Raw genomic sequence first — 72,089 nt, forward strand, 5'->3', positions numbered from 1 at the left:
AAGCATTAAGGGAAGGATTGAGGACTCCTGAGGAGATAGAAACTTCTCAAGAAGACCAATAGAGTCTTCTAACCTGGTCCCTTTGGGGCCTCTCAGAGACTGAACCACCAACTAAAGAGCATACATAGGCTGGACCAAGGCCTTCCACACATTTTTAGCAGATGTGCAACTTAGTCTTCATGTGGGCTCCCAACAAGTGGAGCAGAGGGTGTTCCTAAAGCTACTGCCCGTCCCATTACTCTAACTGGGCTGCCTTGTCTGGCCTCCCTGGGTGCCAGGGTAAGGTGATACCTGGGGGTGGGGCTCCACACTCTCAGAGGAGAAGAGGAGGGAAGAGGTGATGGGAGGAGGGACTGTGTGAGGGAGGGGACTGCGAGGAGGGAGGGGCAGTGATCAGGATGAGAAGTGAATGAGTGAATAAATAAATAAATAAATAAATAAATAAATAAATAAATAAATAAAATTTAAAAATTAAAACAAACAAACAGGGCTGGAGAGATGGCTCAGGGGTTAAGAGTGCTGACTGCTCTTCCAGAGGTCCTGAGTTCAAATCCCAGCAACCACATGGTGGCTCCCAACCACCTATAATGAGATCTGACGCCCCCTTCTGGTGTGTCTGAAGACAGCTACAGTGTACTTATATATAATAAATAAATAATTGTTTAAAAAAACAAAACAAAAACAAAAAAAACCAAACAACAGCATTACCTACTTACGAATCCTGACTATCATATTTATGGTAACGCATCTCTCCACCCTACCCCAATGTCTCTAGTATTGACTCTTCTTCATAGCAGTCATACTCTAATTATCTTGTTCCTTTGTTTTTCCAGATCCTCCTCCCATCACCTTAGAAGCGTGAAAGCTCTGTCCTAGGCACAGCTTTGTCCTAGCCTCTGTTGGAGTGCCTAGATCAGTGATACCATCACTGGTCCATAAGATACCAAAATGTTTGAGAGCTGGGCATAATGACCAGGGATGTGTTACATTGTTAGGTGCTTTGTGTTTTCAGAAGACTGTAAAAGCCTTTAACCAGGTCAAGGAGAGGTAAACAAGTTATTTGTACCAAAATAGTGAAATAAAGTTCAAAAACCACAAAGCTCGGCCGGGCAGTGGTGGCACACGCCTTTAATCCCAGCACTTGGGAAGCAGAGGCAGGCGGATTTCTGAGTTCGAGGCCAGCCTGGTCTACAGAGTGAGTTCCAGGACAGCCAGGACTACACAGAGAAACCCTGTCTTGAAAAAACAAAAAACAAACAAACAAAAAAACCCAAACCACAAAGCTCATGTAAAAAATGATCACAGTTTGGGGACATTAAGATTATATTATTATAATTTTACTACATTTTTTCCTCTTTATTTTCATGGGAATGGAATTTTAACCACAGCAAGGCCTTGGTAAGCTAGAATAAGCTACTGACAGTTGTGTCAAGAGCCTCTGGTGGGAATCCTTACTTCTAGAAATCTTACTAGGTATGGGACATCTTTCTCAAATGAACTATGTGAACTTTCCTGTATGATAGCCTGTTGACTGAGTCTTTAAATGTCTCCCCTGTGATTACCTACACTTTATCATGGAATATGGTGGCACATACTTATAATCCTAATTCTTGGCAATGGGAAGCAGGAAGATTAAGCATTTAAGTTCATCTTTGGTTATATAGTAAGTGTGGTAGTTTAAATATGCTTGGCCCATGGGAAGTGGCACTATTAGGAGGTGTGGCATTATTGGAGTAGGTGTGGCCTTGTTAGAAGAAGTGTGTCACTGTGGGGAATTGGCTTTGAGGTCTCTATGCTCAAGCTCTGCCCAGTGCAATGAACACCTCCTCCAGGTTGCTTGCAGAAGACATAATCTCGTCCTGGGGTGCCTTTGGATCAAGATGAGGTCTCAACTCCTCCCAACACCATGGCTGCCTGCACTCTGCCATGATTCCTGCCGATGATAATGGACTGAACCTCTGAAACTATAAGCTTAAATGAAATATTTGCCTTTATAAGAGTTACCTTGCTTATGGTGTCTATTCACAGCAGTGTAAACCCTAAAGACAGTAAGTTTCAGGCTACTTGACACCCTGTCTCAATGGAAACAAAAATAGTACAGGCTTACAAATCTTAGATATTTGCTTTTCTTTAATCACTGAGTCTTATGCAACAGGAGTTTGCTTATTATACTTCCAAACCACTTGGGGATGTCGCTCAGTGGTAGAGAACTTGACCCGCATGCATAAAGTCTTAGTTCCAGGTTCAATCTCTAGTAGTGGCAAAGCCAAAACAAAATAGAACAAAATCTATCCTTTCCAAATCAATCAATCAACCAACCAACCAACCAACCAACCAACAACAACTCTTCCTACCCAAAGTGATAATGCTAGGTAGACCCAATCATTCATTCAGTGAATATAGACTATGGACCTGACACTGCTATTGATCTGAGAATAAGAGTTAATAAAGGATAATAAGGAAAGACAGATCATATGTTTAAAAATATACCCAAAAGCCAAGCTCTGGTAGCTATGGAAACAAACTCACAAACAATTCTGGTGGCAGTGCTGATCGTAACTAGGTCAGCAAAGGCGATGTTTTAACAAGGGTGCTCAGGACTGAAAGTTGCACTAGAGGGCAAATTGAGGTGCAGAACCATGTGATGAGAAAGCGACCACCAGGTGAAGAGCTAGAGAAAGACAGTTTCACCCAGAGAAGGAGGAAAAAGAAAAGCCAGGAACAAGATCCAAAAAAATGAAATGAAGGAATAAAGGAAAGGAGGGAGGGAGGGAGGGAGGGAGGGAGGGAGGGATGGAGGGAGGGAGGGAAGGAAGGAAGGAAGGAAAGAAGGAAAGAAAGAAGAAAGGAGGGAAAGAAGGAAGGAAGGAAAGAAGGAAGGAAGGAAGGAAGGAAGGAAGGAAGAAAGAAAGAAAGAAAGAAAGAAAGAAAGAAAGAAAGAAAGAAAAGAAAGAAAGAGAAAGCAAGCAAGCAAGCTCACCAATGAATGTGGGAGAACACGAATGAGCTCAGGAGGTGCTGGGGCCCAGGGACTTGAGAGGCTTTGAAATGCAGATTTATAAGGATGATTTCTATTTAGAGAGTTGCTATTTTAAACAATTATTGACACTTAGTGATTCGTGTTTAAAGGCAATTTTTAGGCTATGTAATTAGATTTTTTTAGAATTATGCTCTAATTAACATACAAAGCAATGGACTTTATTATGGGATTTTCATACATGTGTGTCATTGTACTTTGTACTAATTCATCCCCCACCCTATAGTCCTGTGCTATGCCTTCTTTCACTGGCCTCTTCTCTGTCCTCAAATGCTCCCCTTCTGTTTTCATGTCACTGTCTTCTTGTTCCCTACCGAGTGGATTATTTTACCTGTCTGTGAAGAAAGAACTAGAAGATTAGAAAAGATGTTGTCCCAGCAGCCCAAGCAAGCTTTGGGTTCGAGTAGAAGCTACAGGTTGGGATTGGATTCAGGAAATATTTTGGTAGTAGATAAAAATGAGACGGGTTATTAGAAATTGAAAGTACTGGTGGTCCTGTTTTAATGACTCTTCAGACAAACTTCACAGACTGCTAAAAGTAATCTCTAATGGGAAAAACAGGGTTAGGGCAAAACCACTCAAAATCTATCAATGGACTTTGCAATTAGAGCAGTCAGACTGTAACAGTGTTTTTTTGTTTTTTTTTTTTAAAACCTCTAGTGACATGTCTACCCTGTGGCACAGCCAGTTAATCTTTTGGAAATCTTTAAACCCAGAGTCAGCTTCCTTCTCCAAGACAACCATTTACATCTAACTGAGACAGTTTTCAATAAACTTGTCAAAAGTGATCTGGAACAGAGGCTTTCCGTCTGTTTGATGTTAAATGGTGACATTATTTAACACTTACACCTTGGTATTATTTTCACCTGTGCCCCAGCTTTGACAGATGGCTTAACATTGTTGGTGGGGGGTGGGCAGATATTTAAACCACTCAACTGGCCTAAATGAAGTCTATGTATAAATTTCTTGATTTTATGCTTAGGGTCTTCATACATTGCTAAAAGCTTCTGGTGTGAAAGTTAGTTATTGGTTACTTCAAACTGTTATCCTAGAAAACTAGCATGTGAACCAGAACCATTTCTTTGTTATACCAAGCATCATTCCCCATTGCTTAAGTAATTACCAACGGACATAAACTATAGCAAACAGGATACATTAAAAAAAAAGACTCTGGAGTTTTTTTTTAAAGTATAGGAGTGACATGGTCTGATTTGTGCTTCGGGGAGGTGATTCTGACTGCAGAAAGGACAGAGGAAAGGTTAGTGGAAACAACTGGTCATGAGGGATCACGGTAATAGTCCAAACAAGAGCTTATTGTGGCTCACACTGGGCTAAAAGCAGAGATAGTGTGAAACGACTGGATTCACTTTGGGTGCATTTTGTATGTAGAGATGATAGCATTTCCTGAGGGATTGGATATGGAGACTAGGGGAAAGAGATGAAGGCAAAAGATTAAGAAACAGTGACAGAAAATGACCCCTAGGATTTTGACCTGAGTGACCAAATGACGCACAAACATTCACAGTGTAGGAAGGTCAACCTCTCGGATTCTTGAGAATTTGAAGGTGAGACAGAGGAGGAAATAGGAATGAGAATTAGTCAGTGATATAGGAGATAAAGAAGAAGACTCTGGGTTTCTGGAAACTAGAGGAGAAAATAGTATCTGAAGAAAGGAGTAATAAACTGTATCAGTCACTGATGGTCTTACTTAGGGTTTCCATTTCTATGAAGACAGACCATGACCAAAGCAACTCTTATAAAAGACAATGTTTAATTGAGGCTGACTTAAAGTTTCAGAGGTTCAGTCCATTATCATCAAAGTGGGAACATGCAGCATCCAGGCAGGCATGGCATAGGAGGAGCTGATAGTTCTACGTGTTGTTCTGAGGCAAACAGAAGATTGGCTCCCACTTGGCAAAGAGGAGGGTTTCAAAGCCCACTTCCACAGTGACACACTTTCTCCAAAAAGGCTATACCCAGTTCAATAAAGCCACACCTCCTTATAGTGCCACTCCCTGGGCCAATCATATTCACACCACCACAGTGATACAAGATGAGGTAAGGGTGGAAGGTTGGCCTTTGCATCTATCAAGTTGGAAGTTGTTCATCATCTTTGTGAAGACTCATTTTGGTAGAATGCTGGAGAAGAATATGGAGAAAGAAACTATAGGCAACTGCTTTAAGAAGGTTTTTGTTGTGGAGGACAATATAGACTGACACCAATTCTAGAAGAGAATGTGAGATTTTATTAAACTAAGATGCGTGATAATGGAATACAGTAGATGGGAGAAATGGATGTGTACACAAAGAGACAACAGTGGTGTAGGGGACATGGCTTAGTTTATAATGTGCCTGTTATGAAAGCATGAAGACTTGAATTTGGATCCCTAGAGAACAAGGAAAAAAATCTAAATGTGATAGCATGCACTTATAATCCCATCACAGGAGCATGGAGACTGGCAAGTCTAGCCAATTGGAGAGCCCAAGGTTCAGTGAGATATTATGCCTCAAAAAAGATAAGGCGGAGAACAACTACAAAAGACACTCAATGTCAACCTCTGGCCTCCACATGTGCACACACACACACACACACACACACACACGAACACACCCCACATATACACACACCACATACACATACCAAACACACCACACACACACACACACACACACACACACATACACACCGGGGACACACACACACACACACACACACACATACACACACACAACATACACATTATTAAAAAGAACATTCATATGACATAAGCTATTTCAATTGGAGAGATGAAACCAAATAGCCTTTGGCTGAGCAATTAAATTTATCAGGACATATTTCAGGACAGCTAACATAATTTAGCCTTGCACTGCTCCCAGTGTTTTCAACATCTCTCCCACATCACCACACATTGTTCTTTTGTTCATTTGGGAGAACTGGACTCAATTTTTACCTGGTTGCTCAAAGTCAACTGTTGAATAGCAGTAGACATCAGGTACAGAAGAAATGAAGACCATCCCTCCTCAATTCTGGGCCTTACAGACTTCTGGAATTAATTTTTGGTAAGAGAATATGCTTTTGAAAGGATTTGGAGTCCTGCAAATGTAGATGATCAAAGGAGTTCGTATATCTAGGCACAGATGTAGTGGTGAACTTATTGGTACCCAGAATTTGATGAAGCTTGGGCGAAGTGCCCTTAAGTCAGTGATTCTTGTGCTTTATCATACAAACCTCAAAACCCTTAGAGATTGTGACTTTAGAGGGCTGAGGTGAAGACTGAATATTTCTCATCCTCTCTTAGGGGGTACTGATAATACTGGGCCACATGTTGCAAAACACTGACAAAAGGAAGGAACCAATCCTTTGATGATGGAAAACTTCTTAGAAAATGTATATGACTGCAGGCCATCAGTGGGAAGAACAAAAGGGCCTTTTCCTGTTTCTTTGGATGACATCTGAAGATAAATTGATCATATGATGATCTACCTTGATTGCTAGCAAAATGATAAAGAACACATCAATTCTGTTACCCACCATCCCAAAGAAATGTTGATTTTTAGTAATATAGTCTTAACAAGTACCCAAATTTTGCCAAATAAACCTGAGGAAAGTTTAAATGACAGTAGGTTACTTTTGTACTATGAATTTAGAGTCTATGGCTCCTACATCATTTATGAAGGAGAGAAGTGGGGCACAGGTGGTTTTCATTTCCTATCATAAAATATGATAGATTAGTAATTAACATTCCAAAACATAGCCAGTCTTTATCCTCTGGGAAACCATCACTAAGTTAATAGCATCAGGATCTATCCATCTGATGAAGAGGCTTTACTGTGCCTCCCTGTTGGCTGACATTCTTTGGTTTAATTTTTAGATTCAGCCAGGCCCAACGGTGGTATTAGTCTCCCTGGAGGTTTGCACAGATGAACAGTTTTCATGCAGACACTTTGTAGTTGGTTGGAGTTATCTTGTTGTAAATCGGAAATATGTTTTGGTTAAACACATATTTCTTTTTAAATGCCTATAATATATTTAGAGAAGTAGAATGTCTAGACTTCAGAGTGCTTTGCTGCATCCTATATCATAAACAGTTTTAAACTTTGCTAGATTTTGCCAAGTTATCACAGGACATGTTGAGTTGATTTACATCCATAATCATGAGAATAATCAGGTCCTATCTTTCTCCTAATACTAGCTGTTTCTGTTTGTTCAAAGTTAGGCCAATCTAAATGTTGAAAATATTTTAATTTGTACTGCACCAACAACCAGCGAACGTAGGTTAAATAAGATGTTTTGTTGACTCAACATTTCTTTCTCTGATTTGCCTTTTCTCATTGCATGCTGAGTTTTCTGTTGTTTTGTTTGCCCATTCTTCATGATTTGTAGTTCTTTTTACACAAGCACACTCACACGCGCGTGCACACACACATACACAAACCATGGGCACACACGTATGCATGGATGGCTGCATGCACGCACATGTACACACCAGCAACAATTATGAACAGGTGATCAGGTACCACCTTTCAGTTGGTATTTTCAGTTAGTATTAAATTTCTTTCAGCTTATCTTGTAACTTGTGGTTTGGGGCACACATATTCACTGTGTTTCACTTGGGAAAATGTTTTTTTTTTTTTTATTACTTCTGAGCACCATGTTAGGCTTAGATCATTCCCACCTCAACATACATATTGAAATATATTTTCTGTATACACATCTCTATATATTCTTTGATTAGTTTAATGGCATACTTTATGATTACATCTTTAGCCTTATATTTCCTTTCATATAAAGTATGACAAACAAATTAATGTGGGGAAGTTAAGAAAGTTTTAGACACATCAGTATGTTTGTTACAGGAGAGATGTCTATCTGAGCTGAAGATGTAAACTTGTGGGTTGAAGTTATATTAAAAGATTTTTTTAAAAACTCTGAACTAGGAATGATAGAAGAAAGATACTACAGAATCAAAGGAGAATACAGAACCACTGAGTTTCCAGAGAAATGTGGAGGTTTAGAGATTGAGCAGAGATGATTGGGAAGAAAGAATTAACAAAGTCAGAAAACCCAGAGGGACTAGTACTATGGAGGCCAAGAGGAGAATGTTTAAAGAGTTAAATGAAGTGGCCACCTCTGCTTTGTGACTCTAAGAGGACAGAGCTATGTCACTGTAGCATTGAAGAGAAATTAAATGACCTTGTGACTAACCATTGACAAGTTCAAGAAACCCTGCAGCAGAGAGGACCGAAGAATGGGAATGGAGGTTGAGGATGTGCTGTTGGACATGGTCATACTCGAATGATAGGAAAGGTATGGTGGAAAGGGAGACATTAAAGCAGGAGAGAAGGGGGAGACAGATTCACTGTCTACAAACCTTAAGCTTGATTCTTTTCTCGCTGAACAGACAATTGTCTCAAAAATCATCACTTGATGTATCTAAAATTTCCTCTGACTTGAACACAATGTAAGACAATTTTCAAATAACTTCTATGGCCCCTTATTTGTTTTATTGGTAAATTGTTTTATTTTATTTTTGGCAACTATGTTTTTAATTCTGTAAGAACTGTATCTTCTTCTCTTTTGAATTCCTTTGCCTATCAGAATAATTTTGTCCTATGGATGCAGTACTCTCTTGGACATCGCTTAAGACACTAATTCAAATTTTAAACTGTAGCTGCTCCTTTTCATGTTAGCTTTCTCCTTAGATGTTAGTTGCTTTGGCTTATCATCCTAGTGTGTCCATTTCCCAATGTCATTGATGGTTACTCAAGAGAATGACTGAGTACTACAGGAGAGTTCTGCTTATCAAGTATAGACAGGAGGTTGACTGAAGTCTGAATACTCAGTAGTTCAGGATTTAGGAAATCATCTTACTAGATATATTAGAGGATGTAACTGTAGCACTAACATGCTCTTTGTTACCATATCTTATATCAACTCCCAAATTACCTGGGCATTCACCTTCTCTCTTTCCAACCACTGGGACCACTGTAGGTTCCCTTTCTGTGCATGAGAAAAGCTTTATTTAGAAAGTCGTTGTTGCTGGGTGTAGCCAGAGGTGACCACTATAAGCAAGACTGTACAAAGCTGGAGACGGGCCAGCCTGGTTTGGCAGACTTTCGGCTCGATTAGCTGCATTTTGCATCATGACTCACTCTAGCTCCAGGCTGCTGCCAACTTGGAGCCTTTCCTCGGGCTCCATTTAGAAGATTCATGATCATTTAGTCAAAATCTGTCCCCTCATTTCTGGGTTAGCAGAATGGGAGTTCCAGAACTCTAGTCCTGCTTCCGGGAGGTCGCTAGCATGGTGATGTGACATATAGACTAGAAAGCCAGGCTGTCTGGCTTGGGCAAACTGCTTATACTCATTGTGACTCTGCTTACTCCATTTTTAAAACTTAGATAATCATAATAGTTGCCTTGTTGAATTATTTTAGTGGATTAATACATGTAAATTCATTAATGTAAATACATGTATTACATTAATACTAACTGGCTGTCTATGTCTTAATATTCTACTCTTGAGATTCTTTCTAGTACTCTCTGGATTATTTGTTTTCTTTCTATATTTCTTTTGAAAACTATTTTTAAAAAAAATATCAACATTCTAAGTTCCTGATCTACCAATATTTGGAACTGCATCTTCTATTTATTTAACAATTGTTAGAAACTTTAGAATGCAGGTGTGCTGCTACATGCTTGTACTCCCAAAAGTTGGGAGACTAAGGAGAGAGAGAGAGAGAGAGAGAGAGAGACAGACAGACAGACAGACAGACAGACACAGAGAGAGACAGAGAGAATCTGAGCCTGAAAGCGTGAGACCATCCTGAGAAACAGTGAAAATTTGTCTCACACAAAACGAAATAAGCCAAAAGCTGCAGCATTCATCTAAAAGAACACTCTTACTTTCAAACTAGGCAAAGAAATAGAACTTGCTCAGGATGGAATGTATGTATAAAGAGATGTCACACAATAAGGCTGAATTGAGTAAAGGTCTCTTCTTTCCATGAGTTCTACAAATATGGAAATGACTGCTCCATGGCCTATGCACCCAGGCCTTAAGCACTGTTTTGACTGTGTGGTTCTTAACAGTTCCCTTCCTAAAACAATACCATGCCTCTTTTTACTGAAATCTAATCCTTCCCCCTGCCCCTCAAACTCATCCTCTCACACTCACTTCCTTGCTATGTTTTATTGTTAATGCCATTTTGATTTTTTAAAATTTGTTTTTCTTTAAAATGTTTCATACAGGTTTATATTATATGTTACACACCTTCCCTTTCCCATACCCCCATCCTCTCTTTTCTTTTGCCTCCTAGATGTCTTCTTCATTCCTCTAGACAATTTTACTTCTGTTTTCTTTTTATGTATATGCACATGATTTTATCTAATGATATAAAGCCTAAGAACCACAAATGAGGAAAAACACATGGCATTTGTCTGAGACTGGTTTCATTCGGTTACTCTGATTATCTTCACTTGATGAATTTTCCTGCAAGCGATGTAATTTTTCTAGTGTACTCAACCTCTGGCTCTCAGCTGGACCCTTTCCATTGGCCTTTAATCACACTAAAATCTATCCCTTTAATTAAAAGAAGAACTAATGAAACCCCTACACATTCTGTTCTATTTCTCCTCCCTCTCTCTCTCTCCTTCAAACTCCTGCAGAGCTCTATGTGACCAGTACCTGCTCTTCCTCTCATCTTTCATCATCCCCATTTCCTCTTCCATTGGCTTTATTACTCTAGCACAAACCTCTCACTAAAGTAATGTCTGACCCCTAGGCTTCTAAATCCAGCAAACCCTTTCCAGTCATAGGAACCTTCTGTGTCTTAGCACTATTTGGAAGTCTGGCTCTAGGATATTGACATCCTTTAGTTTTGCATCTTTGATTGGAGTGTGTGTGTGTGTGTGTGTGTGTGTGTGTGTGTGTGTGTGTAAAATCCCACAGTGATGTCTATGATCCAGACATTTGTCCTGGTAGCATTCTCAGCACTTCTTCAAAAGAATATTCTCGAAGAAGAGCTTTATCTTTCTTTCCAAACACAATACTCTTCAGTGAGCCATGGTTCAGGGAAAAAGACACAGTCACTCACTGACTGATGCAATCCTTGAATCCAGGGGGTTAGCCTTGATACCCTTTCTTCCTTATATGCAACTAAGTAGCAAGGCTGTTGATTTTATTGTGTAGAAAGCTATCTCTCAATGCCATTGACATCACTCTGTTACCTCGTTATCGCCACACACAGCTAACATTGTGTCTTCCCTAAATCATGAGAACAACCCTCTGTTTATTTCTAGTCACTACCTTAATCCTTTTGTCTCCCTGTGGCCGGACAGAAGTTTTCAAAATGCACATCTGTCTGGGTGTGGTAATACACATCTTTAATCCTAGCACTCAGTAGAAAGAAGCCAGCTTGGCCTATATAGCCTGTTAGGGTCACACACAGAGACCCTGTCTAAGAAAAAAAGCACACATCTGATAATGATCCCTGCAACTCCTTAACATATATTTCTCTACAACCTATCAAGAGATTCTTAGTATTCAATGTAGCCTTTAAATGCTGTTCACTTTGGGTTATGCCTTCATTCCCAGCTAATTATTTTAAAATATTTTACATTTTGATATTATAATACATCATTTCACCTTCCTTCTTTCTCTTCTCCCTCCTTCTCTCTCTCTCTCTCTCTCTCTCTCTCTCTCTCTCTCTCTCTCTCTCTCTCTCTGTCTCTTTCTAGTGAAATCTAATCCTTCCACCTGCCCTTCAGTCTCATCCTCTCATACTGACTTCCTTTTTATTTTTTATTGTTAATGACACCTTAGAAAAAGAGAAAATAGCTGTGTGTGTGTACACTCACACTCACACATATGGGATATATATATATATATATATATATATATATATATATATATTCACCAATTAAGTCAGGACTCCTTACCACAGGTTTTCTTAGTACAGGCCACTGATTCATCACCTTTGCAGTTGTACACTTACTCATGTAAACACTTTGATAATTCATCCCTCTTCTCATATCTCATTCATCCCCTAAGAAGTATTCACTGAGTCCTTACTATATACCAGGAATTATTTTATAAGCTGCGAGAAACTCCAACCAAATATGCAACATGGCCGAAGAGAATGTCACAGTGAACTACAGTGTGGATGAACAGAACTGAGAACAAGACACACTGCTACTCTGGATAGGAGAAATAGAGAGAAGTAACTGAGCAATGGTTTGAGGAATTGTGGAAGTGAGGCATGGGGTGCCTGGACTGTGAGCATTGAGGGCCAGCAAGTTGGAATACAAAACAACAAGAGTAGTAAGAGGTGACAATAGAGGTATGGAAGTTTCTCAGAAAACCTGAAGGTAGAACTACCATATGACGAAGCTAGACCACTTCTGGACATGTACCTGAAGGACCCTAAGTTAACATATGACACAGACAATTACAAATCCACCACAATAGCCAAGATACAGAAACAGCTCAAGTGTTCACCAGTGGATGACTAGATAAAGAAAATATGGTAAACATACACAATGGAATTTTACATAGACATAAAGAAAAATAAAATCATAAATAAGATAATAATAAAATCTTTTGCAAGAAAATAAATGAAACTGGAGATCTCTGTGTTAAGTGAAATAAGCCAGATTTAAAATGACAAATACTGCATGTTTTTTCTTATATACAGAACCTAGATTTAAAATTATGTATGTGTGTGTGAATGTGTATGTTTATGAATATATGTGTTTCTCTCTTCTGTGCTGTGTGTATATAAATATGTCTGTTTTATTATGTGGTGTGTATATATAAATATGTGTGTTACTTTCTGGAGTGTGTGTGTGATTGCAGAAAGTAACACACATATTTATATATACACACCATATATATATATACATATATATATATGTATATATGCATATAACATACTGAGAGATAGCAGAAACTTTAAAAGATGAGGCCTAGTGAAAAGAGGTTCAGTCACTGAAGGTGTGCCCTTGAAAGGGACATTAAGTCCTTTCACTTTCTTTCTATTTCCTTTTTTTGGTTCTTTGGTCACCACAGGGCAAGAACCTTCCTTTTTGACCTGTGTTCCCTACCCATGAGGTTTTGTTCCACCAGACTGAAACCTCCAAAACATTTTTATTATTAAGTAATTATTTTATTTGTCTAATCCCAAATGTTGCCCCTTCTGGTCCCCCCTGCAGAGTTCTTTCCCCTCCCCTTAGCCTCTGAGAGGGTGCTCCCCAGGTATTCCCCGCACCCAGGGACATCAAGTCCTCTGAAACTTTTAATTCAAAGTAAATCATTCTTTTAAGCCCAACCATTCTTTTAAGTTCCCAACCTTCCTAATGCTGTGACCCTTTAATACAGTTCCTCATGTTGTGGCAACCTCCAACCATAAAATTATTTTTGTTGCTACTTCATAACTGTTATCTTGCTACGGTTATGAATTGTAATGTAGCCATCTGATATGTAAGCTATCCAGTATGCAACTCCCGTGAAAGGGTCCTGTAAGCCACCAAAGGGTCTCCAACCACTGCTCTAAGTTGCCTTGCTGAAGTATTTTGTCACACCCATAAAAAGCTGATTAACACAGGATCAAAGAAGAAATCTGAGGTTTGACACCAAAAGAGGTGCCACGAGCCAGGCAGTGGTGGCACTCGCCTTTAATGCCAGCACTTGGGAGGCAGAGGCAGGCAGATTTCTGAGTTCGAGGCCAGCCTGGTCTACAGAGTGAGTTCCAGGACAGCCGGGACTACACAGAGAAACCCTGTCTTGAAAAAAACAAACAAAAAGGTGCCACGTGCTAAGATAATTAATACTGAAGGTTTTTCAAATGAAGACAGAAGCCCTTTGCTCTGATGTCCTATCGTGTCCTTGTTTGAGCTACTGTAGGTTCAGGGAAGTTTTCACTCCCCCGAACAGCCCATGGAAGGCTGGGACGAGACCAGAATTTCAAGGCCTGGCTCCCAAGGAAAGACAGGGAGGATAGCACACGTGGCACAAAAGTGTTAGAAGGACAATTCCTCAGATTTGATGTGACATCAGTTTGATGGAACCCCCACAACAATGTCTTAGATGTGTCTGATTCTGTGCACAGAGGTTTGGGGCAAAGAATCAGCTTTCTGTAGAAGAGACAATAATGCCACAATGTGCTTTTTAAGGAAAAAGTAAAGAAATGAAAAATAGCCATCTGTTTTCCTCATTCCTGCAGGTGCCCAACCAGGTTGACTCGCTGGAGTACATTTTCTGCATTCTTAATAGATAGCTAGAAGGAAACGCCTTGCACAGCCCCAGCTAGAGGGGTAGAAATTTTCAAAGGGAGGGTATACATCTCCAGCTCCCGCTTCCACGGTTGTTGAGCTACTCCAAAACTGGAGGATTTTGCTGTCTCGGGGAATTGCTAAGAATTAAGGTAGGAGAAACTGGAGACTTGGGAGTGGGAAGAGGGATGGAAATTCATATGGGAGTGAGTCGGAGGTCATGATAGACTGTGCTGAGATTTAATCGGGTCTTGAGGGGGGAGCTTTTGCTCCAATTGATCATTTTGATAAGCGTCGTCACTGGCTCTGTACCCCGACTTAGGAATACTGGCTGTATTCTACAGCAGTGTGGTCAAAGTGTCTGTAGAGTGTCCATGTGGCAGACTCCTGGCTTTGGATCACTTCTGAGATGTTCTACTACAGTAGTTTGTTTGGATAATAGTTCAGGGTCTACTTGAAACACTCTGGGTCAGTCAGCTTTGCAGTCTCTTTTTCTCCCAGGCCAGACTGCCCCTCTCGTTACTCACACAAAGCTCTCATCAGAAGATGAGGCAGTTGAGTTTTTCATAGGGATTAAATCAAATGATAATTCTCAGAAAGTGTATCCCTTTAGAATTGATTTACTCCTCTCTCTCTCTCTCTCTCTCTCTCTCTCTCTCTCTCTCTCTCTCTCGGTTTCACCCCATTGTCCAGGCTTCTCTTTAACTTCTAGGCTCAAATGACCCTCTTGCTCCAGCCTTCTCAGAAAGCTAGAACCACGTGGATAAGTCACAATATCCAGGTTAACTCTCTGGATTTAAATATTAACTGCAATTTCTCCCCAGTGGAGTCAGGTAAAGCCCAGAGAATCTCTTGTAGGCTGGATCCTGAGAAGTAATACTAGCTGAGTGTGTGTTCCTGTGTGCAGAAAGGGAAAGAGGGGCAGCAGTAGAACTCGGGGTCGATTCGGTGTCTCCACTTGCCTGCCTAGCCCTCCAAATGAGCCGGGCTAAAACACAGCCTCTGGGATGCTGATTTCTAGCTCCTTCCTGGTCTGATCATTTGCCATGTGCTTTCTTAGTGAATACCCAGTGAGACAAGAAATGTGGTTGTGGCATGCTGTCCCAAAAAGGCTAGTTCTTTCTGTGTAGCTTCGGGGGAAATTAACAAAGAGATTGCAAGCTGGGTCAAGCCTAAGCCAATCAGGATGGCTGCTGGCGAACTGGAGCCTGAAAAGGACTAAGCAGCACCTGCTGCATCACACAGTTGGAGCCTTCAAGGAAAGCCCAGAAGGAGAAAACTGGAGGTTTTGCATTCCTTGAGAGAATTATATGGCTGCCTTAGTGTCCTGGCTCATGGCCCATCCCCACATTTGATAGATGGGAGACCGAGGCGAGAAGAGGGACAGAGCCTTTTCCACTCATCAGGTAGGGATGAAGGAATAATTGGAAGCAGAGGGAGGCTGGAGTCCAAGAGACTCGAATCTTAATGTCAGCTTTGCCACTATCTAGTTTTATTTTACCCTTTCTAGCATCTACTTTGCTTTTTTTTTTTTAAAAAAAATGGAGGTGTAATGCTTACTTTGAAGGTCAAAGAACTGGAAAAGACACATGAACAGCTTCCGGCAGGAATAGGTGTTTTATAGACTGTAGCTTTAAAATGCTACTGTCTCCACATACTCATTCCTTTATCCTTCCCAACGCATTTTTTTTTGTATTGTCATCTCCATGAATCTGAATATACATCATATTTTTCTCAAGGAATAATTCAGCTATTGTGAACTAGATCTTGAGCGTACTACTTGCTGAGTTCTGACAAGTGTCGACACCACAACCCTCATCAAGACAAAAGTAAGACATGGCCAACACAGGGTGGCACCCATGATTTCTGACCTCTAGCACCATAAATTGTTTGTGCTTGTTTCACGTAAGTGAAACCATATATGTCATCTACTTTATTTGTTCTTTTCACTCAATATGATGAGATTTACCAGAGTTGTGTGTAATGATTGCTTGTTCTACTTTATTGCTGAGTAATATTCCATTGTATGAATCCATCACAGAAAATGTATTTTCCAGGTATGACTGATTCATTTAAGCCATTTCATTTTGGGGGCTATGATGAACACAACTGTCATGAGTGCGTCTGTAGAAATATTCGTGTGTACATGGCTTGGGTAGAAGGATTCTGAAAGGAGAGCCATTTAGAAAGAGCCCCTGAATCTGGCACTCAAGAGGCAGAGACAGGCACAATCCCGAGTTTGAGACCAGCCTGGTTACAAAGTGAGTTCCAGGACAACCTGGGATACAGAGAGAAACTCTGTGTCTTGAAAAATTAGAAACATCCCCCTGCTTTTTGCCAGATTCCTTTCTAATGTCTCCAGCACCATCTAACCATAAAAGAACCATATAAGATTAGGCTGAAGAATTCACACTTCACATCCTTCTAAGAACAATAAGAAGCCTTGAGGAATTTATTGTCCTCCACCTCAAGGTTATGCACTGGGAAAAACCTCAAGCCTTCTGACTCCAAATCTATGGTTTCCTTGCATTTTACTTCCACTATAGGAAATGTCATTCATCGTTTATTGAGCACTTATTTGTTCTCAGACATCAAGAAATTTGTAAGAAAGACTCCATGATGTATGGGATCTCATACATGAGGCAGAGTGGCAATCTATTAATCGTCAGTTTTTTTTTATATATATATTCACAAGATTAGCTACATTAAATTGATCTTTAGCCAGAGCACACAGCAAGTCAGGTTGTGTTTGAAGGTAACCAACAGTCCCAGGTGGGCTATTTCCCTAGTAAAGGGAGCCAGGACCTGGCCTTGATGCAAATAGATACTCTTACTTGGAGGAACTGGCAAGGTTGGCCATGCTACTGTGGATGATGCAGTCCAACTCCTAGGCAGTTCAGCAAACAGGTGGTGAGCAGTGAACGGCATGTAGCCTTTAGCTTTCCACTAATGTGGATGTAATGTACTACCATAGAAGTGGAGTTGTTTGTAAATCTCTTTTTTTGTTATGAATATGTGTGTCTGAAGACCTCAGAGCTGGTGCTGCTGTAATTGCTGGTTTCTAAGATGGAGTGGCTTCTGTGCAGGACAGTCTCATGCACAGGACATTGGGAGGCCCTTTGAAGCTTTCATGTGATTTACTCTCTTGCATGGAAGTGGTCAGACTGGAAAGCAGTGCTGGGTGGCAGTGCTTGGCCAAGCCTTCTAGAAAATCTGCCTGAAGTAGCTCTGGATTGACCTTTCACTTGGGAGGGACTTACTTTTGTTACTTGGTCTCAATGCTCTGTCACCTTCTGTCTCCTAGTTCTTTTATAGTCTAGCTGCTTGACAGTTCCCTTTTTGTAAGAGAAGGCCACTATCAGTGCATGCCTGAGCTTTGAAATGCTGTTTTCTGAACCCTGATTATATTGGGCTTGCTTGTTTTTCAAGAACCCTGTGGCTCCTTGTGGGAGGAGCTGTAGCAAACTGTTTATCCTTAAGAATGGGGGCAACATAGTCAAAGTATGTTATGCACTGAATGAAAATGTCCTTCTGAAACTCATTTGTAAGTGTCAAATTTTTAAAAAAGGGAAAGAAAGGAAGAAATGAATGCCATTTACCCAAACTGTAACTGAGCTACTTGGTAAAATAGGATCAAGGACATTTTTCATTTGGTTGACAGCTATTACTGGTGTCACTCACTGACAATGGAAGAAATGAAGAAGACTGGTGTCCGGATGCCCAAAAGCAGGCAAAAACCAATAAAGACGGAGTGGAACTCCCGGTGTGTCCTTTTCACCTACTTCCAAGGGGACATCAGCAGTGTGGTGGATGAGCACTTCTCCAGAGCTCTGAGTAACCTCAAGAAGCCCCAGGAATTGAGTTCCTCAAGCCACAGGGAAAATGTGATCCTCAAGAATGGTGAGCTTGTTGGGAAGGAGGAAGCTTTCACTGAAAGACCAGTTCTTTGTGGTATTCCAGGTTCTTGGGTATGTGTGTATGGCAAAGGCAAGTCACACTGCCTACTGAGAACCATAACACTTCTTAGACAGATAAGATAAAATTGACAGTCCTTAGTCAAATGAGCCCACCTAGGTCACTGTTTCCATGATTGTCTTAAATGCTGAGTTTTCTGCTCTGCACACAATAACTGTTCTACCCTCCACGAAGAGCTGCTTATCAGTGGTATTATTATTACAATTGGCCTGAGGGCAAGAACACCAAAGCTTCCTTGATAAGATAAAGGATGCCCCAGCCTCCTGCCAGCCAATAGTGGATGGTCTGGCAAGCAAGGGCAAAGCCGGACAGAAGCCCATGGAGGGAGTCTTGCCACATGCCTCTCCCACCCCTCACAAGGTTGGGGGTATCTATTGCTCAAGAGAGCTATGTCACAATGTGTAATTAAAACACTCAGGTTTCTGCGGGGAAGCCATGGATGGACATGGAGCAGGGGCCATAGTATGCCTTTCACAGACCTTAGACACTCTTACCTTCATGGATTCCTTCCTTCACAAAAATTGCAATTTATAATTGCATTTATATAAAAATGAATTTGACTGAGACCAGACTACTTCTTTTTCATCTGTAGAGTATCAATCAGTTTCATAGTCTCTTGGTTTTAAAATAAAAATGTCTGGATTTGTAAAAGTATTCATGGACTCTAGACATTGTGGCCTCTGTATATGATGGGATTAGGCAGTCTGGCTCCTTTTATGTTGTTCTTGACGTGTATTGCAGACTGGGGCCTAAATGTTTTCAGGCCTTCACTATTTCTGTGGCCACACACACATGGCTTGTTTCATAAGAGAATGTATGGATCAGTAAGTGGGGGAGATTTATGCAAAGTAGACATGTGAAGCCCCTGTCTGTAGGCAAGGACATCTATTCAAAGACTCTATCATCCTGACTTTATTCTTCAAAAGTAGATAAGGCATCTGTGTGTACCTGATGTACTAACCTTAGCAGAATTTACCTCTTTTCTAGAAGTTAATTTTCTGGGTAACTGGTGTGATTTTCAGAATCTTGTGGATTAGAATGATGTGGAAGAACATATGGTACTGGATACTCAATCTGGTGTTGTTTCCCAACTACTTCCCACAATTTCTGACTCATGGAACTCACTCAGTAAATGCTGCTTGGGTGAATGGAACTGATTTGGAGCACAGCATAAACACACACTGGACATGTTGCAAAGAAAATGAATTTATTCTGGAGGTGTTGCTAGGTTGACGGAGTACTTGTCTGGCATGCCTGGAGCCTTGAATTTGAGCTTTAGTGCTACATAAAGTAGGTGTGGTGTCACATGCTTATAATCTTAGCATGTGGAACATGGATGCAGGAAGACAAGGAGTTCAAAGCCAGCCCAAGAGTACATGAGGCCTTGTCTCAAAAAGAAGAAAAGATTTATTTTGGTATAGGGTTCTGAGCCAAACGCCTACTTCTTCTACTGTCTTCTTATAGACAGAGTCCCAAGGCAGTGCAATGTGGTGCATCATATAGCAAGGAAGCAGGAAATTATGCATATTATCTGGCTTCTCTCCTCCTTGTCATAAAGCCACGTGCAATACAAATTTTGATATTATTAAGTAATCCCTAATCATCCTCCAAAGAGCCCTCCTGAATTACAAGGGACTAACTACGTTTTGACCCTCTTAATACCTCACAAGAGAGATTAAGATCCAGTGGAAGTTTCAGAGGAGACATGCCACATTGACCCCTTAGACTTAAGGTCACCACAGAAAAGGACTACTTTCAGATGTGTAGACTTAGAAGCAGTTAGCCTGGTGACTACTCCCTCTCTCAGTGCATGTCCCTTCATCTGCCTAGACCTGGGTCGTCAATGCTAAAATTGAAAATTCTCGAGCTCTAAGATGTTTTTGAGCAGTCAGTGAGATAATGGATAGTGGCAATGTGGCATAGTGCCCTGTTTGTAGGGTGGTGCCACACAAGTCTAGCACAATGTTCTGAATGGATATTATGGATAAGATGGCCTTCGTTTAAAACATTAGGGTCAGAGAGCATCAGGCCCCTTCCTATGAGCTTTTATGTTGTATGAAAGCTTTGCTGTGTGGCTGTTCTAGTGTTTTCTGGGCCTTCTGGTCTCATCTTGTCTGGGGAGCTGCAGCCTACTAGGGGAGCTTGGACATAGCCTTGTTTCTTGAGCAAATCAGCTTCCACAGGCCCAAGAGAGGTGGGGGGCTTTCTTCTCCTCTTAGCTTCATGAATATTGCACTTTCCTCATGACAATCTCACGGATCTCCTCCATGTTGTCTCATTTGGTGCTGGGCTAAGAAACTATTGGGATAAGCTGACTGAGCAACTGAAGGAAAGACTGTCTCTCTCAAGGCCTTCCTTATCACAGGAGTCCGGTTTCTACTAAGCTTGGTTGCCTCAAGGGAGGGCCCCATGAAAGAAGTCTAGGCCGGTAGATGTTCTCATTGGTGGTGTTATATGACACACCGCCAGCCTCAGACATGATGGGAATCTATGAAGCAACCTTTCATTACTGACTGCTGTTTAGCGTTCTCTTAACCCCTTCAGGCCAACCTCAGGCAGCCCAGCCTCAGCTCAGCCAGACAGGAGAACAGCCCTTCATTCACAAGCACCCATATGAGATTTGCCCACATTCTAAAGGCACTCTGTCAAGCCAGTTATGCAAGGCCCAAACACAGAGACCTATATGGTAATGCCACCAAATATCCTGGCGTTTTCCCCCAAGTCAGAGTTATTTTTTTTTTAAATTATATGTATATAAATATACAACAACTGTATTTTGGAAAAGAAAATAGCTGAAGAAATCTTCAGGTTATCTCCTCTTTTAGAGGACACTGGGGACTTCAGAGTTAGTACCTGGCGAGGCTTCAATAGATGTGATGTCTTGAGGCAGGGTATGGTTTTGGTGCTCATAGGGCTTATTTTAACCTGTGTTTTCCCTACTTCCCCTCTTCTTAGCACAAGTCCCAAGTACACTACCATATACCTGGTGAACATGCCCAAGGGCTGCTAGGAGAAGATTAGGGGTGCTGAGCTGAACCTGCACAGGTTTCCCACAGATATTTTCAAAGGCTTTCTATCTGCTACTGTTAAGGGGATGGAAAAAAACCACCATGCTTTTCATCTTCTGGGGGGTATCTATGTGAAATACAGTCCTGCTACCTGCTTATGGTCCCTTGAGTAATGCCAAGGTGGTGCCTCCCTTTCCAGTAAGAGAAAGGGTCTGGTACCTATGTATGTCCCTAGCCTCTGTGAGGTACCAGATAGCACACCAAAATAATTGCTTTCCTGTATTCCTCAAAATCGACCACCCAATGGCTTTGATAGGTTTCAAAGATAAGCAGGATGAGTGTAGTGCACACACCTAAAACCCCAGCACCTGGGAGACTGAGGAAGAATGACTGTGAGTTTGAGGCCTGTGTAGACTCTGTGGGAGAAAATTTCTTTCTTTCTTTTTTTTTTTTTAAGGCAAGCAACCCAGATCCACAGTGCTTACCCGAGTGTGTGTGTGTTCAATCATGTAAAGGCCCTTTGCTGGAATACTGTATTGTATCTTTACACTAACCCTATTGATTCCTGTGCCCATATTTCTGGCGAGGAAACTGAGGTGCATAGTCTGGACACCTGTCAATCTTACCACAAAGGTAAGAGTTGCTGTACAGTGCTTGCTGTCAGCCATCCAACTGAAGGTACCAACACATGTTTTGCATCAGGTCTCTTTCAGTTAGAAAAACAAACCTGGAGACTAGGTGTCCTGAGCAGTGACTAAGAAGGAGAACATAGATCTAAGCAGGCCTCCTCACTGTCTCAGAACAGAACTGTCTTTTTAAGCTAATCATCCAATCATGGTATGATTTTGTCAGTAGTTCAAATAGCATGCATTTTTGTTGGGGGCGAATAATATCTGGAGGGACAGCAGCCACATGGATAAAGAGCACGAAGCCAACACATGTAGACTTTAGTGGCCAAAAGTAGTTGGACTTTCCTGTTGTAAGGTGTATGTGCATGTGTGTGTGTGTGTGCATCTATGTATGTGTGTGTGTGTGTGTGTGTGCTTCTGTGATTTAAAGGAAGTACCTTGCTATATGGAGTGATAATGCTCTAGTTCTAAAGACAATAAAAGAGAAAGAAGAAGGAAAGAAGAGGAGAGGGATGGGGAGGAAAGAAGGAGGAAGAAAAGAAAGAGTCAGAGGAAAGGCAATCAATCAATTATACACTCATCTTCACAGCATGACTCATATTTTGGATATCTGCAAGTCTAGTCATTTTTAAATGTTTTTGGATTTAAAAATTATTTAGCTCGATGTAGTGAGGTTTGCCTTTAGTCCCAGATACTCAAGAAGCAGAGGCAGGAGGATTGTTTGAGACTAGTTCAGGGCCAATGTGGGAATAATAGTGAGATTGTATTTAAAAAACTGATTTTCTTTACCTTGAAAATAATATTCTCATTTTGAAAATTTAGAAAACACAAATGCATACACTTCAATTTTTATGCAGCACCACTTTGCATATAATAGGTTGTAATCTGTATTTTATTTGACAAGCAGAATGATACATCTTTGTTACATAATCTATGACTTTATTTTATAGTTCAAGAACATCACTATTTAGATAGATGACATATATTAATTTTGTAACATCTAGATTATTGCTAACCTTCGATAGAGTATTCACATCACTTTAAGCATCCTTGCAGCTAAGTTTTTCCTTGTATCTTTGATCTTTTTTTTTTTAAAACTGTTAGTGGTGGAATAACCAAGGCTGTAGTTTGGTTACACACTGAATATGTCCCCACGAAAGTTTCACTGTGCTGATGTGAGAGACAGAAAGATTTTTTTTTTCCATATTCAAGGGGAGGGGGCGTGGGCAGCTCTTTTTGTTTGTTTGTTTTATTGGGTATTTTATTTACATTTCAGATGTTATCCCCTTGCCCCATTTCTCCCGCCCCCCACCCAGGAACCCCCTATCCCACCCCCTCCTCCTGCTTCTATGAGGATGTGCTCCCACACACCCCCACTCCCACCTCTCCACCCTCGAATTTCCCCCACACTCGGTGTCCAGCCTTCATGGGGCCAAGAATCTCCTCTCCCACCTATGCCCGACACTGCCATCCTCCACTACATATACAGCTGGAGTCATGGGTCCCTCCCTATGTGCTCCCAGGCTGGTGGTTTAGACCCTGGGGAGCTCTGGTTGGTTGGTCTTGTTGCTCTCTTCATAGGGCCACAAACCCTTTCAGCTCCTTCAGTCTTCTCTCTAACTCCTCCACTGGGAACCCCTTGATCAGATCAGTGGTTAGCTGTGAACATCTGCTTCTGAATATGTCAGACTCTGGCAGACCTCTAAGGAGACACCTATATCAGGCTCCTGTTAGCATGCACTTCCTGACATCCACATCAGCTTCTACCTTTGGTGACTGCACATGGGATGTATACTCAGGTGGAATGGTCTCCAGACAGCCCTTCCTTTAGTTTCTGTCCCACACTTTGTCTCCATATTTGCTTCCTTGAGTATTTTGTTATTCCTTCTAAGTAGGACCGAGGCACCCACACTTGGTCTTCCTTCTTCATGAGCTTCATGTGGTCTGCTATAGGGATATTTTTGTGTGTGTGTGTGTGTGGAGAAATTTTTAAAAATTTTTTATTGGATATTTTATTTACATTTCAGATATTATCCCCTTACCCCATCTCCTCCCCTGCCCATGAATATCCTGTCCCATCACCCCTCCTCCTGCTTCTATGAGGATGTGCCCCCACCCCCACCTTCCCACCCTCGAATTGCCCCACACTCAGCATCCAGCCTTCATGGGACCAAGGATCTCCTCTCCCACCTATGCCCAACAAGGCCATCCTCCCCTACATATACAGCTGGAGCCATGGGTTTCTCCCTATGAGGACAACATGTAGAAGGATGTAAATCAATCCATTCTCCTCTCCTTGTACAAAGCTCAAGTCCAAGTGGATAAAAGACCTTCACATAAAACCAGATACACTGAAACTAATAGAAGGGAAGGTGGGGAAGAACCTTGGATACTTGGGCACAGGGGAAACGTTCCTGAACAGAACACCAATGGCTTATGCTCTAAGATCAAGAATTGACAAATGGGACCTCATCAAATTGCAAAGCTTCTGTAAGGCAAAGGACACTGTCAATAGGACAAAATGGCAACTAAAAGATTGGGAAAAGATCTTTACCAACCCTACATCTGATAGAGGGCTAATATCCAAAATATACAAAGAATCCAAGAAATTAGACTCCATACAATCAAATAACCCTGTGAAAAATGAGGAACTGATCTCAACAAAGAATTCTCAACTAAGGAAACACGAATGGCCGAGAAGCACCTTAAGAAATGCTCAACATCCTTAGTCATCAGGGAAATGCAAATCAAAACAACCCTGAGATTCCACCTCACACCAGTCAGAATGGCTAAGATCAAAAACTCAGGTGATAGTAGATGCTGGCAAGGATGAGGAGAAAGAGGAACACTCCTCCATTGCTGGTGGGATTGCAAGCTGGTACAACCATTCTGAAAATCAGTTTGGTGGTCCCTCAGAAAATTGGACATAGCATTACCTGAGGACCCAGCTATACCACTCCTGGGCATATACCCAGAAGATGCTCCAACATAGAACAAGGACATATGCTCCACTATGTTCATAGCAGCCTTATTTATAATAGTCAGAAGCTGGAAAGAACCCAGATGTCCTTCAAGAGAGGAATGGATACAGAAAATGTGGTACATTTACACAATTTACACTCAGCTGTTAAAAACAATGAATTTGAGAAATTCTTAGGTAAATGGATGGAACAGAAAGATCTTTAAGAGGTGGGTTGCTTCTTTCAGAAAGGATTAAAGTAGTTCTGAGATTCTGTGTGAATTCTCAATTCTCAAGACAGTGAGTTGGTATAAACGAATAAGCCTGACCCCTGAAGTGCTCCCTGGCTTCCTGTCCCCCATGTGATCAGTCCTGTATACACTGCTGAAATGAGACCATTCCCTAGGGCATCAGTGCTGATATTTGAATAATCTACCTACCCCTGCCAAACTAGGAGCTAAAGAAACTTGTTTCTTTGCAGATTACCCAGCCTCAAGTTTCTTGTAACAGTAGCCAAAATGCCATGTCAAGAGGTTGTACAAGTTGTAAAGGTGGTGCTTGTGTGTACATGTGCATGTGTATAAAAACTGCTCACCAGGGATGTTATGCCAATCTGTCATTCCTTCATCTTCAATTATGTATGAATGTGCCAAGTTCCCTGCTAACCTAAAAATAGTTCAGTGAGGAGGGGTGTGTGTTGTGTATGTGTTTGTATATGCATGCATAAATTTATGAGTGTATGTACATGTTTGAAATTATATATATGCATATTCATATGCTCTAATAATTGTAACTGAGTATATGTGTGTGTATTCATTGGAATATGTAGTAAGAACCTGCTATATGCCAGGCATGGTGAGAATTTCCAGGGATATCATGGTGAAGAAGAGAAATAAGCTAACCCCATACACACTGGGTAGTAGGAAGGAACATTCAGGAATGAATGAATGAATGAATGAATGAATGATCTGACTACTTCTGTGAATGAAACAAGCAGGTTATAGCCATAGAGAATAACAGGATAAACTCTAGATTCAAGATTTATATTTCTGAGAGGATGATGTTAGAGTTTATGTGTCTAGAAAGTAGTCCAGATTACGAGGTCTGGGTTTGCATCCAAGCACTGAGGCAGGTTCATTCCCTGATGTAAATGGAAACTTTACAGTACAAGAAAGGTCTTCTAGTAGGTTCTAGAGGTTGCAAAAGTTTGCATGGGTGGGGATGCTGGTGTCTCTGGATGTTCTTGGGAGGAGGGAAGAGTGGCTACCACCTTAATTTAAATAGTGAGAAGTGAAGAGTAGGATTTCTGACATTCTGGACATTCCTGATCTTAGGATCAACGAGCCTCAGGAACGCTAAAGGCAAAGTCTAGATGCTTACAGTTGGAGTATATGGGGTGGAAGCCATCTATGTTCTTACTGAAATAAAAATCCCTGAATCCAAGTGTTCAAGTGCTCTCCAGCCATTCATGTCTTTTTGGATTTGAGAAAGTACCACTTAGGCCGTCTTGCACATGCACCAAGAGGGAATTAAGAGGGTCAGACTGTTGCTACAACAGCAACCTTGAGACTGTCTAAGACATAGTTTAAGGTTCCACCCTACGCCCACAGATGGTCATTGCTGCAGGTATAGTTACCCAAGAAGCCTGAGAAAAGCAGCACACCCAGTGCAGGGTCTCCACTCTATGGGCCACAAGCATCCAAGCCTGGTCTAGAAAAAGTGGACTTTCAGGCCACACACAACCACTGGGGTGGTATGACTTCAGAGTTGCAACCTCATGTGACACCTTACACTCTTACATCAAAACTGTACCACGGTGCACCAACTCACTAAGTACATGGGACACTGGACAATGTATACTACATAATTCCCTTTAACCAGAAGAAAAACAGTTAGTAGAAATATTCAGAACCCACTGTGGGTGTACTTTTCACCTCTCAGATGTCCAGTGTGTACCTGAAGCATATGTATGAGATCTGTAAAGCCAGTCCAGACAAAAGCTGCCCAGTTGTCAGAGGCTAAGCTATGTTTATAATTTGTGCTTAGGACATTCAGTACTCCCATTAAATATGAAACATGGGCACTGATTATATGAAATCAGCTTAATCATTCTGTTCCAGGGCACAGAGTGCCCTGAGACGCTAGTAGCTAGAAATATCAACTTTCGAAAGTAACATTTATCCCTAGGAATATAGCCCAATATGTTTCCCTGTCTTCAATTTCATTAAAAGAGCCTACTATGGCCATTGCTCCTTATGAGAGATGTGAGGTGTTGAGCTGAGTGCCTGTGCCATGTGTGATCTAGCTTCTTTTACGTTTACTATCTGCATTCCAGGCAGTATTACCACGGGAGGGGACACTCTAGCAACACTGCATCAGCCTCTAAGATGGTTTTTCATTTTATACAAAATCCAGTCAAACTGAAAATTTAGAATTGAAAGAGGTGCCTATGGAGGGAAAGGGAAGCAGTATCTCATGTTAACCAATTCTTCTTTGTCATCTTCTTTGTCACACTCCTTGCCCACTTCTCCATTATCTTAGGTAGATGAGAGACTCTAGGCTTTCAGCAGCATCTTTACCTCCAACCCGGCAGAAATCTTTCCCTCCAGCCTCTTGCTTGAGTGGCTGCTGACAGTGGAGAAACTATCCATTCATGTTCTTTGCTATGGTAGACATTTGATATCTCAAGTCAGCTGATACCCCAGGTGCAATTAGAATCAGGACTCAAGGAGATCCCGTCCCCATTAGTCAGCGCACATGAACTTGACAAGTAGAAATGGTATTGCCTGTTGACCCCAGCCATTCTGTTGTTATAGGATGAGGACCAAACAACTACTTTCCTACTGAGCATTCATTGCTCCTGCTCAATTTCCTACAAGCCCAATATAGTTAGCTACTATGGCCCAGTCTCTTAACCATGTTCATGTCTAGGGTTAAGTTTTAATTCCTAGGGTTGTGGGAAAGACCAATACAGGTAAGTACTAGTTTATACCATTCTGTGGAGTCCTCCCATTTGCTGTATTTCAAATATCAGCTGTGAAATGGAGCTGAACATTAGAAGCAATTCAACACAATCAAACAAGTAATTACAAAAGATTACTTAAGCGGCCATTGGTTTACCTGGCAGCAAAGATGCATGTGCAAAGCTGTCTACTGAGATGTCAGTAACGAATTAAAAATGTAAACAATTAGACTGCCCACAAATGGAATACTTGTTACTCCATTACTGCTGTGTGATAAAACAGTATACAGCCATTTAAAAGCTACTGTTTGTATTAGCTGTGTGCTGGGTTCCTCTCAAATAACTTGATACTGTTAAAGACTTCTTTAGTAAAAAAAACTCAAATCCAACTGATTCCTTAAGCAAAAGGGAATTATCCTGACCAAAATAAAATGATGTGCATTCTGTATCTCACTCTGAAATGGGATGCCCTTCCATGTTGTCTTGTTCTAAATCATGTTGTAAATTTCTGTAGCCATTCTGGATTCAGTCAAAATAACAAATGCTTATATTTTCACCTTATTTTTTCTTGACTTAAGCTTGTGCATAAATCTTTTGAAAGGAAGTGGTGACATTCAAATTAGTAACTTGGAAAAAAGCTCGTGTTTGGCTCTATTCATTGCCGTGACAGGATGTTTGTTTTCTTTGTTTCATGAGACAGTGCTTACACTGTAGCCCAGAATTCTCTTAGATTTGCCATGTAGCTCAGGCCTGTCTTGAACTTAAGCCAACCTTCCTGCCTCAGTTTCCTATCATGAAATTTAGGCATGTGCCACTATGCTCAATGATATTCTTTATGTTTTAATTAAGCAAAATCAGTCTGAAGAATTATATAAACAAATATAGAGGGGAAGTAGCTATTTATGGACATTGTGGTTAGTGTGGGTTTTACAAAACATTTTCTGTTTACTTCAAGTCAAAAAATATACCTTGGGGCTGGTGGGATTGCTCAGTGGGTAAAACCACTTGCTGAGCAGGTCTGATGACTTCAGCTCAATCCCTGGGACCCATCAGGGAAGGAAAAACCTAACTCCTGAAAGTTATTTTTCTTTTTTTCAGTTTTTATATTTTTTAAATTTTTATTAAATATTTTATTTACATTTCAGATGTTATCCCCTTATCCCATCCCCCCCCCCAGAACCTCCTATCCCATCCCCTTTCCCCAGCTTCTATTAGGATGTGACCCCACCCACCCCCACTCCCACCTCTCCACCCTTGAATTCCCCCACACTCGGTGTCCAGCCTTCATGGGACCAAGGATCTCCTCTCCTGCCTATGCTGCACAAGGCCTTCCTCCACTACATATACAGCTGGAGCCACAGGTCCCTCCCTCTGAGCTCCCAGGCTGGTGGTTTAGACCCTGGGAGCTCTGGTTGGTTGGTATTGTTGCTCTCCTCATGGGGCCACAAACCCTTTCAGCTCCTTCAGCTCCTTCTCTCTCACTCCTCCATTGGGAACCCCATGATCAGTTCAATGGTTAGCTGTGAGCATCTGCCTCTGAATATGTCAGACTCTGGCAGACCTCTAAGGAGACAGCTATATCAGGCTCCTGTTAGCATGTACTTCCTGGTATCCACATCAGCTTCTACCTTTGGTGACTGCACATGGGATGGATACTCAGGTGGAATGGTCTCCAGATGGCCCCCTCCTTCAGTTTCTGTCCCACACTTTGTCTCCATATTTGCTCCCTTGAGTATTTTGTTACTCCTTCTAAGTAGGACTGAGGCACCCACACTTGTTCTTCCTTCTTTATGATCTTCATCTAGTCTGTGAGTTGAATCTTGGGTATTGCCAGCTTCTGGGCTAATATCCAATTATCAGTTAGTGAATACCATGTGTGTTCTTTTGTGATTGGGTTACCTCACTCAGGATGATATTTTCTAGTTTCATCCATTTGCCTAAGAATTTCATGAATTCATTCTTTTTAAATAGCTGAGTAATATTCCATTGTGTAAATGTACCACATTTTTTGTATCCATTCCTCTCTTGAAGGACATCTGAGTTCTTTCCAGCTTCTGACTATTATAAATAAGGCTGCTATGAACATAGTGGAACATATGTCTCTGTTATATGTTGGAGCATCTTCTGGGTATATGCCCAGGAGTGGTATAGCTGGGTACTCAGGTAATGCTATGTCCAATTTTCTGAGGGACCACCAGACTGATTTTCAGAGTGGTTGTACCAGCTTGCAATCCCACCAGCAATGGAGGAGTGTTCCTCTTTCTTCACATCCTTGCCAGCATCTACTATCACCTGAGTTTTTGATCTTAGCCATTCTGACTGGTGTGAGGTGGAATCTCAGGGTTGTTTTGATTTGCATTTCCCTGATGACTAAGGATGTTGAGCATTTCTTAAGGTGCTTCTCGGCCATTCGTGTTTCCTTAGTTGAGAATTCTTTGTTGAGATCAGTTCCTCATTTTTCACAGGGTTATTTGATTGTATGGAGTCTAATTTCTTGGATTCTTTGTATATTTTGGATATTAGCCCTCTATCAGATGTAGGGTTGGTAAAGATCTTTTCCCAATCTTTTAGTTGCCATTTTGTCCTATTGACAGTGTCCTTTGCCTTACAGAAGCTTTGCAATTTGATGAGGTCCCATTTGTCAATTCTTGATCTTAGAGCATAAGCCATTGGTGTTCTGTTCAGGAACTTTCCCCCTGTGCCCAAGTATCCAAGGTTCTTCCCCACCTTCTCTTCTATTAGTTTCAGTGTATCTGGTTTTATGTGAAGGTCTTTTATCCACTTGGACTTGAGCTTTGTACAAGGAGATAAGAATGGATGGATTTGTATTCTTCTACATGCTGACCTCCAGCACCATTTGTTGAAAATCCTGTCCTTTCTTCCACTGGACAGTTTTAGTTATTTTTCTGACCTTTACTATGGCCATTCTCCTGCCCTTATACATACTTCTTTCTCATACACAAATAATAAAAATAAATTATATATATTCATGTATATATAATATATATTATACATTAATGAGAAATAATCAATTACTTCTATATTTAACATTTGAGAAACTGTTTAACATAATGTTTAAATCTTTTCCAGATAGCAGCATGCCCCCGAATCAGTGGCGTCTCTCTTCTTCGACAAAGCCACAGCCAGAAGCATCTCCTGCAAATGGAGCCAGTAGCAGCAGCATGGATGGATATGGTCCTAAGGCTATGGACCAGCACTCGCTGTCCATGCCCAAGCTGCCCAAGCTTCCCTCTGCACATCCTCAGGAGCTATGGCAACTCTCCTCCCTAGCAAGGCCAGACTTCCTAGAGCCTGCCTACTTCTGTGTCTTTCCTGACAGGCATCTGGCTTCAGAGGTCTACCCTGATGGGAGACGTGGGTCCCTTCAACATTTAGTCCAGCAGGATAGAAACCAAAGCCATCCTTTGGAACCTGCTGCCGGGGAGAGCTGCAGCCCTGCCAAGAGAGCTGGAAGCACAGGATCACTCATGAACCTGCCTCCCAACTCAGGCCACTGTAAGAAAATGCTTAAGAGACACTTGCAAGGTTACTGTGATTGACAGTGACTTGGCATGACATTAGGGGCTATGACTAATTGCTGCCACTCTGGACATAGATAAGGCTGCTGCCAAGGGGAATTATTTTATTTAAAACTTGCATATATTTTTACTAGGCCACACTCACATACACAGTTTAATGGCTAAAGTAGTATGTGGAGAGAGCTAGACAGGCAGAGTTGGCCTGAAATAATCTCCCCAATCTGTTGACTTGGCTTTGTCCTAGAAAAAAAAATGATGGGCTCATGCCTAAAATCATAGAGTCTCATTTACCTCCATTCCACTAAATAATCTATTTGCAAAACAGAGCTCTGTGACGTACCTACAGGCTCAAACTGTGTTCTCCAAACAGGTTGACAACTTGCAATGGTGCCAGACTCCTGGGCAAAAACAAGGGCAATCTATACCAACCATCTGCGCTACGCATTAAAATTCAAAGCAACTGACGAGGCAGCCCCATAGCTGCCTGCACCTCCAACAGTGTCTGGTTGTCTGTGACGCTCTCCTGGGCCTTGGGCTCATCCCGCTTGCTTTCCTTTGGGTTTCTGTACCCTGATCATTTCCTCTCCCCCACACAAAAACACGTCCTCTAGGCTTGTTCACATTTTCTTCACTCACTCACCCAACATGTTTCCACTCAACAGTTGCTAGACTCAAAATACTCTTCAGAGAACAAGAGTCCCTTCTTTGTTGTTGTTGTTTATTTGTTTCTTTTAAAGAAGAGATGGAGGAGAATTGAGTGCACTATACTTTCACCAAAATAGCAATGTACTCTTGCACTCTGCCAGAAGATTTTCCTTTCTTGTGAAGTGATATATATGTTTATATGTATTACATATGTGTGTATGTATATACATATCATAACACATACATATATTTATAACACACTCTCATGAAAACAAGTCTGCGTCCTCTAACATTCTGTACCCTGTGTGAATTATGTTCTTTCACAACCTTATAATCAGGCATGTGGTTTTATGCCTGAAGGAAATCACTGGATGTTCTGTTTGCTGTGATTGAGCATACAGCCCATAAAGGACCAATTCAACATAGCCTACAAAGTCTGACGCTATGTCCCATGTTGAAAACGAATTTCCTATTAAAATGGAACTTTACTATTTCCATAGTTTGATTATATAGAGAAGAAATGGTATGCTTAGAAAACTGCTAAAAATTTATATTCCTGTCTTCATTTTTAAAAATCTGGATTTGGGAGGAAAATAAGACCAACTGTGTGCATGTGTGTCTCTGTATGTATGTATATATATATATATATATATATATATATATATATATATATCCATCTCTATTTCTATCTCTATCTCTATCTATCTATATATATGTAGGTATATATGTGTATATATATAAAACTGTGTGTATGTATATATATACATGTATATACATGTATATACATATATACGCATATGCATGCATACACAAAGCAGAACCCTGCTTCAACAGTTGCTTAAAAAACAGATGGCTCAAAGCAGCATTTTCCAAACATAACAGTTCTATACAATTCCAATTTAATTCAGCAATTCTTTAGTGAGCATCTATTATAAGTGAGGCACATCAGGGACAAAGGATGCTGCAGGCATTGTGTATTCCCAAGACTGTGACACACATTCACATACAAATGTTTATTATTGAAGTCTCATCTGGAGAAGCTCTTCACATTCTCCTACCAATGCTGATGTCCCTTGCATTCAAGCTAGAGACCCTTCACTGGCTCTTCCTGGGATATGGGAGAAGCTTGATGTGCAGACTTCTGTTTCTCAGAATTTGATAAGAGAAATCATATTTTTTGTCCATAAAGTGAGGGCCAGGCAATCTGGGATCCCTGGGGTGCTACAGGCTTCTAGCCTAGCCTGAGGCCTTATTGCCATTCATGTTTTCATTTTCTTTTCTAGACAAGAAGAAAATCTATGGTCATGGACCCGCCACCACCAGTCTTGATAATGAAAGTAGGTATAGGGTTCAGACCTTCACAGGGTAGCTCTGTGCCTTGGAAACAAATGTGAAAAGTGTGTACTGTAGCAGCCAGCATCTCCAACAGCTTACAAGAGCCTTGTTTCTACCCTTAGCTTTTCATAGATAGCATTGGTTTGCTCTCAGTTTCAAAGAGTCCACATTTGCACTGTATATTTTGCAAAAATTTCTGGAACAATTCTCTCATTTTGCCAGAGAAGCAACTCTACTGAATTCTTTCATCTGAGCCCGACTCAGTCAAGGTGACTTGGTAAGATGAATGAATCCATGAGGATTAGCTGTTCCAGATGGTCAGCTCTCAGCCACCGGGGGACTGATTCTGCAGTCAGGGAAAATGTGTCCAAGGCCGAAGGGCAGGACCCTGGGCTCTACGCTGAATTTGAAATTGGGAGCTTCAAAATGAGGACAGGTTGGGTAGAAATGGTAGAGTTTCACAGCCTAAGTTCAAGGTTCCAATTTCAGCTCTGATATTTACTAGTCTCAGAAACTCGCTCACAGTTTTTGAACTTCCCAGTTCCTTAGTTGCTTCATTTATAAGACAAGCATAAAACAGTGACCACACATGGAGGGTCTGTGGGAATTTAATGAAATAATGTGTGTAAATGCTTAGAATAATACTTAGCTATATTTGGCCATTGAAACAGTACAAAGTGGCTCTGGAGTACAGCTTAGTGGTAGATTGTGTGTGTGTGTGTGTATTCATGGTATTTTAAGTTACATCAGTCACATGATACAATTTCAATAAGTTTGAAGATTAATCAAAAGTCAAAATTAAGTCAAGTTTAAAATTAAATAAAAATCATAAATACTAGGTGGAATAGTGCCCCTTAAAGGATTTTCTTTTGCAAATGATATCATAAGGTGGTTTATGGAGTATCTCATTTAGACTTAAAGATGCAGTTCAAATCCAGGCCATGGACAATCTGGCTCAAGTAAGCATAGTGGGATTTTGTTTCTTGTTTGTTTTTGGAGGTCCCACACATTGCATTTAATCAGGCAAAAGAACTGTGAAGAAAGTATGATAAAAAACACAATTGACATTATCTGCCAGTGATATGATCCTATGCTAGAACCTATGGAAGTAGTTATTATTAATATATAATTATTCAATAATTATTCAATATAAGTGAAGTAAAGCTCAGACAGGCTAAGGTGCTGATGAGCCAGGCCTCTAACTTGGGCTCTCTTGATTCTAAAACTAGCTTCTTTACCATCACACTTACCCTGTTTTCCAGGAAGCCAGTCTCCAGAGAGAAGAGATAACCACTCTTATTAGCCTCAGTTGGGCGAAGAGAATTTATGTGTGTGTGTGTGCACAGCCTGATCCTGTGTTTCTACCGTGGATCCAGAATTCCTAGAGGCATCACTGTCCCTTTCTGTCCCTGCTGCTAAGAAACACCAAACCAGGCAAAGTTGCTGCTCTTTTACATCATGCTGTGGTTTTTCTTAGCAACTGTGCCTGATGGTGGGAGTTTTCAAACATAAGCAAATACCCAGCTTACAAAATGTGGAATGCACAGAAACCTGCCTGCTGTCCATTGTTCTGTCTCATTGTGTGTGCTGTCCTGTTCCTTAGATGCTATGAGCCCTCAGCATTGTCCTTTGAACCAAGATGGAGCCCATGGGATTTTATGAGGCTATTCTGCTTTTCTGACTGAATTGCAGAACCAAGATCAGCCCAAAGTGTTACAGCTCAAATTGGACTGCAGTCAACCCCACTCCTGCCTCAGAGAAAGGCCAAATAAAAATGGTGTGTAAAAGGTTGCCCTCACCCATGTAGAACTGGTTGAGTCTGCAGACTCCCTCCATCTCCAATGTCTAGACTCTAGAGAGAAGCTGGAAAGTCTCCACAGGGACCTGTCCAATGAAATATTTTGCTTAGAAAATTCAGTTCCAGAGAACTGATTCGAATGATTATAGTTGAGAAATCTGAGATGGAAATTGAACAAGTGCCTTGTTCCAGCATGGAGCAGAACTTATTCTAGAAGATTCAGGGCATTTCTTGGTTAGATTTTCAGGAGTTTCTGTCACCCCTTGCTCTGTTGATGAGAAGCCCAACAAACATGCACAGAGCATGCCTGTTCATCTCATAGCTCAGAGAGCTAGCAGGAACTGTGCGATGGCCACTTTCTTTTAAGCACCAAACTGTTGGGCTCATCCATGCAGATACCCACAGTAAGTTTTGCTAAGTTGGAGGAACAAGGTGAGGTTTGCTTCATCTTCAAAGTTTCGTAGACAGCATCATGTCTGTATGGTCTGGGTACTTGCCACATGACACCCCCGCCTCTGCCGCCTCTGGAAGCCTCTGACATCAGTGTTCCACATTTATGCCATACCTGCTCTGACTTAAAAGCCCGAAGAGTGAAGAATAATAAACCTATGCTTTTTTAAAAGATGCTGCTAGTCTGATTCTAAAGATTTTTTTTTGTCTTGAGTTGATTTTTCGCATCCACAATCTCATTTAAGCTTCCTATAAACCTGGAGACTGCCATGATCACTCAGCTGCAAAATCCTAAAACTTAACCTTGAAGAAAAGTGCAAGCAGCCACCAATGTCTGATTTCAGTGAAGAGGTTGGGGAGAACTACTATCAGGAGACTCCATGCTTCTCCTTGTCCTGATTGACTGCTATTTAATCTCTGATTTCCACTTCTAGACCTGTCCTGTTCCTCCCACCTGACTCCAGCCTTTGCCAATTCACTTTGCCATTTCACTTTTCCAGTGGTAGGATGTGCCTGCCATCCTACCCTCTCACAAAATGTAGAGCATTCTTTACACACACGGGGGTAGCTGGGCCCCTTGAACTGAGTGTGGCTTCACCTGCTTTTTCATTGATAGTTCGGTGGAGTGGTAGTTGGGTGGGGGTGGGGCAGGAAGTGCCACTTTCCCACTGGATCAATTAGTCTTGATGCTGTGGGAAGTCCTGCAGGGCTGGAGCTCAGAAAACCCATTCACGTCTCTCCAGCTGGGAACAGTTGGCAGCAGCCTGGTGGGCTGAGAAGGAGGGAGACCCCATAGGAAGACCAGCAGTCTCAACTAACCCAGACCCCAGGGAGCTCCCAGACACTGAGCCACCACCAGGCAGTATACACAGGCTGGTTCAGAGGCCTTCAACATATACAGCAGAGGACTGCCTGATCTGGCTTCAGTGAGAGAAGATACACTTAATCTTGTAGAGACTTGAGGCCTCAGGGAAGAGGGGCTGGTGGGGGGAGAGCACCCTCTTGGAAAAGAAAAAAGAAAATAATGAAAAGTATTTTTAAAAGAAAGTGGTAAGCTCTGGATGGATGAAGAAGAGAGAAAAGAAATGTGATTGACAAGAGATGCAGCCAGAAACAAACTTCAAGATAGGATTTTTGGTGGTGCTCTCAAGCCTTTATTTGCAATATTCAGAAGGCAAAGGCAGGGAGATCACTGACACTAGCTGGCTCCCTATACTGAGTTCCAGACACCCCCCCCCAGGGCTATATAGTGAGACCTTGTCTCAAAAAGGAAGGGGACAGTGGTTCTGGAGGCTGACATAGGAGGATCACCTTGAGTTTGTTGTCCTGGGCTACATGGTGAATTAATTAATTCCAAGCCAGTCTAGGCTATGAGATGCCATCTTAAAAAATAAAACCAAAAAAAATTGTAGATACTTTAAAAAAAAATTAAAGTAAAAATTTCCACTGAGTTACAGAGACTGTAGTCATTTGAGGCCACCCATCTATCAGAATCGTAGGATCCTGTTCACCCTTATTGTTTGAGGGCATTCCCTAGCCAACAACTGTGGATTACTGCTCTTTCTATACAACTGAGGCTTCTCCAACAAGCAACATTTGTTCCAAAATCCCAATTAAAATGGTCTAGATTTTGTCAGTTGTGCATCATGGTCAAAGTCCCTGTTGAATGCTGCCTCTTCAGCTGCTTCTATTCCACCGGTGTTATTTGCTGAACCCTCATAAGCCTTTCAAAACTCCTGCATTGTGGAACCTCTAACTAACACAAATATTTTAAGAGATAACCCACAGACAGAAATCCTAAGACTCAGTGAACAAATGGTCATTGTGTTTGAGTTGATAAGGAGTTGCAACTCAGGCTGGAAACATAGGTTAGATCAGGATTGCTGAAACTGAGCAATTCTATCACTCAAGACGCAGAGTTAAGGTTGATGTCAAAGTGGTACCCCAACCTAGCTCCCAGTCACATCTTCAACTACCATCTTAGACTATCCCTCAAGCTAGCAAGTGACTGTGTACAAGAGACAGTTCTTCAACAGACTCATGTTATCCATAACAAGGTCCCCACTGGAGGCAGCAGTATTGCCAGGAGGCTCGCTGAATATACAAACTCATTAGCTACACTCTCTAGACTACTGAATTGGAGGCTCTATGGGGTAAGAATCACCTTTACCCAATGCCTTCCTCCCATGGTATCAGTTTCCTATTGCCACGGTAACAGCTTAACACTAACTTGATGGCTTTAAACAATTCAACTGTGTTATCATAGAATTCTGGAGTGAAGACAGCCTCCTCATTGAGCTAAGATCAGGGAGCATGGAGGACTGGTTTCTCTGGAGGCTCCCAGGGAGAATATGATTTCTCCTTGCCTTTTCCACTTTCTAGAACAATGATTCTCAACCTTCTTAATGCTGTGACCCTTTAATACAGTTCTTCATTCTGTGGTAACCCCCAACCATAATATTGCTTTTTCTTACTTCATAACTATAATTTTGTTAGTGTTATAAATTGTAATGTAAATATCTGATATGAAGGATATCTAATATGTGGATCACAACCCACAGGTTGAGAACCACTGTTCCAGTGGCTTTGTAAGCTCCCTGTCTCTTGGTTACTTCCTTCCATCTTCAAAGTCAGCATCATTACATCTCTCTGACTATTCTTCCTTGGTCTTATCTCTTCTGGCTCTCTTTTGCCTGCCTCTCCAATTTTAAGGACTCTTGTGATTATCCCAGATTGAAGATAGCCCCCTCCTTATTTAGGTCATATGATAAGTCCATGTATTCTCTAGCTGATTTGTCTGTTAAAAATGTAAGATTAACAGGTTTGAGGCCTTAGGACATCAATACAGTTAGGACTACTAGTATGCCTACTACTCCAGACACATAATTTGGAAACCTATGTAGTGTAAATGTTTTTCCCCAGGTTATCATATCAGAAAATGTTTGTTTAGCACATGTGAATAAGAAAATGGACAGTTTGCTACTTCTTTTAAAAGAAGTGTTATTCTTAATAATACAAACAAAAATAAAATAAAAATAAATTTGAGCAATGCAAATAAATAAAAATATTCATTATTTATTAAAGAGATAAAATGAAGAACAACACAAATGGTTAACAGTTGGGCATTAGTTAAACAAATTAGTTCTTTCAATGCAATAAATAATGAATAGTCACTAAAGTGATGCTATAGGTCTATATTTATTCATAAAAATGAATATTAAGTAATATACACATGTAATGCACATATGCATATTAAACTCATGGTAAAAATCTATATGTATAATTTAAATAGTTATAATTGTTTATCATAGCAGTGCTTGTCATAGCAAAAATCCAGAAGTGACCAAAATTTCTTATAAAAAACAACTGGGCAAAGTAAATCATGAACATTTATATACAATTATATGGAGCATTTAAAATTGATCAGGTAGATTTTTATACAGATATGGAAAGCTATCTAAAATGTACCATTAATTGACAAAGACAAGTTACCAAAATAGTCAACTATTTACTACCCTCTTACTCATGGTTTCACAGTGTATGTGTGTGTTTGTTAGGGCTATTGATGTACACACTGCTGTACACTCCAGAGGGGACCACTCACGTCCTACCTCATGCTGTTCTATGTGCTTCAGGGTCTCTGAAGTCTTGACATTCTCCTGGTACCTACTCGTCATTTTCAAATGTTTACATTTTTATTTTTGCCAGTGACAGAATTATGCCATTGATTATCTCAGATTTTCGGTTTGGGGCCTTTGTGATCAACAGTGGCAGTAAATCTGAACAGAGTAGCTCTGAGTGTTAGCTAATAAAAATAAGATTGTATTTATTTCAGAGTTTTTCTTAGATTCTTGAGATCAGTGGGAAGGACATAAGGCCATTTCTAATGTGGTGATTAGTAACTTTGTGGAAACGCTGACCCTAGAGAAATGCCTAATTGGGATTCCATGATATAACCTATAGGAAGATGAAGAAGGTGAACAACTGTTCAATAGGCTGGGAGTTTCAGTTTTGCAAGGTGAAAATTTTTTAGATACCCAATGCATAACATTGGGAACATACTTAACGTTACTGAGCTCTGAATCTCAATGTGGTCAAGAAGGCAGATTTTTCTGTTTAAATGTTTAATTCTTTGTGCCATGTGTATGGGGACTTTGCCTGCATATGTGTGTGTATACCACATGTATGTGCATTGCTCAGTGAGGCCAGAATCTTCTTATTGTAGTCCTGAACTTGGAATCCTTCTGACACGGTGAAGAATCTAACACAAGAGTTCACAATAAAAACAGGGAGTGAAAAGAGGACCACTTCCTTGCTCCTACGGATGAAGGAGACAAGCCACGTGATCTAAACCTGTAATGATAATCTTAAAGAACAATTAGCTTCCAACACTCACTGACATGCCAGTGATATTTGGATTTTGCTTCACTATGTGATGGAAAAATCTAGACTTCTGGTAATAATTGTCTTCTGTTTTCAAGGTTGTGACCACATGTTTAGTTTGAAGTCCTTTAAATATGTGTTATCTGGAACAATGCAGCATTTGCTTTCCTTGTTCTGTTAGTTTACGTCCAGCTTGCTAATTACAGAAAAGGCATGATTTCAAACTTCCCCAGTGATATGGCAGAATTTTTTCATCCCTAAATCTAGCTAGCCACAATGCTAACATAGCCACTAGAAGTGGCTTAACCGCAGTAGCATCTAGAGTTGTTGAAATGACAGTAGAAAAATCTGCACTTGAGGTGGAGTTTGATATTTTGAGAGCATATTCTTTTCCAAAAAGAATGTTTGAGAGTTCCAATAGTGTGTGTAGAATTCAAAACCAAACTAAATGTACCTGAAAATTTAAATGTTCTAAATGGAATTAAACCAGAATTTTAAAATAAACATCAAATCCCTGAAAAATGAGAACTTTTACCTGCAAATCTTAAAAACAATGATAAATTTCTACTAAACAAATCTTTGTCAATTAGGGAAAAATCAGAAATGACCAATTTCCTGAAAAATAATTCCAATGAAAATATTATACAGTAGAATTTACTGGATATAGTTAAAGCCATGGCTAGAGGGAAATTCATAGCTTTATTCATCTATGATAAAAACAAGAAAAGTCAATTCACAAATCAAACGAGAAATAGTACAAAATAAACAAAAGAGAATAGGCGGCGCGGAGCAGATGGAATGGCATCACAAGGTTTCAAAGATTGAGGTTTCCTTTGGCCCAGTGGGGCGTTGAATGGCTTAAAGGGGTCCTAGGTGAGGGGTTCCTAAGAGATAGATATGATATCTGTATCCTGATTTGGACACTGAGCACGTCTGTGTTGGGAGCCCTTTGTCACTTCTCTGAAGCAGAGGAAAACAAAACACACAAACAAAAGAGAAAAAGCCTGCCTGCCAGGCAGAGTTAAGGCAGGTCAGGGTCTGTTGGCAGATTTCCTGGCCTGCTAGGCATGGAACAATAAGAGGGGGTGCACTTGAGGCTCAAGACAAGGAGCTGGAGATTCAACTGACCTTGGTGGAAGGAACAGGGAGGTTTTTGGGTGAGAACAAATGTCTTGTGTATATTTCAGCAAAATTGTTTCTATTAGCTTGTGGCTTTCTTTCCCACAGTACTGTAGTACGAGAAAGCTATGAGAAATGCACTTGCTTTGGGGATGATACAGACCTGCAACCCTCTCATTACCTGTCTCTTGTATATTTTTCCTAACTTTCCTATAATTATTCTCTCTACCCACTCAGCGGACTGTTCGATTTTGTACTGGCTGGACCGGTATACATCTGTCTTCTCTTTCTGATAATTTATTGAGCCAGGCAATTGGCACTGTGTCCTTTCCTGTATTATGTTAAATTTCATTAAGATGTTTTCCAAAAGGTTGAACATGTAGCTGAGTGGTACACTATGCCTAGTATATATATATGAATGCCTAGCATTCAAAATATATTTCCCTAAATTATAAAGTTGTCATTTAACAATCTCTTGAAGAATAGGTACTTGATAAATACTGGTTTTCTCTTAAGGGTATTGTATATATTACCATTAAACATGTCATTATTAGGAGCACATATGTGATGAAAGTTACAGTGATGATTTAAACACGTACCACACTTTAGAATTTGAAGCCCTGAATAACTGATTTTCAGGTACATGTAACATGTCGCCTGAGCGAGGCAAAGCTTTGAAGACCAAATGTGTATATGGAGGATTTCCTTATGTGGGAATGTTAGCTATTAGAGTCATAACAATGAGCAAAATACCTTACACTCAAGAGTGGCCAACTACCCAGGATTGCCCAGGATTTTCTAGGTCTTAGCATTGCAAGACTTGTATCTGAGAAGTCCCTTCATTTACAAGTCAATTAGGATCATCAATCAGCCTGTATCACTTTACACTGACTACAATAATATTATCAAGGAGGTATGCTTACTGTTTACATTTTACTAGAGATAGGATGACAGCTCGTGGAGGTCAAGTCACCACTTCTACCCTTGGCTGACTAACTGTAAGCCAATGGTTTTTCCACTCACACAGCTGAAGAGAACAAAATAGAGAGATTGCCCTAGTTATGGGAGACTGAATTGTTGTCAAAATTCAAGACAGCTGGGAGAAGTCAAATTGAGATGGCTCCCTTAGTCCCAAACTGAAAGATTTGGAGCTGCCCTGGATCTGGCTCTGTAGACCAGACTGGCCTTGAACTCACAGAAATCCTCCTGCCTCTGCCTCCGGAGTGCTGGGATTAAAGGAGTGTGCTGGATAAGGAGTTTCTTAAAGCCTCCCGCTATAGTCACATCTTGAGTGTCTTACACCCATCCACTGCCTCAACCTATATGCTGAAGGATGGTTGTCAGCCTGTAGTACTTCTCTTGGGAGGTGGTAGAAACAGAGGCAACAGCCGACAGGAGGTAGCTAAAATGTTAGGGATATGCCTTAAAGGAGATATTGGGAATCAGTCCCTGCCTCCATGTCTCCTGCCATGAAACAAAGCAGCTTTCCTCCACCTTATGCTGTTCTATGTCATTACAGGCCCCCAAACAAGAAAACCATCTGGCCATGAATTAAAACATCTAAAACTGAGTAACATTAATCAACCCTGGGCCAGCCATTTCGTGGCAGTGAGCAATGGAAAGGAAACATGTCTTCAAATATGCATGTGCTTTACAGACTTCTCCCTAGGAGGCGGAGCAAATCCTTATGGTCCACTACACTCATTATCAAAGAGCTAAATTTCTAGAAGACTTGGAGGATTTCCGCTGAGCACTTTGTAAATAATCTACCAAGCAAGGAGGGTCACTCTCCACCCAGAGTGGGAAATTCAGAATCATAGTCATAGTGTGAGCTAAATATTGTTGTTTTTTCCCAACTCACCCACAAAAAAAAAATCTACCAGGGGGTATTGTTATAGTTCACTGGAGAATAAGAATCTGATCTTAAAGATCTGGAGGCTCAGGTTTCTGTTATTGATGCAAAGACTCCGGAAGAAATGCAGGGTTGCAAGCTTCAGGATAGAACGTTCAAGAGATACCAAGTGAAGGATGAAGGTGAAGAAAAGTGAACAAAGGCTGCAGAGAGAGAAGGATCGATTACTGCACTAACCAATGGAAGAGGGTAGGCATCTGTACTCAAGTTGTCTTAGCATGGAATATTCTGCGATGAATAATAAGCACAGCATGCATCAGAGCACTTCCTTATTAGTTCTCAAGACGCACAGGTAGGAGTGTCTCAAAGCTCCGGAACAATGATTAGACATGTCTTAAGTGCTCCACACTGTGGCAGGTTGGAGAAATATCACTACTAGCATGTTAATGTCAATGGTGTTGAGTTTGATTTCACCTTGGGAAGCTGAGGAGAACGGTCAGTGTTCAAGATCCCATTAGTGAACTCCATTTTACTATGGTTATTTACTTAACCATGGAGGGGGTTAAATTCGGGAACAGTGTGATGCTCCATAGCAACACATCTTATGACACAGAAATAACAAAGATATTCAATACTCATTTAACCAGACTGAAATTCAATAACTCAGTTATTTAGTCATATTGTTATCTGTTTACCTATGTTAAGGGAGTTGGTAATTCTGAAGGAACTCCTGAGTACTTTCATCCACTTGCTAAACCTCTGTTTTTTTTTTTTTTTTTAAAGAATCACACCTAAGCTCAGAAAATTAGTTCAGACATTTTCTTTTAATACATAAATGAATAAAAATAGACTCTTGCCACTGACCAATTGGTAATATACTTGGCCAACAAAGAGAACAAATAACCTTTATAGATTCTTCTAGAACTCTTCCCTAGTCCTGCTATCAGTGTTGAATTTGTTGCTGTCCTCTAAGCTCTGACAGCTCTCAGACGTAAGTCCCCATGCCAATCATATCAGATTGTGAATCAGGTTTCTCCTGACCTTCACTACATAACCCTTAAGGTCGTTCCTGTTTACCGATGGCTCTCTGCATAACTTATTAATTCTACTCTAAGTTCCAGATGTTTGGGCTCGGGGCTAAGGAACAGCAGCCGCAGAGTCTTTTTGCAGGTCTCCTTTCATAAACTGTGAGATCATAGGTGAGTAGCTCAGCTTCCTGGAAACCAGACTCCATTAGAGCAGTGAACTGAGGACACAGGACAATCAATCCCTCATACAAGGGCTCTGAGCTAGGTTGAAGGCTGCAGGGAGGAGATAATTGCTCTTTCAGAACAAAGATGATAGGTAGATGCTGAGTCTTCTTGTGGTTACTATAGAGCCTTGAACTTGAAACAAGTGACATCACGAGGCACATCTCCAATACACTTTTGACTGACTTTGAGCAATTACCTCATCTCTCTGAGCCTAATTTCTTTATGGGGGCTTGTGTTCAGTCTTTTAGTATTACCATTAACCCTCCTTAAGCTGAAATAGTAATTGTGTGGCTATAGGTTTGCAATGTTTGAGCAATGGAGGCTCTGATTTACTGAGAATACTACACAGGCTATGCTCCAGTATAAGTGCTTCAGATGCATCATCTCATTGAATATCAACAATAACCCTTTGAAGCAGGAATCAGTGTGCTGTTTTAAAGATAGGAAAATGGCAAATTAGAGTGGTTTGGAAGTGGTCCAGCCCATGCAGCCAATAAGTTAGTTGTAAAGCCAGGATTCAATCCTGGTTTTGTCTGAATCCAAAGCCTAGACTCTTAACCCCTACCCACCCACCCATCCATGACTCAACTGTGGCATGATTAAGAGCTATTCATTGAATCCTATGAGAGCCAAAGATATAGCAAACAAATGAAATAGCTTTGGCCTTCTCTTGAAAAGCTGCAAATTCCAGCTGTATATTAGTGTCAAATGGGAAAAAATAAGCTTGGCTCATCAATAGAAGGAAAGAGACCATTTTTATCAGTATTCTGGGACATTCTTCCAATTGGAAGCTAACATTATGGCCATGCATTCAAACAATTCAATGATTCCTGACCCACAAATATGGAGATTTTATTTAGCTCTTTATATGTGGAACAGCAAAATGTGTAGCTAGATAGCTTTCTGAGGGGACCTTTTGTAAATACTATTTTGTTTTGTTTTTAAAGCTGGAATTATCACCTCTCAATCATCTGAAGCTAGGAATTCTTTCAGAATTCAGCTATCTCATTGAATGAATTTAGGTTTGGATAGAGGAAGTGGTAATCATCTTCTATATTGTCTTTCTCAGACAGCTTCTGGTTTCTCAGACACTATAGCTCTTGACTGTTGGGGATGCTTTTGGTGACTTAAACATATCTGCTGCCCTGGTTTCATGTCTAAGTTTGAGAACTGTTTAGATTTTAGGGAAGCACACTTTCATCAAGTGAAGCATAATTTCCATTTCTTCAGAAGCAGGTTAATTATTGTACATACTTGAGAGAAGGAGATATCCTGTTTCCTAGCTGGCCTAGACACAGGCTTATACTTCAGGGGTCTTTGCTGCTCTCTGCTGGCCATAAGCCTTTGCTGTAGTTGTCAAGAAAGTGTCAGTCCTAAATGGGGTGTCTTCTTCAAACACCTCCCCTTAAGGCTCAGGGATCAGTGGAGAAGAGAAGGTGGGAGAATTTTAAGAGGCAGGGGTGGTGGCTGACTCCAAGGAAACAGTGACTTCCATACACAACAGGACTGATGCACATAGGAATTCACAGAGACTATGGCAGGACCCACAAGACCTGCACAGATTCAAGTTAGAAGGGGCACAGCATTGAGAAGGAGAACTGGACAGGCTCCCATCCCTAACCATGAAGCTAACTTCTAATAAAGGGAAAGTCAATTTTCTCCAATGGAGTGTCACTGGGTATGTCAACCACCACACTCCAGGGCAGGTCCCAATGCTCAGGGGTAGATGGCCAACATTAAATAATGTCAAGGGTATTTTTTGTGGTACTTTTATTTGGTTTGGTTTGGCTTTTTTTGGTCTTACTGGTGTTTGCCTGTTTGTTTTGATTTTTGTGTTTTTTGCAGGGGTGTTTTTGCTGTTTTGTTTGTGTTTATTTTGAGAAAGAGGCATAAACTGTGTAGATAGGGAGGTGGGTAGATCTGGAAGGAGTTAGGGGAGGGGAAAATCTGATCAAAATATAGTGTATGAAAGAAATTTTAATAAAGAAAGTGGCTCAAAGTGTTGATGGAACTTCCACTCTTGCACCTTCCTCTACCCCTACCATTAAGTTGTATTAGTACTTGTTTATTTAAGCAACATTGAAGCTTATTAAGAAAAGACTTTTAGAGACTGGAGAGATGGCTCAGTGGTTAAGAGCACTGACTACTATTCCAGAGATTCTGAGTTCAATTCCCAGCAACCACGTGGTGGCCCACAACCATCTGTAATGGGATCTGATGCCCTCTTCTGCTGTGTCTAAAGACGCGTATAGTGTACTCACCTACATAAAATAAATAAATCTTTTAAAAAAGGCTTTTAACGTGGATCTAAGCATGAGCAGTAAGAATTGGGGACAGATGTTGGTAAGGACAGTGGTGATTGCTTAGAGTGGGCACTGGCAGTTTAGAAGTGAGTCCTAGCTAAATGACTTAGCAATAGTTGTGTATTATTTTGGTGGCTTTTAATGTTCCATTTCAAAGGGTTTAAAAAATAAAAATGTTTGGGTATACAAATTTTATCCAAAGAACTTTTCTTTAGTAAATGAGATTAGATGGTGGCTTTGAGAGGCATTAAACATTAAGGTTTACAGGTTGAAGAAGATAAAAAACAAATAGATCTTAAAGGTGAAAAAAAATCTTTACTATATGCCAATCACAAAGAAAGAAGTCAAGACAAGGCCAGGTGTGGTGGCACATGGCTTTAGTTCTAGCAAATGAGAGGCAGGCAGGTCTGCAGGAATTCAATGCCAGCTTCATTTACATAATGAGTTGCAGGCCAGACAGAGCTACATAATAAGACTCTGGAGAGAGGGAGGGGGAGGGAGAGAGAGAGAGAGACAGAGACAGAGAGACATGATTATTTGACTATAAACGTGGTTCTGATTCATGTTTGTAAGATTCTTCTCATTCTTAGCCAAAGGAGTGAGGGATTTATTTCCCTTCCCGTATCCCCTTAAGCACTTTATCTTTCTATGCTGCCTCAGGTTTTTCCCATGAGACTTCAATTCTTAATTTTAAGGGTTCATTGTTAAAACTCTATTTTCTGAAACCTCATCAGACTAATAGGGATGGAGACCTTGCCTAACCAGGGACCAAAAACCTCAACTTTCTCAACACAGACACAAAATATCAGAAAGTTTGAGCTTGAAGATTGGAGGGCCATTATTTGATGGGAATCTAGCAAAATAGATGCTATTACTCAAGACACTAAACTGAATAAACAATAAAGCACACAGGAAACTTGTATATCTAATATTAAGTTTTGCCCCCCCACCCCCGTCAAACTAGTAGCACCTTTTTCATCGTAAGGTGCCCAGAAACCATGAGGGTGGTAAATCATTAAAACTTAAGGCAGAGGACAGAGATGCCAACCATGGTGAGTTCAAACCTAGGAACCCACATGATGGAAGAAGAGAACCAACTCCCACAGGTTGTCCTCTGACCTCCACAGGTAGGTTGTGGCACTTATTCGAGCATGCATGCACGCATGCATGCACACACACACACACACAGAGAGAGAGAGAGAGAGAGAGAGAGAGAGAGAGAGAGAGAGAGAGAGAGATTGAGAGCTAAAAGGAGCAAATAACAGTAACTAATTAAAAAGAAAAATTCAAGGCACAATGTGATAATAGGCTTAATCTTGGAGGACCATACTGCCGGAACTCTCACATATCTTTAAAATGTTACAGATTCCCCTGTGCTACTCTCGAAATATCAAGGGTCACCTGGCTTTGTAAGATGACTGTCATCAGCTTAACTTTTGAGTTTAAGATGGATGTTTCCTTGGACTGTAAAAAGTATACAATGATAGTTTTATACTGAGGATATGACAAAACACCAAAAAAAAAAAAAAAAATTCCAACAAGTGATTGACCAGTAGAATAGATTAAAGGAAAATTGAGCATAATTGTAGGCTTTGAATATATAAAATTATACTGAATACGTAAAAGAAAAGAAACAATTCAAGACAAAGGTTACAACTACAGATAGATACACATATTTTTCATTAATTAATTAAGTTACTTTATATCCCAATAGCAGCTTCCCCTCCATCCTCTCCTCTCAGCCCCTTCCTCTTACCTCCTCCCTCTCCCCTCCCTGTCCCTTTCTCCTTAGAGAAGGGGACCTGCCCCAAGGATATCAACCTGTCTCAGGCTATCAAGTTGTGGTAGGACTAGGTAGATCTCCTATTGAGGCTAGACAAGACAGTTTAGTTAGGGGAAAGGGATCCAAAGGCAGGCAGCAGAGGCAGAGACAAACCCCTGCTCTTGCTGTTAGGGGTCCTACATGAAGACCAAGTTGCACACCGGTTACATACACATTTCTTTACATAATATGTTGTTAAGATGTCTTTTTTTTTTCTCTTTGAAGAGAACTTTCAAATCTCAATAATTCACACTTAAGTGACCTCATTCTCAAGGCTTAGGAAACTCAGAGCAGCCTTTGTTGTAGAGAAAAAACCTGATAACTTCTTGAGTTCTTTTGCTCTTTATGGGGTAGGCCTCTATCCACCCAGAGAAGATGTCATTAAATGCCATAAAGTATTAGTATCTTTGACAGGAGTCATCTGAGTAAAATGTAGTTGCCAATCTTTTCTTGGGAATGTACCTATTATGATTTAAATGTGAACCACCCTTCCTCCCTCCACACCACTCTTGGACTTTTGGTTTGGTTTCTGGTTCATGGGAATATTTTTGAAGACTGTGAATCTCATAGGGCCTAACTAAAAAACTTGCGTCATGGTGCAGTAGGCCTTGAGGTTTATATCCCAACCCACCTTGTGGCCCTCTTTGCTTCATGGTCTCTTGGGAAGAGATTGTGTCCAAAGGCATGTAGGAGCCTTTAATGACTCTTTCCAGGTTTTATTAATAAAGAAGCCCCTTAATACGTTACATTGATTCCCTTGGAGCAACAGGATCGTTCACGTTCTCCTAGAACTCACTAATCCTCAGTCTGCTTTTGAATAAGATTCATTGACATTTAACTGTGGAATGAGACAGGTCAAGCTATTTTCCATAGCCTCATTTTATTACCACAGCTGCAGCAGCGTGTTTGTAAGCATCCTGGCAAAGTACATCTCATAGTGTTACTGGAGAAGAATTATCTGGGCCTGGAAATGTCCTATGACTTTATATGAGGACCCCCCACACCTGTTGCTCAGCCACTTATAACACAAAAAGATAAATCTGGAATTCCCAGGGCTGGGACTGATAAGGACAACCTGTTAAATATTTAAAAAGCTTGTTAGTAAAGGTTTTGTGTGTCTCTTGATTTTGGAAAGTCCCCATCAACACCAGTTACTACACAAGTTCATTTAGAAAGGGGTCTGCATTGTTGGTTAAGGCAGCAGACAGAAACTTGATCTCAGAAATCTAATTTTAAAATGCTCTGCCACATCAGAAATTACCCAAGGTGCCTGGGTGATTGTCTGCAGTTTTCACTAGAAAATACAGGGCATTTTCTGTCTTCAAAGGCAGCTGTCATTAGAACTGAAGGCCTGACTTCCTCTTTGGAGAGCAGGGCATCTTCCCTTACAGAGAAGGCAAAACTTGGATCTCTTACATTCTCATAAAGAGTACTTCTTTTCCACAGCTGTGACAACCACTGGCTCCTTTAGCATCCTGTTTCTTTTGCCTGTGGGTTCTGTAAGGGAGAAGGTATTTCTTTGCTGGGGAAATGGACTTGGATTTTGTGCCCATAACTACTTCATCTGATCTTTGTGGACCTTCCTTATCTTATCCTGGTTATTGCAAACCCCCAAACCTAAGTTGAAGTACTGAGTTATCTGAGGTATTTGGGAGCTCTATTACCACTTCTTTTTTAGAGACAAGTTTTCTTTTTGTTGTCTTGGTTGTCCTAGAACTCACTATGTAGACCAGGCTGGGTCCAAACTCGTGAAGATCCACTTGCCTCTGTCTCCCAAGTGCTGAGATTAAAGACATTCATTAGCACACTCAGCTTGTCATTCCTTCACTCTCTTAGGCTTCCTCCTATAGTAATTTTATTTGATTAGGTATTTGTGTGTCTACTTGAGTGTTTATGTGTGGAGGTCAGAGGAAGATATCAGATCCCTGGGAACTAGGATTATAGGCCACTGTGAGCTGCCCCGTGGGTGCTGGGAACTGAACCTCAATCCGCTGTAAGAACAGTAACTGCTCTTGACTGTTGATTCATCTCTCCAGACTATATGTATATACATATATATATTTACACACACACACACACACACACACATATATATATATATATATATATATATATACATACATATATATAGTTTCACCCTCCAAAAGCCTTTGTGACATACTTTAACTGGGTTTGTTCCTTTTTTCTGTTTTGGGATAATCCTTGTAGACAAAATCTTCTACCGTATAAAAGCTTTTTTAATCCAAAAATATTTTCTTTTCTCTTTAACTTTCATGGTGGTGCCTGCCTGTAATCCTGGTATTTGGGAGGTGAAAACAGGAGGATCCGTAGTTCAAGTTTACTACTAACTACATAGTGAATCTGAAGCCATCCTGTGCAATACAAAATTCAGTCTCAGCACATACATAAACACAGTTTCTACATGAGTTAAGATTTTATGCCTCTTTCCCATACTTTATGGTTCCTTTCTGCCTTGTTTTTCTTTATAAAAGTCTTAAATATAGAAAAATATTGTTGTTCAGGACAAAATAAAATAACTGTATCTTAACGAACACCCAGGAAGCCATATCTAAAACAGAAAATATGGACATAGTATCTTGAATATCTAAAAGCTATAAATACAGTCCAAACATATGTTTCCAGTACTTTTCTCTTATCAGCAATTTTAGATCAGCTAATTTTTGAAAGATGTAAGTCCTAATGTAACACACACTTAGAGTTGCTTCTGTTACAAAGGATTGGCCCTTCACTCAGTATTTGGTCGGAAGCCTTGGATCCTTGCTTTCATTTTGTCTGTCCTCTTTACTTTGGGCCTGCCTCCTTTTCCACTCTGCACAGGCATGCTGATCACTAAGGAATGTCACCTGAAAACCCAGTGACACTTGCCCTATTTCTTTCCCCTTAAAGCCGGAAGACACAAAGAGTTTTTGTCCCACATTTTCAACCATCTTAAATTACAGGAAAAGCAGTCTGGCAGGACAAATATCCCTGCCAGATAAGGGTAACTGTCATGGCTGAAGATACAGCTAATGCAGAAATAATCATCTTGAAGGAACCAGACTGGGCTGGCCTATGTCGTTTGTAGCCTTCCCTGGGTGGGCTTTCTTAGTACACAAATCATACTACATCTCACAACACAATCATTTTAAAGGACATTATTATGTATGCATAACAGCTGGAATTTTAACCTCTCATGAAATGAGAGGTCCCAAAGACTAAATTCACCTATTTTGGACATGGAAAGTTTTAGAGGCAACTTCCTTGAACCATCATTTTGCGAGGCTTCAGAAGTAAAGATAGGAATCAGTCTCTGCAGGAGAGAGCTTGAGGCTGTAAAAGCAATGTGGCAAACAGTTATGAAGGGAAAAGGTCAGCCTAAGGCAGGAGTGTCAGAGAAATTAGAGCAAAGAGTACTGATAGGAAAATTTTAGGACCAAGACAAGAAGGGATAGAGCATAGTGTGCTTAGAAGCAGCCATTTTTAATGTGTTTGGGATCTAGCGTGTCCTGTTTAATGAAGTTAGCCCCTCATTCCACTAAACATGAGGTTTAGGTTTAAGTAAAGGGCCAGAGTTATGGAGAGCTAAGCAGTCCTGGTCAAGGTGTGGTCCTGTCTATCTATCATGGTCTCAGCTCCAGTCTCTCCTGTAAGGTGAGATGATGTGACAGGTTGTGAGAAATGTAGAAATTTCGTTGGGGAGACAATCATTCCACTATAACAAGGTCTTGGGTATGTCTTTGGTAGTCAAGAGTGTAGTTTAGGATGTTAATGAATTTTACAGTGATGTCTCCCCAGAGAGTTTCAATAGTTAATGTCCTGATAGTTATTCCAATATTCTGGAAAGAGACATTTCAACACTATTGAAACAAGGCATCGCAAGGAATTGTAATTTCTTCCAGATATTGTGTACTGGGAGAAGGAAAAAGCTGATCGGAACTTCATGCCAGTCACAAGGAGAACTTGTCTTCCCAAAAGGACCTTGGAGGGGGAGGGAAATGGGGACAGGATCCGGTGTGGAAGGAGCTGGGGGGGGGGGAAGTACTGAGGGTCAGGAAATTGAATGAAGGTGTGTAGCAGTGGGGGATGGGGAACTGAGTGTAGCCACTAGAAAGTTCCACATGCCAGGGAAGCAGGAGGTTCCCAGGATTCAGATGGGATGACATTAGCTGAAATACCCAACAAAGTGAAATAGAACCTGTAGAGATCATATCCAGTGGATAGGCACAACCCCTAGTTAAGGGATGGGACCACCTACCCATCTCAAAAATATTAACACAGAATTGTTTCTATCAAAAGGAAATACAATACAGGGACAAAGAGTGGAGCGGAGACTGAAGGAAAGACTATGCAGAGACTGCCCTACCTGGGTATCCATCCCATTTGCAGACACCGAACCCAGATACTTGCTGATGTTGATCAAGAAGTGCTTGCTGACAGGAGCCTGATAGGGCTGTCCCCTGAGAGGCTGTACCAGAGCCTGACCAATACAGATGTGGATACTTATGGCCAACCATTAGACTGAGCACAGGGACCCCAATGTAGGAGTTAGAGAAAAGACTGAAGGAGCTGAAGACCGGGTTTGCAACCCCATGGGAAGAACAACAATATCAACCAACCAGACCCCCCCCCCCCAAGAGCTCTCAGGGGCTAAACCACCAACCAAAAAGTACACATGGAGGGACATATGGCTCCAGCTGCATATATAGCAGAGGATTGCTTTAGCCAGCATCAATGGGAGGGGAGGCCTTTGGTCCTGTGGAGGCTAGATTCCTCAGTGTAGGGGAATGCCAGGGTGGTGAGGTGGGAGTGAGCAGGTGAGGGAGCACCCTTATAAAGACAGGGGTGCGGGGGAGGGAATGGGAGTTTGTGGAGGGGAAACTGGAAAGCGGGATAACATTTGAAATGTAAATAAATAAAATAACCAATGAAACAAAACAAAAAACTAACAAACAAAAAAGCTAAAAAACAAACAACCAAACAAAAACTGATGGATCTCTGGCCAAAAGGGGGAAAAGTCCTTAACCACAACAACAAAGAAATGAAGGTAGCATGCACACTGAAAGAATTTAGTTGCACAACTAAGCAGCAGTGGAAGAAAGCTCAATACTTCAGCGTCCCAATATTGAGCAACAATGAAGAAAGTTTGCAGTGGGAGACAGTCTATGCTGCCACCTGCTGCCTGAGTTTGTTTTTGTATTTTTCTTTTCCCCAGAGTGGAGACTGGCACTCAATGGAAAGTAAACTTAGACACAGAAAAGAATGTCAGGAGGAGTTTGTAGAAAACAGAGTTGGTGTTTATTAAGAAAGGGTTTTAAGATTGGCAAGATGGCTCAGCAGGCAAAAGCACCCATCCACAAGCCAGATGACCTGTGCTTGATCCCTAGGGCCTGTGGTGGAAGAAGAGAACCATCTCTCAAAAGTTGTCCTCTGACCTCCTTATATGCTACCACCCCCACCAATACACAAAGAAATAAATGCAATAAAAGTGTTAATTTAAAAAGAAAAGAAAAACATTTTTAAAAAGAAAGAGGTTTTAACATAGGTTTCATCTCAGGCATGAAGAGAGACAGAGACAGACATGTGAGAGAAAAAGACATGCTCTGGACTGGGTACAGGGTTTACATATAAAAATCATACGTTTACTTAGCATTAATATGTAAAAGCTCCATCTGCATCATCGTGTATCAGTCCTTCGTCCCTCTCCCCATGAAATTTGAAATTACAAAAAGCCCATGCACATAGTCACCATCCATTTATCACTCGAAGGAAGTTTTGGTTGTTTATGATTTAGGGAGATCATGAATAACACTGCTACTGTTGCACACAAGTGTTTGTTTGGACACAGATGTGGCCCTCTTGAGGAGGGTTGAAATTGCTGGGTCTAGGGGATGTTGAGATGGCAATTGCTGCCAAGCCTGGAGATCTAAATTCGATCCTGGAAATCCACATGATGGAAAGAGAAAACCGGCTCCCATAAGTTGTCCTCTGACTGCTTCATTCACACACATGCTCATAAGTAACTAAGTAAGTAAATAAACAAACAAATAAATAAATAGAAATTTATTATTTTTTTTGATTTTTTTATAATTTATTTATTGATTATTTTATGACTTCCAATTTTTTTGAGGAACCACTACATTGTTTCCCAAAGTTGATGGACACTTTTGCAACTACAGGTGGTGTTCAATGGTGTAAATTTCCCTGGGAATCACTCTTTTTTTGTTTTTCAAAAAAAGAGAGAAATGGTTTATTTGGCTCTTAATTGGTAGGTACAACCCATCATGGCCGAGGGGTCAAGGTTGGAGGTCTTGAAGCAGCTGGTCACATTGACTCCACAATCAGGAAGCAGAAAGTGACTGATGAATGCTTGTGCTCAGTTCATCTCCTCTTTTTCATAAGATCCAGTGTACCAGCCTAGGGAATGGTGCCGCCTGCGGTGTCTGGGTCTTTGAGACAGACTCTCGTTGTGTAGCCAGAGATCACCTAGAATGCACTCTGTGTTCAGTGTCAGTTTTGAATTCAAGATGCTCCTGCCTGAGGCTTCTAAGGGAGTACAAGGCCAGCATCCTGGGTGTCAGGGAATCACTCTTGATTCTCCCTCTCCCTCAGTCCACGTAGCTCTTCAGTCACCCAAGGCTTCTATGTGAGCTTTCTAAAACAGGAACACAGTAGCATCATTGGCCTGCTTGAAACACTGCAGTGCAGTGCTTCTCAACTCTAACTGTATATTGAACACACCTGGGCAGATTGCAGATACTCAGGCTCTACCCTAAAGCAGTGGAACCAGAATATCTCAGAGGGTGATATCTCAAAAACAGTATTCTAAAAGCTCTTCAAGTAATTCTAATATGTAGTTAAACCCAGAAACATCGGCTCAGTAGTTCCATTTTCCATGCCAATAGGGTTAATTTCTAGCTCTCTAGTATAGCACAAGGGTTTTTTTTTATCACTGCACCCTTGCCTACCTCTTCATGTGCATTTCGGACCTCACACTTAGTGCCCCTGCCTCTCTGATCTGTACATTCGTCTAACAGGAACACCTTTTTATTCCCAGTCTCTACTGTCGCCTCCTAAGTTCCTGCTAGGTCTCTTCACCTAGAAAGCTCCTTTTCTTTTTTGACAATTTAGCAACTCTAAGAACCTTTTCTTTAACCCGGGACCTGTGATCTCATTCAGCTCTATTGGAACTGCTTGCCCCCTCCAAAAAATAATGAGAAAATGCTCCAATTTAATGAAAGTGTTCATATTTTTAAAAGCACTGTCACTTAAAATTTATCACGTGTTGTATGAGCAGCTGTTGGGTGAACTCCAAAAGAGTCATATCACAGTATTTCATTGTATGCCATTCTAACAGTGAGACTGTGAAGGCAACTGCCAGGGTAGACAAGGCATTCAGCTGTAGAATGACATACGGTACCCAGCTACATCACACCAGCACGCAGTTCTCTAACCAAGAGAACCTAAAGGTTCTACCAGACTTTGACCTCAACTAGAGAAAGTGGCTCTTGACTACAACAGTGAGGACCTAATCTGACTTATGTAGGTGACTTACATTCTCCTAAAATTCTCAATTTCTGCCAAAGGGAAGGAGACACTACTTTTGCAGTTGAATGAAGATTTTTAGCGTGAAGTTGATGGCTACATGCTCCCTCTTAAGAACCAATGCCAGTGCTCCATCCATTCTCCATGGTCTCCAGGTTAATTGTCTTTCCACCTTACCTCAGCTTTGAATTCCAGATATACTGTCTGGTCAGGGATTCTACTTACCTTCTTAGCTTTTATACATGAACTCCAGATTGATCACCTCATGGCAACTGATGGGCAAGCTGTACCAAGTGTCAAGTCCATTGGGTATTCAGGAGCCCATCTCTAAGCAAGGGGCATCAGCTTAGCCATCCTACTGCCCAGCCAATGTCAGAATACAGACTTGACTCCTTGGTTACATCTGCACATACTTCAGTGCTAAAATGACCTACAACACTACTATAGGCTGAACACTTGTGTCTTCTAAGTTTTGTATGCTAAATTCAAATCTTCATGGTTAATACAGTAAGACAGATGTGAGGCAATTGGAAGATGACTATGCCATGACAACAGAGTCTAATGAAACGAATTTGTGTCCTTGTAAATAAGTCACTAAAGAGCTTTTTGACCCTTCTACCAGAGGAGGCCACAGGAAAACAAAATAGTGGCTTCTATGAAGTAGGTACCTAGCCTATAGTAATATGTTTTATCCAACTTAATGGACTAAAACAAATGCTAACATTGAATACCCATATTGCATGCCAGCTACTAGAGAAAGCATCCTCTGAAATTGCATATGCCTATATACATGTTAAACTCCTTTAATAATTTCATCTGTATGTCATTCTGCATAGTTTGTGGTTCTTGATGTTTGACATGCATTGAAATCACCTAGGAGTGAGTCAAAAATAATGATACCTAGAAATTAAATCAATCAATCAATCAAGAACAAAACTCCTGATTCCTGGTTGTTATTACCCCAGCAGACGTTCTGATTGTATTTGATTGAGAAGTTGCTCAGATGTCAAGAGTTTTGAAAACTTCAAGGTAAGGCTGGGGAGATGCCTGAGTGGGTAAGGTGCTTGCCAAGAAAATAGGATCTGAATTCAAATCCCCAGAACCCATATAAAACCAGACATAGTAGTATACGTGTATAAGTCCAGTATCCCCGTGGTGTTAGGAATGGAAGGTGGACATCTGGGTAACTCTAATGTGCTGTCAGGATTGAGCTTATTAGATGCAACACACTTGCCCTGGTTTGGTTATAGAGTTGACACTGGCAATACCATGATTTGATCTTAAGGTAGCATTAGTAGCTCAAGAACTAAGAGGACTTTACTTGGACACAAGGGCATTACTTGTGTCCAAGGGCTGACCACGTAGTTGTGTTTTCTTCTTAGATTTTCAGAATTGGTTGTCATCATTCAATCTCCACTTACAAAGGAGCCAAGAAGTCCTTCTTGCTTTCAGGTCTGCTGATTTAGATAATTCTCTCTGCCGATAATTTTTGGCTTCTTTCTGTGTCTAAATTGAAAGCCAAAAGATAAAGAAACCCATACTCCAGAGTGAGGTGCTGGGGTTTGTTGGTAAATCTTACAATGCCAACTTGCTAATTATAGTGACTCAACTATGAAGTACCCCTGCCCCAATCGCCTCTGAATCAGTTCTTCTTAATGCCCACTATCATCTATTTATAACTACTGGTTGATTTGAATGAAAATGGTCTTCCTTTCTGAATTGGGCTCAGACTGTATGTTTCAGCTTTAGGTGCAAACTGCTTGGGTGTTGTTTCTTTGCTTGCTTTCCTTTCCCCTCTACTTTGAACACAGTAGTCTGTAAGCAGATTCAGGATGTTCCTGCACACACATAGAACACCAGATCTTACGTTTTTAAACAATGGTCATTTTAAGGAAAAGACTGCAGCCAATAGGTATGGGAGACCTAGGTTCAAGTTACATTTAAAAGAAACTTGATAGGCCTCTTTAAAAATAGAGGGCTTTCTCTTAGGGACTATAGAGATGTATCAGTAGTTAAAAGCACACACTCATCTTATAGATGACCTGAGTTCTGTTCCCAGCAACCTCATTTGGGTGCCTCTGTAACTCCAGATGCTGCCTTCTGACCTCTAAGGGCAGCTGCACTCATACGAAAATAGCACCCCTCCAACTAAAAATAAAACAAAACTTTTAAAATGTTATTTCTTTTTAAAAATAAATTATTTATCCTTATTTTATGTACATTCTTCTTTTGCTTGCATATATGTCTATGTAAGGGTTTCAGATCCCATGAAACTGGAGTTACAGACAGTTCTGAAATACCATGTAGGTTCAGGGAATTGAACCCTGGTCCTCTGGACAAGGAACCAATGCTCCCAACTGCTGAGACATCTCACCAGCTTGAATGTTATCTTTATAACATTTATTTATTTATTTATTTATTTATTTATTTAATGGGAACACACATGCTGTAGCACACATGTATAAGTCAGAGGACAACTTACTGGAGTTGGTTCCCTTCTTCTACCATGTGGATCCATAGGTATCAAACTCAAGTTGGCAGGTTTGGTGGCACGTATCTTTCCTTTGTTTGTTGAGATACCTTACAGATCCTGGATGCACTTCTTTAAGTGACTGTAAGAATTTGCAGTGCAAGTTAGAACTTACTTGCTCAAAGCTTTTTTGTTTTCAGGGAAAAAGTGAATTCTACACATCAGGTGGGATCTTTGTTTTGTTGTCTTATTTCTTTGTTGGTTTTCGTTTGTTCTGTTTTTATGGATTTATGTTTTTTATTTCATGTGTGTATATTTATGGGCTTGAATGTATGTATGAACATGACATGTGTGCAGGCCTGCTGAAACTAGAAGAGGGTGTCAGATCTCTTGGAACTGGAGTTACAAGTAGTTATGAGCCACCTAATGTGGGTGCTGGGCACAGAACCCCAGTCCTCTGCAAAAGCAGCAACTGCTCTTAACTGCTGAGTCGTCTCTTCAGTCCTCAGTTTGTTTGAGACAAGGTCACGAGTAATCCAGCTTAACCTTGAACTTGCTTTGTGGCCATGGATGACCTTGAAGTTTTGGTCTTCTCTCTTTCACCAAGTGCTGAAATTATTTGCATGCGCCACCACAAGTTTATACAGTACTGGGAATCGAATCCAGGGTCTGGATCTCACACATTCTATGCAAGTACCCTACCAACTGAGTGACATCTGCAAACCCTCATACTAGGTTTTTTAAAATGTCCATTTTGTATAGTTTGGAAACAGTTCTGCACCAGGTTTTTACTCCTAGAGACAGAGGCACTACTGTAACCCTCTCTCTGCAAAGGTTCTTGCCACAAAGTGCCCCACTTCCTTTACAAACTTACTCATCTTGCCCAGCAGCAGCAAAATGAAAATGTCTTTCTCACTCTCTATACTCATCTCCCCAACTCAGCAACTTAAGGTGCCTCTGTCACTTTGATTTATTCAAATGATTTGAAATGTCAAGTTATTGAAGATTGTAGGTAGGGGACTGCGGGCAGAGTCACCCACTGCACTAAAAAGCCAACGGATTTCAGTTCTCTGAACGGATGCCAGAGAAGGGAAAAGCTGAGCCTGTGGGATCTCTTCCTGCCTCGTTTCTCAGTGGAGTGTGTCAAGGTCACTTGGACACATGAGAAAGCCACAGCTTCTGCCAGTTTAAATGACACCATCTTGGAATAAAAGGAGTCACGAAGGAGAGACTTTGCATCATCTGTGATTTCTTAGAGAGTCTCAACAATTGTTTTTAATGCTTTATGAAGTAAAAACTTTTGATCCCAACCACAATTGGCAATGGTCCCAGAAAGCTGCTGATTTCAGTGAAGTTGAGGACTTTCTGTTAGGCTTCATTAGACTTTAAGGATAGCATCAAATTGTGCTGGGCACAGAGGTAGAAAGCATTCATTGCATGTTAGCTATTGCTATGATAACTGAAAGTTCACTTCTAGAGAGTTCTATGTGTAGCCCTTGGGATTTGGCTTCACATATACTCTTCCTGACATTATCTCCTGTTGAGAGTGGGCCTGTTGCTTCAGAGTAGTAGTCTCGTTACAAGAAATATTGGTGTGGTGGTGGTGGTGGTGGATAGGGTTTAAAGCCCCTTTGGCTAGTATTCGGGATATTCTAATAGTCATTTTCCAAATCTTAGAAAAGACTTCTCTTGTTACATGGCATTGGGTGGCATCAACTGCAAGTCTGTCCAGGGCTACGGTACAGGCAGACTTGTAATCTCAGCTACTCATGAGACAGAGGCAGAAGAATTCAAGTTCAAGGTCTACCCAGACTGAAGAGTGAGTCCAAGGGAACTTAGTAAGATCCTGCTTTTAAAAAAATGCTAAAAAAGAGGGTGGGGTGGTCTATTTTAATGAAGAGTGCTTGTCTTATGCACAAAGCTCTGAGCTCTATATTCAATGCTATTATAAATAACTATATAGATTAAGTAGTCATATCTATAATACATTGCCTGTTTTTTTTGTTTTGTTTTTTGTTTTGGAAGAAAGCTGAAGGTAGCTCTTCAGTGGAAAGCTCATATTTGAAGAGGAGCAGAGGAAGTGCTCCTCTTCATACATGGAGGAAGTGGTAGTAACGTGTTGTACATGTATAATGATGTTCTGACCTTAGTCTTAGGCCCTCTATATTATAAAGCTTACTCTATTGGTTTTGCCAAGTGGTTCATTTGGTTAAACAGAGCTCCTCTCTCTCTCTCTCTCTCTCTCTCTCTCTCTCTCTCTCTCTCTCTCTCTCTCTCTCTCTCTCCTTCTCTGTCTCCCTCTCTCCTCCTTCCCCCTCCCTCTCCCTGTACCTCCCCCCCTTCTCCTGTCTCTCAGCTCTTCATATTAAAGACAAATAGACAAATGAATTGTTATGCCTGGCTGCCTCCAGTGAACATTAGTAATGCCTCATCTGCTGCAAATGCAGTGAGAAACAAGCTGTGAAATACACAATTAAAATCAAGGAGTTATATAGCCAGCCCCATATCTGAGGGTTCTACATTAAAAATGGTCTCCTGTCTACATGCATCTACATGCAGTTTGCTTTGCATTGTTCCCTAAGTAATGCAGTATTAACAGCTATCCACATAGCATCTACCTTGTGTGTCTAAGATGCACAAAGCCTTGAGTTCAGTCTCTATGGTGAGTTTAAGACCTGCTTGGAATATATGAAAATATATGAAACCTTATTGGAGGGGGGCTGTGGGAGGAGGAGGAAGAGGAGGAGGAAGAGGAGGGAGAATCGACAGGAATTCTTCTTGGACACAGGTTAAAAAGTAATATCAATATCGTTTTACATATTAAAGCACATCACCTACAGATTCAACATAAAAGAGTAATTGGTGTTTTCAAAGTTATGTTTGTCCATGTGGTGGCTCATGCCTATAATTCAGCACTTATGAAACTGAAGCAAGATTGCCAAGAGTTTGAAACAAGCTGGAGACATGTAGTGAGTTCTAGGACAGCTTGGAATACAGGGTGAGACTCTGTCTCAAAAATAAATAAGCAAGCAAGTAAATAAATAAATAAAAGAATATTCTCAAGATATGCCTCATCCTATGAGTTTATATAATCCTTGAAGGATATTGAGTACATTTGTTTAATTTTGTACTAAATGAGATAAAGACTTTATTTAGGATCTAATTAATAAATCTTCTATTCAAAAGTCTGGTATTTTCTAAACCATTGGGTTTAATGGACAAGACATAAACCACATTGTTTTCTTCTCACTAAAAAAATAAATACTACTTGAATTTTCCAAGACAAATTGGCCCTGAAATAAGGATAGAATCTATTGTGGTGTATGGGTGAAGAGCAGGGACCTTCAACAGCTCATAGGTCCCATGTGCCAAGAATCTACGAAACAAAGTGGTATCACTTTGGTAATGGCAGTTGGGGAAAATACCTACTTTCTCTTTGCATTTAACACCTTTTTGGAAAAAAGAACAAAACTTAAAGGTCAGATTAGCAACCTAAAAATGAAACTAGAATAGATGGAAGGGAAGAAAGGGTATTGCTATCTTTCTTTAGTCCAAGCTCAGGGAGAAGTAGTAGTTAGTCTTCTAAGTTCCCAAGGCAGAAATCTAGCCATTTAGTGTTATACACAGACTCATTCCATTTGCAAGTAAACTCTTCAGAGGGGAAAATCCTGGACTGATCACCAGTCCAGAACTAGCTTGCTGAAGACAGTGTACATAATTTGGATACAGGACACAGAGAAATTCAAGCTGGAACTGAACTGGAAGCTTCTTCCCTATTCACTGGCATTCATAGTGCCAGAAGGTTCTATGCAAGCTATTGAGGAAGAAAAGCCATCAATGATGTAGTCCAGCCTTTGGTCTCTCATGCTATAGTGCTGGATTGTCAGTTGAGGTAGACCTGGGAGTGAGATAGTGGTATGGTTGTTTTGGAAGCAATTGGTTGCTTCCTTGTTGGATCTGAGGCCTGCTTCATGAGAGGAAATAAATGTTAACCTTGTCAAAACTCTACAGCTAAGGAGGTCACAGTCTCCATGGGAGACTCCACTACCTAAGTTTTGCTAAATGGGCATGTTAAATTGCCTTCTAAGGAATTATGCTCATACAGATAGACTGATGCAACTCTTCAGCCTTAGTAACTTAAGCTTCCTTTAGCACGAGTTACAGTCAAAGCAGAGATACCTAACTCATCAAAGTGCTGAATAATGGATTGCTGAGTGCTCACCCTATGTAGGACATCTATTTCACCCACTCTAAGGTCCAGGGGGCATCATGCAAGGGGGAGTGGAAAGACTGTAAGACCCACATGTATGATGGAGAAGAGTACTATCAAATCCTGTCTTCTGGGCTATGGGATGGCTGCTGCAATCATGAATGTGAAGGAATTGTGACTGTCTCCACAAGACTTTCACAAGAAAGGAGGTACTTGAGGGAGGGAGGGTGACAAGTCAGGAAAAAGAGGTCAGTAGGTGTTGGAGCAGAATAAGAGACGGTAATGGGACAACATGTAGTATACAAACAAGAGAAAAAAAGAGAAAGAAACAATGAAAAGGGGAGCAAAAGGAAGAAAGAAGGAAGGAAGCAAAGAAAGAAAGAGAAAGAAAAGAAAGGAAAAGGAAAGAAAAAAGAAAAGAAAAGAGGACAGGAAGGAATCTGGACTGAGCTTTTCTGTGACTTTAACTTTTCATTGATTTCTTTATATTCATGCTTGCAAAGAACAGAAATCCACTGAATGAATTCAGATGAAGTGAGAATGAGGATGCTGACTTCATTAAAAATCATTCACTTAATATCCACTGTATGTCAGTTCTGAGCTAGAAGTCTGGTGGGCAGTGACAGTGAACAGTCCCCGTTAGCAGGACAGTGGTGGTGCACACCTTTAATCCCAGGACTACAGAGGTAGAGGCAGGTGGATCTTTGTGAGTTGAAGTCTAGGTTTCCTGGTCTATAGAGCAAGTTCCAGAACAGTCAAGGCTACACAGATAAACTGAGAAACCCTATCTTGAAAGACAAAAAAAATGGGTAGGTGCTGGAGAGATGGCTCAGTGGTTAAGAGCAGCAGCTGCTCTTCCAGAAGACCCGGGTTCAATTCCTAGCACCCACATGGCAGCTCACACCTGCCTGTAACTCCAGTTCAGGGCTTTTGATACTCTCACACAGACACGCACAGGCAAAACACTGATGAATATGAAATAAAAAATAAATTATATATTAAGAAGGAAGAACAGTCTCTGTTCTCATGGTGTGTGCCATCTAGCTGGCAAAAAAAAAAAAAATCAAATCACTGATCTAAGAAGCATGCAGTTTGTTTAACTCTGTGAGCTTTGTGCTCTGAATGCTGGAAGATTTCCCCATAACCTTATCTTGATTGTACAGAAATAAAGGCCAGAGAAGGCTTCCCTGGAAAAGAAAGCTCCTTTAGGTGACTGGCTACAACCAGTAGACACAGCAGCTTGGCAGGACCTGAATTTTGCCTTGCTTGCCTGTGAGCGCCCCTTCACTCCCAGGGTAGCAGCTGGATATAGGAAGGTGCCTCTTCCTTTCCACACCCACTGCTCTTCTCTGAGCTTGGGGCTCTAGCTTTGTGAGCGCAGTTGTCTGGCCTCAGGAAGCAAAGTGACCAAAGATTTGTGCAAAACTCAGCAGTTTCCATTTTGCAAACCTTGTTCTGAGGGAGTTGCTGATCACAGCCCTTCCCCCTTTAAAGTTCACTTTGAACTCCACCTTTGACTGAACCCAAGCATCATCACGGAACTCAGTCAAAACCACAGTGTGGACCCTGAGTAAGTAAAGATGCATTTGAAACTTGAGGATTCTCTCAAAAGGTTTTGAGATGGTGCAGTTGGAAAGAACCAACATCACTTAGGTTGACAATGAGTGAGATCTTTAGACATGTGCTCTAGAACTGGGTGAGAAAATGATACTCTTAACTACCAACAACAGTTAACAAACATTCAGCAGAGTTACTACATGCTAGGAGGTAGCCTGCTAAACATTTGTTTTATCTCATTGGCTCACTCTAGCAGTCTGAGGGTGTAGGTGCTATTCAAAACCCACTTTACACGTGAGAAAATGAAGCTTATTTGAATTGTTAATCTATGCAATCTTGCCACAGGTGAATATTTGTGTCACTGACCACTCCCACAGTCAAGAAGGCCAGTTGCAGTGTCACTACAAAATTCTCTTGTGTTGTGTCCTTTTATAGTAGTACGTAGCCCCCTTCCCCTGTGGCTGGCAACCACCATTCCCCTCCCTGTCATCTATACATTTACCATTCAGAGAATCTTATGTCAATACACTCATATAAAATACGTCTTCTTGAAACTGTCTGTTCTTCTCGACATAATTCCCTTTGGGATGTACCTCCATTGCTGCAAATACTAATAGTTCATTTCTTTATATTTGCTGAGTATTATCCCATGGTATGGCTAGAACTCTGTTTAACCATCCAGCCTCTAAAGACGATAGATATTTTCCAGTTTGGAGCTGTTAAAACTGAAAATGTTTTGAATATTTGTGTACACATTCTTACATTCAAAATTAGGAGCATAATTTTTGGAATGTACCTTTATTGTTGTTTTAGTCGCTACAGGATTTGCTGTACCTCCTTTATTCTGTTGCTAACACTAGTAATTTGTATCTTCTTTCTTTGTACCTTGACAATATTTGCTAGAGACTTGCTAATTGTATCAATAATTTCCAGAGCCAACATTTTGTTTGATATTTTTTCTATTCTCTATTTTCAATGTCATGAATTTATGTTCTTGTATTATCTTCTCCTTTATGCTTTTACTTATTTTTTTTTTAAACAGGAGCTCATGTGTTCTAGGGTGTTCTCCAGTTCCCTACAAAATCAAAGATGGCTTTGAATTCCTGATCCTCCTGCCTCCACCTCCTGAGTGCTAGGTTACAAATGTCCACCACAACATGGAGCTCTATTTTCTTTCCAGCCTATTAAGGAGTTTGTTTAGATTATTGATCTACAGCTTTCCCTTTTCTCTGGTGTAAGCAATTATTACTATAAATTTCTGTCTCGGCACTGCTATCATGGGCTCCTGTGTATTTCCGTATTGCTCTGTGTCCATTTTCACTCAGTCCTACATGTTTTTAAATTTCTTTGGAAACTACCTCTTTAACTTACAGATTATTAGTTGTTCTGCCTAATTTCCAAGTGTTTGGAGATGACTTTGTTGTTATATTGCTATTGATTCCTATTTTGATTCCATCTTGGTCAAATAATATACCCTGAATGATGCTCATTCTTTATCATTCATTAAAGCTTATCTTAGGATCCAGGATATGCACATAAATCATCATAATATTGACTATTATGACTATTATTGACATTTTATCACTCTGAGTGAAGGATGACTCTCGATTTCTTTTGGTCACTTTATCATTCACATATTTAAAATTTCATGGTACTTTATAATCGCTGTGCTCCATATCAGCCGAGTATTAAGATATTTGCCTCAACCTCAGTATATAATTACAGAAAGTCACAAAGTGAGTCTACTATATTTGCTTCTGTTTTGAATCTGTTCTCTTGCATTTTTACTTACTGAAGTTCGTACTTTCTTGTGTAAAATTGCTTCTGTCTTCAGAGAACTTCCTTCAGCCATCATATCAGGGTTGGTTTGTTAGTGACAGTGTTATTAATTGTCCTTCTGAGAATGTCTTGATTTACCTTTTTTTTAATTCCTAAAGGATACCTTGATGGGTAAGAAAGTTGTGATTGGCATATGACATTAGCTACTTTTCTTGTTGCTATGACAAAATCCCAGGCAAAAGCAACCTCTAGAAGGAATCATTTGTTTTGGCTCCCAGTCTGAGGGGATACAGTTCATCAAGAGAGGAAGATAGATCAATGAATGCAACTTTTGCTGTAGTGATGGAAGCATGAGACACCTGGGTACATTGTATCCAGAATCAAAAAGCATGGAAAGATCAGTGCTAGCACTCTTAACCTACCCCATCCCTACGGTCCCATCAACATTATGTTTTCTTTAAAAAAACAAACAAACAAACAAACAAACCACCGAATCCAGCTAGTACTGCAACGATATGCACAGGTATAGGGCCATCTAGTAAAAATATAGCTAGCTTCTCAGGGGATGTATTTGTGAAGAAAATGGACCTCCCCCGACATTTATCAATACCTTCTCTACTGGGGGTAGAACTTCAGGAGCTGAGGTTTTTTTCTGGCTTGATCTTGTGCTTTCATGTACATTCAGTCACAGATGCTGTGAGTTCGTGAGCGCAATGGCCCTGTCATGTCTAGCAAAAATTGTTTCACTGCAAATGTCCACTACCACTGGCTTCTACAATCTTCCTACCCACTCTTGACAACAACTTCCGAGCCTTAAAGGGAGAAGCATGAGAGATGCACCATTTGAGGCTTTCTCTATTGTCACTTTTTGCAAAAAGAAACGGCTTTGATGTGGGTTGCACTAATTGGTGGTTATAAAACAGAGTTTAAATAGAGATATCTTACAAAATGAGGACAATGCCTCTCTTAGACACCAAAGGCTATCAGATAAAAATCTCAGCACCAGGTATGGGTTATCTCTTTTTGAGTTATTAGTCAGTGGGGTCCCATATAACTCCCCTAAACATTACAAGATCTTGTCATTATTCTTGGTTACCCTGTAGAACTTGATGGTATGACTTTATTAATGAAAGCACCACATGCTTGAGTCATAGGATGCAGAGTAACTAAGTTGGTACCACCCTGGACATTTCATCCCTACTGGCTAGAATAATACTATATGGCTTTTTGTTTCTCGTTTTAATAAAATTATTCTTCTTAACACAATGAGCAACCTGATGAGTACATGTTTAGGCAGGGTATTTGTTGAATGCCATCTCAAAGGAATGTGACATTTGAGTTGAGGTAAAAATGTAAATACAGATATACCATGAATGAAGTTACACAGTGAGAATCCACAGAGAGAAGCCTTTGGAGATAGGTCAGCAGGTGAAAGTACTTGCTGCAGAAGCCTGAGGACCTGAGTTCCATCCCCAGGACCCATATAGAAAACTGGATGCAGTTACCCAGAAGCATGTGAATCAGCTAACCTGGACTGTGGTATCCAGAAGTAGAAACAAGAAAGATACCACTGCAACAAGGTGGAAGGTGAGAACCAATCCCCCAAGTTGTCCCCAGACCTCCATAAGCATGCCGTGCACAGGGTGAGATTCATTAGAATGGGTATTACTGATGGCCTCCAGGTGATGGGAAAGGAGAAACTGATGTTGCCCCTGCACATTTCATACTTTATCCCAAACAGAATATATCATCAACCCATGATGAACATCTGCTTCTCCTCCTGAATTTTGTGTTCAATATATTCTATTTGTCCATGTACCAAAAAAAAAAAAAATATGCAGGAGTCAGTCTACACTCCTTTCCCTGCTCATCTCCCTTTCAAACTATCACTGGACTATGACTTTTTATTTCTTTCTTCAATAGCTTTTAAGAATGACCCTGTGTCTCCACTCATACTGACACTACCTTATTTTGGAAGCCAATTTTGGTAATGGTTCCTTTTGGTTGTTGTTTGGTTTTTTTTGAATTAAGCACAAACTCGCCTTAAATCGTTATGTCACACAGGCTGGCCTCAAACTCATAATCTTCATGCCTTTGTTCTCAAAATAATGGAAATGTGGTGCTAGGCCCTACAGAAGTGATTACTTTTGTGGAGTTAAGACAGGGTCTTATGTAGCCAAGTTGGCCTTAAAGTTACTATGTAGTTGTGGCTGGCCTTGAACACCTGATCATCCCCATGGAGGATATGTGTACATGTGTGTGTGGGGTATACAAATATGTTTATGCATGCATGTGGAGGCCAAAGAACCACCTCAGGAACAATGGCCACCTACATCCTCTGAAAGTCTTTCATTGGTCTTTTAGAGACAGAGACAGGAGGGTTGCTATGACATTGAAGGCATTCTGGCCTGCACAGTGGGAACCTGTCTTAGAACAAACATTTTAATTTCAAGAATAAGCTTCTGATTTCAACAATGAAAACATTTCTTAGTGAGCTGAGTGGCGACCAGTCTCTAAATAGTACATGGCCATACATGCTGGCTCATAATCCACAAAGAAGATACAGATGAAAGGAGGCTCAGATGCACCCAGCCCCCAAATCTTTTTCTATATGTAAGGATCTCTGATCCCATAGCAACCTAACTTCCCTCTTTGCTTCTTACTGGATTTTGGCATCTGGACTGGAGGATGTTCTACCCTTGAACCCCATTCTGACTAGGTCAGGGTTAGAAAAGGTACTTTCCAGAAGTTTACCATCTCAGGCAGACTCACAGAGCCTGCCTTTGTCTTCTCAGCACTTCTGGCCTTCCCTCTGAACCCTGACTAATACTTGATAAATGTCTACTCGGAGGTCCTTTGATGAAATTACCATGGCATATACGTTAACTATCAAGTACTGGTATGAATAATAAAAATGGGATGAGTCTGTGTTGCCTGGTCCTTGAATAACTTACATAAAATGAATGTTTCTTGCCAAACCACAGGCATACCTAAATTAGAGAAAAAGAGATTGATAAAGTCTATTTGGTTCTTTAGTCCTTCGGAGCCAACATAAAAAAATACGCTTTTCCAGACTCTTTTGTTGTCACTGGGGGCCGTGCTCGGCTGGTCGGCCGGCTTCCATCAAAGATGATGAAGCTCTCCTGGCAGTGGCTTTCATCTAATGTTCTGTGTATTAAGAGAAACGCTCCCCTGGGAAATGGTCTTTCATCTGCTCCAAGCATGTTTTAAAATAGTGATTGCTATGTCTTTATGGAACTCCGTTTCCTTGGATACCATGATTGGTAGATACTTGGGCACCTGATCCAAGCTGATTCAATCGAAATTTCTTCCAGGAATATTTGCTATTTTGTATTAAAAAGAAGTGGAAAGTTCTCTGTTGAAACAGCTCTTGGTAGCAACAGTAGAGAAATGGCCAGCTGCTAGGAATCCGGTCCTGTGGGAAATATCCAAGAAAATCAAACACGCACAGGAGGCAGGGGTTGGGGGAGTGAGGGGGAGTGGGGAGGGAAGGAAGGAAACAGGAGAGGAGAGGGTATGAGATGGAATGTGAGAGAAAATCCTGCCATTTGTTTGAGTATTTTGTTCTGGTTGTCCTTATCCTTCTCATGACTGGCTTACATATTCACAGGTCGACACTACTTAGACATTTCTTATTCACCTGTTTTTTTTTTCCTCCTAGTATCTGAAAACAGCAACAAAAACAGAGATTTTGAAAAGCACATTAAGATTTTCATTGAAATTCAGGAAGCCTTATTACTTGGGTGGGTGGAGGGTGTTTTCTCGGGATGTTTTGCTTTATTCGGCTTTTGAGAGAGCATCTCAAGGGACCCAAGCTGGGCTTGAGTTCACTATGTAGCTAAGGCTAGCCTACATAGTGAATATTTGCTTTGTCTTGCTTCTTTATCCTGAGTGCTGACATGCACTACCAATTCCAGCTATTTATTGGTTTTTAGAGGAAGAGGATGGATGGTCTTCAGGAGTGACTCTTCCATTTACTAATGTGCTAGGTATTCTGTTGTTTAGGTACCTTGAGATTGTATTCAGTTAATATTTTATCACTGAGAGCTAACTGCTAACATACCTCTCAATAGAAAAACAAAGGTAAGGTCAAAATGTTATAATGATTTCAATTGTTTATTTGAAAAGTCAAGTCAAAGTTGTGTACTGTGTTAACATACTTTAAAACTAGTTTTAAATTAAGTTTATGATTACAAAAGAGACCATGATAGAGGACAAGTCTCAAATCCTAAGGAAGGGTTAGGGAGTAGAAAATAAGGAGGCCACTAGAATACATATGACATGAAGGTAGCAGGAGGGTCAAAGGAATGAAGAAAGGGGGTAGAGGAAGGGCAGAAGGGAGGAAGATCAATAAACATAACAAAACATAGCCTGGCATTATGAAAATTCCGCAATGAAGTGCATTACTTTGTATGCAAGATTTCTCTTTTTCTTTTGTGTATGAGTAAGTATGTGAGTGTGGCATATGTCTATGTGTGTATGTGTGTGTGTGTGTGTGTGTGTGTGTGTGTCTGTGTGTGTGTCTGTGTGTGTGTCTGTGTGTCTGTGTGTCTGTGTGTGTGTCTGTGTGTCTGTGTGTCTCTGTACACTTGTCACTCATGGAGGCCAGAAGAGGAAAGGGATGTTCTCCACTCTCACTCTTGGCCTCCTTACTTTGAGGCAGGGGCTCTTGCTGAATTTGGAATTTGAGGTTTCCCCACACCATGAAGCTGGAAGCCAACTAGCATCATCCATCCTCCTGTCTCAGCTTGCCTCAGTGAATGGGACTCAGCTTTGAATGCTAGGATGTGAACTCCTGTTCGTTTCTAAGAAGCAAGAACTCTTAACTGCTGAGTCATACCTCTAGCTACAAGCCCTCCTCCAAAAAAAAAAGTTTCTTAAAGTCTACCCATACTTTTAAGTTTAAAATGATACTAGAATTAGGGAGGAAACAGAAAAAAGTAGCTAGCACTGTCTGCCAGCACATGACAAGATTTCATTTTAAATCCCACAACACCATAATTCCTGAGCCATCCCCATTCTGAAAAGCATTAGAGAATCTTAGAGAGGTGAGACAACTTTTCAGGCAGCACCTGGAAATGTGGCAATTCAAACCTGGAACCATAAAACTCTAAACTCCATATTTACTCCAAACATAGCCTTTGCACTGCAATCAGCCAGAGTGTTCCCGGGAGTCTCAGTTAGCTATTTTGTGTCATGGATCAGCTGGCTTGATTTGGACTTCAAGGAATGAAGTACCTACCAGGCTGCATTAAATTTTCTTACATATAAAATGTTTAGAGTAGGTAATTCTAGGGAAGAGATTTCAGCTCAAACCCTAGTCCTGTCTTCCCAGTCTGCTAATAAGGAAGTAAATATGCAAAGGAATAGATATGCATTCCATACATTTCTAGGTGCCTGCTCAGGGGCATTCTCAACTCCACATTTTTCTTGATAGCATCGTTTTGATCATCTCCAGCCACTGTCCTTGCTGGTCCCTGCTAACCATGGTGTCATCTATCCTCTCATAGTATTTCTAAGTGGTTGTGTGGCTTCTGCGGGGCCAAAAGTTCCCTCTAGGGGGAGTTACAGGAAAGGGTCCCTCTGATTAAAGAGTGAGTCCTATCAAGAGGAAGTGCTCTTTTGTATTCACTTCCTGATTTTGGAAGATGTCCTGGTGCTGATGTGGTTCTCAGAGCTGTCAAGTACCTTTAGAGCACAAGGGAGATATTGTCTACCTGTGGAAGGTAGCAAATGAGCAAGATTCTTTGGGGATCATTTCAGTGAGATATAGAAGGCTTAGCTGCAGGTAAAAAACAGCAACAACAACAACAAAACGTCTACATAAATAATGTGTGTACTCTCATGTCCAGCTTCTAAGGACTGCTCTTTCCCCACTTTTTGCAGTTCTTTGATACTTTTTAAAATCAAAAATTAGATTTTAAAAATTTATTCACTTTACATTCTGATCACTGTTCCCCCTTCTTGGCCCGCCTTCCACAGTCCCTCCCCCATCTCTCTTCCCCTTCTCCTCTAAGAGGATGGAGGCCCCCCCCTCCCGTTAGGTACTCCCTCACCCTAGCACATCAAGTCTCTTCAGGGCTAGGCACTTTTCCATACTGATGTTAGACAAGACAGTCCAGTTAGAGGAATGGATTCCGCAGACAGGCAACAGCTTTAGGAATAGCCCCCA

The 72,089-nt window shown here is 40.8% G+C and overlaps 1 protein-coding gene across 1 annotated transcript; it reads left to right on the plus strand.

The window, feature by feature from the left end:
• The first annotated feature begins 14,315 nt into the window (after positions 1–14,315).
• On the plus strand, positions 14,316–34,912 carry Vgll1 (vestigial like family member 1). The gene is made up of 5 exons (XM_034485536.2): positions 14,316–14,458; positions 17,968–18,206; positions 30,930–31,355; positions 33,307–33,360; positions 34,621–34,912. The coding sequence occupies exons 2-5, from the start codon at positions 17,993–17,995 to the stop codon at positions 34,659–34,661; spliced, it is 735 nt and encodes a 244-aa protein (XP_034341427.1). The 5' UTR covers positions 14,316–14,458; positions 17,968–17,992; the 3' UTR covers positions 34,662–34,912.
• The last annotated feature ends 37,177 nt before the right edge of the window (positions 34,913–72,089 follow it).

Source organism: Arvicanthis niloticus, chromosome X (assembly GCF_011762505.2).
Source record: "Arvicanthis niloticus isolate mArvNil1 chromosome X, mArvNil1.pat.X, whole genome shotgun sequence".
NCBI classification, from domain to species: domain Eukaryota; kingdom Metazoa; phylum Chordata; class Mammalia; order Rodentia; family Muridae; genus Arvicanthis; species Arvicanthis niloticus.

Excerpts from the sequence above, each read along its gene's own strand:
- Vgll1 (XM_034485536.2), top strand. The coding sequence starts at position 17,993 with ATGGAAGAAATGAAGAAGACTGGTGTCCGGATGCCCAAAAGCAGGCAA. Across the intron at positions 31,356-33,306 it reads GCCTCCCAACTCAGGCCACT|ACAAGAAGAAAATCTATGGT; the intron begins GTAAGAAAATGC and ends TTTCTTTTCTAG. Across the intron at positions 33,361-34,620 it reads CACCAGTCTTGATAATGAAA|GAAGCCAGTCTCCAGAGAGA; the intron begins GTAGGTATAGGG and ends CCTGTTTTCCAG.